This window comes from Mercenaria mercenaria, chromosome 7 (assembly GCF_021730395.1).
Source record: "Mercenaria mercenaria strain notata chromosome 7, MADL_Memer_1, whole genome shotgun sequence".
NCBI classification, from domain to species: Eukaryota; Metazoa; Mollusca; class Bivalvia; order Venerida; family Veneridae; genus Mercenaria; species Mercenaria mercenaria.
In genome coordinates this window covers 29686104-29758192 of record NC_069367.1, presented here as the reverse complement: position 1 = coordinate 29758192, position 72089 = coordinate 29686104, and the positions used below count along the sequence as shown (strand labels likewise).

The window sequence follows — 72089 nt, the reverse complement described above, 5'->3', positions numbered from 1 at the left end:
GTCCAAATCGCAAGAAAGGAACGTGTAAAACAGACATGCAACAGTGGTTTTAAGGAGGTAGATTACCTTAATATGTGTATATGCGCAAGCCCAACCGAAAGTAAGGATTAACGACAACGTTTACGACAAACTAAAAGTATCTTTATATTTATTTTTCTGAAAAAATAAAATCACTATCCTGTGTCTGATCTAATGCTTAATGGTTTAATAATGCGGAAATAAGGAATAAACTACCGCAGAAACGCTGCCTTACAATTATGTGCCAATAACCGCACAAAAATGTTTGCTTTCACCTTGAAAGTAAGTAATTCTGAGCATTTTTTGTTTGAACTATTTTCAAACAGTCATTATTTGCCAAAATATTTTTATGAATCTTTCGTTCTAAATAATTATCAAAATATTGCGATTTCTGTGAAGTTATTTTGAAATGTTATGAGGAGTGTAAGAAAACGGATGATGGTAACTGATGTCTTTGGAATATGCATATGGTTGGTTGAAAGGATACTTATTGCGGCAATTTTCAAATAAAAATTAGGACTTCTGATTTGTTATACATTTTTTCCGTTTCCATTGGTAATTTGGTACTTATATATCTGAAACTGTTAAAATTTAAGTAGAAAATAGTGATTTCTTGAATTAAATTAATGTTACCATGGAAACGAATATCCGTAACTTAAAGATTTAAATGTAAAATGTGACACTGGTCTATTCAAGGAACACAGCTGCAACTTTTTATCTGTATTTCAACACTAACCATGAGAATAATAATCGCAAGCACAAAGATTTTTCCATAAAAATGTCAGATGAGGAGTACTACTGTAAGTATCTTAGTATAATAAGCTTTAATATTTGTTGAAATAAATGCAAATAACACGAACATACTAATTACTTTAGAAATACAATTTTTTAAGCTACATTAAACGAGACAGGTAATTTTGTCATGTTCTTCAAACCTGGATAAAACTTGTACTCAAAGGGACAGAGATAAATGAAATTCAGATTGTAGCAGCTAAAAACATTCACTTTAAAAGAAAATACTAGTTAAATATAATTGCCTTATGGTTTAATAATAATTGACTTTTCAAACCTGGTAAAACTGGTAAACCCACATCCTAAGATGTAATCGTTTCCAAACTCAATAACAGGGGAAAACTTTACCACAGAAACTAATTACCAAATACAGCAATAATGAAGAAAGCTGCCTTTCATTATTTCAAAAGGAGTGGCATGCTTTAAAAAGTTGGACAAATTTTCTGATACCCAAAGCTGTATCTCCTAATAGTGCCACTAATTACAAGGTGATATTTGTGAACGGATTGAAGTTTAGAATAAAAACATCGTTAATTCAATACAAAAAAAAACACTAAAGCAATTCATAAATGTGAACTGCTTTTATGAATAGGCTAATGTATCATATCCTTGGGTATTAAAATTTGCCGTAAATTAAGGGCAAAGGCCCAGTAAAAACCTAGTTCTGAGAACAATCGAAACGCATAAAAGTTGATTTGTATGTAGAGATGCACGCATTTTAGATATGCACACAGAGACAATATATATTTATCACATGCAGCCTGTGGGACATTGATATTGTCAACCCGAGGGTAGAATGTTACCCGAGGCGAAAGCCGAGTGGTGACATTCTGTTTCGAAGGTGACAATATCAATGTCACATACGCTGCCATATGATATTTATTTTATTATACCGAACAAAATTAATGTATAAATAAAGAAGTTAAAAATGTTTTAATTCATTTAATTCAACAGTTTCATCCTTCGTCTGAATCGCCTGTGTACACATTGAACAGTGACGTCACTACTATATGTGTACAAGGGAGCCAATCATTTCATGATTTGGCTAAAGAATTGAAGCAGTCATTTACCCTTATATGACATTCAAAATATCAGCGCGGTCATAGACCTGACAATCACTTTCGCTTGGTCACGTGTCTAAAAGATTGAGAATGTTTTTTTTAGTCAAAATATCTCTTTCTCGGATAATGGGACTTTATCATTGTAGACAAAACTGAGGTATAATAAAATAAAATATAAGATAACGTAGACGAAACAAACGAATAAACGAAATACATTTGCACACCATCTGAGAAATGTTCGTTGCAAAAGCACTAATGTGGAGTCTAACCCATGTATATACTGATGATCCACTAATATAAAGCACAGCAGCAAGAAGCTGCATTATCTCATTGGGTCAGAACAAAATGCACACGGGAAACAATTTTGGCGGCGCAAGTACCAAGTCACAAGTATAAATGTGTATAAGACATAACCGATTAATCTTCATTGTTTTCTGCAACAGCTCCTGCAGCAAGTATCCTGATATCACAGTTCGGAATGCGTAAAGTAGCAAATTTTTGGCGGATTACTGGCATTTGTATCTCTGTTCCTGTCAGCCTTCTCTCCTAACGTACAAGTGATGATTGTTCTCTACGGTGCACTTGGAGGTTAAGTATTTACAATTTCTTTGATTATCGATTTTTATTAGATTAGTTTTAGAGTGGGTGACATGCAGTCAACCTTTTCCCAAAAGTCCACTGGCTTCTAGCTGCATTTCCAATTTAAGGTAGGGGACCTCTAATGACGCTCGGTAATTTCCGAATGCTCGTTAGGCAATTTTTGCTTTCTTCGGCCGTCAATATAGCTCATTGTGCAAATGGTGTTCGTAACAAAACGGAGAATGCCGAAATCGCATACGGAAAATACGTGATTTGCCGATAGTCAGTACGTGTCAACTACCTTAAACATATACCAGGTTTGATCCATTCAAACATAATGTCATTTTAGGCATAAAACTTTGTCTAATGGATATATTTGCAATATCTATTTTGGAAAATACCATTGCAAAAATTTGCTTACTTGCCGAGAAATCAAAAAGCACAAAAGCATGGTAACGATCATTTTCGCTCGTCATTGACATTATTTACATCAGTAAATGCTATTTTGTCATTCAGCAGTACCAAGCTTTAGCAATACATAACGAACATAACCTTTGAGGAGGCCACTATAGTTTTGACCGTTGACTGCTTTAGATGATATTACGTCACATTAGTACAATTTCATATGATTAGGTCACAATGACCACTTGTAAATAAAAAACGTATTTGATTACTTCAGAAATTGGTATTTCTGCATAGGTTTGGCATAGATTGTCTACCCAAGTATGTGTAAATTCTAAAGAGGAAATATTTGACATTGAGGATCATGAACTGTTTATGGCCGGTACATTTAACTTTTTATTCCAGTTCAACTTTACTAAGTATGGTGTGTATTCTGCGGTTCTAATCGAGACTGATATAAATACATATACTATACTCAAAATTGTTATATTTTCTGGTCCTTTGGGACTATGCAGTAATTCATTTTAATTATCATAATAGAGTTCCTTTCAAGCCTGTATTAGGGGGCGTAAGAGGTCTTGCACATTTCATTACCTCTCCTGAACAGACTCAGTCGAACCGTGTCTGAAACTTGGTCGCGTTCTATCTTTCCGGAGAATCTTTTCACATATTTTATTATAAACAACAAAAAGGTAATAATGTTGAAGTCGTAACATGTGTACATATTTCATAAATTTTACACTTTATTTACTATAAGCTGTGCTGCTGTCTTCGAAGAAAATTGGTTGTATGTTGTATGCTATGCTAGAGTTGGTCGTCATTCGTTAGACTACTGAAGGTAGCTACCTGTTAAATTCAATTAATCTTGCTCTATGGAGCGATTGTCTATGGTAATTTCCAGCAGACATTTAAGGTCAATGTTTCCTTTAGTTTGTATACATGTTCTGCTGAGTAAACAGCGTACTTATGGGTTTAGAAAATCCCTTCTTCACCTGCTGATTTACTGCAGCAATTTGACAGACCCTTTTGTTTCTAGAGAGTAAGGTTCTAACGCGACACTAATCATCTAGTTAACTGTACAAGAAACTGTTTTGTTTCATTCTTGCAACATTACGCAGACAAAATCAAATTATCTATAGCATGACTTTAAACTCTTTTTATTTTCAGGTAGTGGTCTGGGTTTAGTTTATTTTCCAGCTTTTGTGCTGATTACTCAGTACTTTACTTCTAAACGAGGTATAGCGGCTGGTGTAGCATTTAGTGGCAGTGGTGTCGTTGGTTTTTATTTGCACCTCTAATGGACTTCTTGATCTTGAGATATTCATGGAAAGGGGCAGTTTGGATAGTGTCAGCGATTGTTCTGAATTGTGTAGCATTAGGAGCTCTGCTGAGACCTTTAGATAACGAGAACATCAGAGGGAAAATGGACCAAGAAAAGAAACACACCAGCCGAAAAAAGAAATGTATGTCTTCTTGTAGTTGTGACGTGTCGTCATTCTTTGACTTGGAAGTGTTACAGAGTCCATCACTTTGGGTTTATGGAATGTCATGCTTCATTTGCATTATAGGTAAACATACTTTGTTTTCGAAATAAAACAAACATTTTACTGCTTGACAAGGTTTCCATGTTACGTACAGAGTGATAAGCACGAGTGCTGACACTCTGACCATGTATTTTAAAATCAGTACCACATCAGCTCAAGTAACATAAAGGTTGCAGATATATGTTGTATAAATGTATTAGGTCAGTTGCCTTTCAAACTGGCCCGATGCTCTTTTGATGAATGTCCAAAAACTTGTGTCAGTTACTGGGTTGTAAGACATCAAGCTTTTAAATTTTCTGTAACATTTTACGGCGGTAATATAAACAAATTTAAAAGGCTGTGCTGGTTCATGGGATATAAAGGAATTATAATGTGGCCCGGAAGTTACAGACGAGTAAAATACCGTGATAGTGCTTACTAACTGTAATGATCTGATAAAATCGTAATAATTGTAACAAAGTGCTCATTTTGTAATATTTAAGAACCCTTTAAACCCTCCATACTAGTATCTCGAAGACGTTTTAATGACAGAAATCTGTGCTCTTTTAGGCCTAACTATACTAAAGGAACCAGCGTGGGAGCCATCTGGTCTAGTCGCGTAATGGCTGCCAGGTATTTGAACACTAATTTTTCACTTGGCATGGCAACAGAGGTCTAAATTGAAGCTAGTTTCTGTTTGAATTTCATTGTGGATGTATTTTTGACATTTTGGTAGGAAAAATGGGTGAGCAGGTTGTATTTGGTAAAGTCAAGCTCAAATTTAGTATGAGTAGTACTTCCAGGTCACAGCAGTGTGATTTTGATGTCACTTTACAGTAAGCAAATGTGACCAGAAAAATCTCTCTTAGAAGATACATGACCCCTACTTCTCTCTTCATTTTATATCAGTTTTATCATAACTCTTTAAAATGAGGTAAAGATTTGTTCTCTGAAATGGGTCTAGTTATGTTTGGTAGCTCTTTAAAAAGGTCAGTTTTATATAGAATATATAGGGAAAACTTTTTAGTTGCTTGTGACCTTTAACAGCTTATTACTTAACAATTATCTAAAATTGAGCCGTGCCATGGGAAAACCAACATAGTGGGTGTGCGACCAGCATGGATCCAGACCAGCCTGCGCATCCGCGCAGTCTGGTCAGGCTCCATGCTGTTCGCTTTTAAAGCCTATTGGAATTGGAGAAACTGTTAGCGAACAGCATGGAGCCTGACCAGACTGCGCGGATGCGCAGGCTGGTCTGGATCCATGCTGGTCGCAAACCCACTATGTTGGTTTTCTCATGGCGCGGCTCAATTATCTAATTTACCAACAGGATTTTATATTCCATTCATCTTCCTTCTGGACCTGTCTGACAGTTTTGGTATGACGTCACAGCAGGGTACCACTTTGATAGCAATTATTGGAATTTTGAACACAATAGGACGGGTAGCTGCCGGTTGGATTGCAGATAGAAAGTGGACGGATACTACAAAGATTAATGGTGCAGTGTTAATAATCGGCGGAGTTGCAACTCTGTTTGTGACAAAATACACCTATTTTGCGATATTGGCAGTGTACTGTGGGGTGTTCGGGACAATCATAGGCGAGGGTTTTGTTTTTCTTACTTACGATATTTATCTAATATAAAGGCAAAACATGAAATGCTGTGTTAAGGTTTTTCTTTATAAATAGGAGTTTGATAAGAACGAATATAAACAGGGTGAGAAAAAGATATTTGAAGTCGAAATTGTTTTAGCACATGTATAAAGAAACAACCTGCTCATTCCTCATCTGTTTCAGGTTTTACACATATTTTAAACAAATTAACGACTGAGTAAGCTTGTATAAATAGCCATAGACACCCAGCAAAAAAACTTATCATCGGTCACTCTATAAAAAACTACATTTCTCTCTGAAATAACCCGGTCTTTTGATTTCTGTGCTAAAAACTGGTGTCCAACAGAATAATAACATTTTTAAAACTATATAAACTCGCATATAATTCTGTGAATCAAACCTTTTCTTATTTCTTCCTAAACCCAAGTCCTCAGTTAGAAATTTGAAGAAAGCTATATCTTAGTTTTATACTAATTTTATTTTACAGTGTTAACTCTTGCAGACAAAGCTTTTAATGTAATCAGTTTGCAACGCATGTACTATATAAAAACATTACAAAATGAGAATAATATTGTAAAAATCATGTAAATGAATGTATAAATTTTAATGTCTGACTTGACGACAGTCCGTCCGTTGAAGCTCCCTATCTAAAACATTTCTTTTTGTTTTGACTTCTGATATATATACATGTACAGTAATCTTTCAAACATGGTATGAAGCTTAAAACTAACCTTAAAATGACTATCTTGGTCAAGATCAATAATCAGCTTTTTGTAAGGAAATAACGGGTTTCAAAAATGACTTTTATGTTCATAACTTTGGTGTGCAGTGATTGTGGTTTTAGAATTCGTTTAAAACACTATGGTTATCGTTATCCTGTACACTATGATTGACAACTTTATAATTGTAATATCGATCAGCTGGTAGTTCTTAACTACCATTATGATGTTCAGTATTTTAAGTCCTAGAATATACTTGAATCTGTTTCAGCTGTGTTTATTACGTATCAACCAATTATATCACACGATCTCTCGGGACCTGGTCAAATGGATCCATTTTATAGCATCGTGTGTATGTTACAAGGAATTGCGGCAGTAATAGGACCTCCAATAGCAGGTAAAATCATTAAGCACATTCTTATTCATGCATCTACAAATGCAAACAAATAAACCAATGCAGTTAAAATACTTTTTACGAGCGTGTATAAGCATATACTCTATGTAATTAGAAATTCTCATTTAAAGCTTATAGAACTTTTATTATCAGGGTGACATTCGAGTTGCATTAAAGCTACAATGTTCCTACAATTTCCCTACACGATCACAACTAGGGCTAGAAGTTTGGTTTTATTCGTCCACATAAAGAAATGGATATCTAGCATAAAAATTATAAAAAAAAAACAAAAAAAAAAACGAACACTGTCAGTGAATAGTTGTAAGACGCATACAGAACTCAGAATAATTATCTAACTTTAAGTCAGAAGTATGTATATGAGTGTGTTTATATATTAGACCAGTTTTGTAAATGCGATTTTAAACATTTTAATTTAACTTTCTTTATTGGCAAGTCGCTTTAGATCTGACTGTTTCTACATTCTACGAGCAAATATTTTTTAGCAAATGTAACGTGGCTTTTTTTTTATTCTGCACACTAAATTCTCTTAAGTCAGTTAAAATAGATTTAATTTCTTAAGTCGGCTTGAGATGAGAAAGTTATGAGCAGTTCACTATTTGATTAAAATATAAACCTCTTTCGTCATATGGCAACGTAAAACAAAATGGCGTATTCAATTTATTTTATGTATTTATTTGAACAGCATTCCGTTAAGCTGTTGGCTCTTCGAACAAATTGAATCCAACCGTAGAAATTAAAGCATCCCTTTTATGCACAACGATACCTTTGAATACAAGGTATGCCTAATGAATCGTTCGGAATATAACAGAATGGATAAAGCATACACAAAACGGAATGAAAAAAAAAATCTATTAAAATTAGTAAGTATTTTACAATCCATTTCAGGTATGTTGGCTGACATCGCAGGAACTTACAACGGTTCATTTTATCTGGCAGGAATATCTATTGCGATTTCAGGAATAATGTGTCTCTTACTGAATTACATAAATCGTTGGGAAATGATGCGGTTAAAACGTGACGGGACAGAACATGACAAATCAGGCAAAACCAGTCTATAAATCGTATGGAATTAGCGTATATGTAGCAAAACATATTAACTATATTCATATTTTTGATAATTTCGTAAATATTAAACGAATGAAAGACAATATAACGCATATGTATCTAATGACTTAGTAACAGCGGTGTCGAATCAACTGTATTGCAATGTTCATACAATATTTTACTTTAATTTGAAATTGTTTTAGACGTAAAAATAAACTGTGAAATTGTACCAATACAGGAAAAAGAAATATTAAGTGATTCTAACATGTCCACACTCATCTTTTCATGTGAAATTAAGCACTAAGGCAAGAAGTTGACAATTTATATAGGTTAGCAGTTATTACTTCACATGTCCTTGAATTTGTGGCTTAACGAGCTATGGCTGTGTTTGGAGTGCTCTGTGCATCCAGGAAATCTACCTTTACCTTTATTCTTTGATATTTAGGAATCCAATACATAATGTGAAATTCATAGTAAACGATTTTTAGGAGAAACATAAAACAACTGAGGATCATGATTATCTATCCTTTCGATGATAGTCATCCACACGATATACAGAAACGTGTAATAACTAGAATAGTTGTTTGACTTTTAATATGTTGAGGTTTTATTTATACAACTTAATACATAACAGCAGGTTAAGTGTATCTTTGGTACTATGGCAACGGGTCATAGCTGTACAAATATGGTCTTGTCAAGTTATCATTTTAATATCATTTTTATGTTTGTTTATTTTTGTTATTGCATTCTGAAAATGATAAGATTTTTTCCTACACATTGTATCGAAAATGTTCCTAAAATTATTAGGAATTTAGTCCGGTATCCAATATCCTAAGAATTGAATACCAACAGCAGACATATTTTATTATTCCAAAACTGATTTTATGTGTTAATCTGGTTTTTAATTAGCCAAGTTATGCGATAATTCTATTTGGTCATAAGTAGCCAATATTCAAATAAAAATGCAGTTTACTCTACTTCTATATGTCAGCTTACTGGAAGAAATGGTTAAATGGTTAAAGAAGCAGTTACATGTAATCACTTTATTGCGCTGATAATTGTGAGAAAATATTTCGAATCCCGGCTAGCAGGTTCTCACCAACAGATTTTTAAAGGTTCCTGCTATATGCATGTAGAAATGTGGTTCCAAAGCAGACATGTTTTACACCACCTTGCAATAAGTTAAACAATTTTTATAGGATATTACCCATAAATCCCATAGATGTTTTGCTAATCGGAAAATCAGTTTTATTAAAATTAGAAGGGGATGTCGTTTGAAGATTTGTAATGGAGCGGAAACTATCTAAACACGTTTAATAGAGCCATCCAAGGAGTTCATTTGCTTTTACCGTATGGTTTAGAGGGCGTGTCATTTAAAGAGTACTGATAACGGACAGACGGCGAAAATCGTAAAATTGATATTCCGTTTAGGTTTCTTGCTGATCAAGTTAAATTGTTTGTTGTAGATATTTTCTGTCATTGACATTTATCCGATGGTTGAGAATGTGTGGGCGACTGCGCATTTCTGCACTGCTCCACAAACACTTAATGGAATTCATTTAATATCAGATAGTGTATAAACTGAATGTTATAGTAACTGACAAGCAGGTGACATTCAAGGATGAGGAATTCATCTTCTATTGAAGTCCATCGTAAATTGAGTAAAGAATTCATTTTGTACTTATATATTCATAACATAAGCAGAACCTAACATCACCTTTTTCAAGCTTTCTCGATTTTAAGTAGCGCTTAGTTTGAATAGCTTGTTTCACGTTGCTATTGGTAGCAAGAATTCATCATATATCGTGTGATGAGGATTTTTATCAGGTTTATGGAAGGTCGATGTAACCTAGGTTACCAGGTGATAAACTCCATATTTAGATTGTAAATGTCAGTGGATACATTTGACTGGTCAGTTTAAATAAAAGCCAATGGACAAATATTTTTGAGGATGAAATCTGTAAGGAGAATACTTTGGAAGCATTAAAATCGATCAATTTAGTCTGCTCATAAGAGGTGATGAATGGTACAACATTCTCGCACACTCTCTAACATTAGCTAAAGTCAACTGTATGATACAGATATAAGAAAGAACTCCAAGGAAAAGTTGATCAATGAATGATGATGACACATAGGGGTCTGTTTTCCTTTGTAAGATTATGCTATAAAATGTTTTTGCAAGTCTATACACACAAAATAACAAAATAAACAGAAAAGCTCTAAGCATGGCTCTAGAACCAGTAAAATATCTTTTCAGATATTTTGACTTGTCCTTTGCAATTTGAAGATGGGCGTCTTTGACTGGAAACTACAGAACGAATGTAATAGTTTTGATCATAAAAAACTGTGACATTTTGCGTTCAACTTGAAAATCTTGAAGTGAAACATTTAAATCAACAAGCATTGCGATAGGTTTGACAGAGCTTTATCTTATAACCTAGGTCTATGTAAACCCATTTGGTGTTGTCTTACCATTAATGCTCAAACAAATGGCCTTAAAGGTCCATCTGGACGTTTCTTTTGCGCATCTTTGTGCGCATAGCGTCATTTGTTATTGAAGTTAAGCTAGCAGATAGAAGGGCTGAGTCTGCTGCTTAAACGAAAACTTGCAGATGTAAACCCAAGAGTAAACAAGTATCACTGACAATGTAGTAAATTTTCTGTCAAAATCATAGAGTACTGTTACATGTTTTATTCACCTTTGAATCTATCTGTTTGAGTCGTGGGATAAATAACAAGTAAAACTATAAACACATTATTTTGTCTTAATATATTGCAATGACTTGTGCAATATAAAGAAAGACGCCCATTATTTTGAACCTTCAAATATGAATGGTTGTAAAACTCACAAAACATTTGTATAATAGGATGATAATAATGTTTTGGCATTTAAAAAAAATAGCGCCGTAATGTGTTGTATTTTGTTTCTCATTTGCAGGTCTTGCATTTCAGCTAGTTACTGATAAATAGAAAAATATCTGTCTGTAAGATTTTTTCAATAAAATATTTCAGTTATAGGACAAGGGGTAGCTGGAGAATCAATTTTGATTTGGAACTTTCAGGCTTGTTGTCTTGTCAGCATGATGTCCCATTAAGAATCAGATAATGTGAATTAATAACACTGACCAATTTGATAAGCTTGGAATCTGTTCTAATGGTGGTTTGAGAATTTTAGAACATGTTTAATGATTGTAAAACTTTAGTCAATGTTAAATTTTGTGTCTCACAACAAGAATGAATGTGATAACTCAATAGTGGTTTTATTTTGAGATGTGTTTTTATTAAAAAGCTGTATTGAAACTGTTTTAACGAAATTAAGAATAAACAATGTAATCATTTTATATTGTAGCGTGTGATAAAATATAATTTACATTGTAAATGGCAATGTTTTATAATACTATTATATGAATGCAACTTTGAATCACAAGACCTAAAGCTTGGAATTTATAATTCAGGGGTGTAGTTCGGCTAAAATGGAATTGTAGGCCACTGCCAAAGGAGGGAATGGCATGCTTCCACAGAAAATGTTCACATTATAGATGCAAGATGGTGTTTTTTGGTTTATATCATTCTGGACTTTTATGTTTTTCATTTTTCAAAATGAAGTGTAGACCCGGGATAGCTATTGTACAATTTAGAATGTACACCAGTGTCAAAGGCGTAGCTGGACCATTATGGAAGTAAAAGTCACTGTTCTAAGGGTGATAGGGGGGATGTTTCCCCAGAAAAAAATACATTCCAGATAAAACATGATGCATTGCGAAATTCATAATTCAAGGGCTTTGCTAGGCTAAAATGGAAGTATATGCCACTGTCCTGAGGGTTCTTGGGCATGCTCCCTCATAAAAATTGCACAAATTAGATGCAAAATGGTGTATTTTAGCAAAATTCATAATTCCGGATTTTAGCAAGGCCAAAATGGAAGTGTAGGCCACTGTCCTGGGGGGGGGGGGGGTGACCGGGTCAGGAAAAACTGCACATTAAAGATACAAATTGGTGCGTTTTTCGTGTATATCTGGACCTTTAAACTTTTTCATGAAGTGTAGGCCCGGGGCAACTGGGGGGAACTACTGTACCATATAGAAAGTACACCAGTTTTAAGAGGGTAGCAGGGCCAAAATGGAAGTGTAAGCCACTGTTTTAGGGTGTTTAGTGTGGGAGAGGGCAGTCATGCTCCCCCGGAAGATTTTTACATTCTAAATGCAAAATTTGGTGCTTTCTGGCGAAATTCATAATTCAGGGGCGTAGCTAGGCCAAAATGGAAGTGTAAGCCACTGTACTAGGAGTGTTTGGAAGCATGCTCCCTGTAGAACTTACATTATACATACAAAGTGGTGCAGGTTTGGTGTATATCAGGACTTCAACATTTTTCACAATGAAGTGTAGGTCAGGGGGCAACTACTGTACCTCAAAGAAAGTACACCCGTGTCAGTGTAGGTGGGCTAAAATAGAAGTGTAAGCAATTGTTCTAGAGATTAGGGGGCATGCTCCCCTGGAAAATTTTTTGCATTCTTAGTTAATTTCTAAATGCAGAATGTTGCGTTTTGGCGCATTTTGTAACCTTTCCGGTGTTTAAATCATCGATGCTGCAGACTAAAACACTGGAAAGGCAATGCATGGCCAGTGTATAATATTGATATATTTTTTGCACTGTCTCTTTCCAAAATTAAATACGCCAATATTTATTTAGTACACACATATATTTCCAGTTTTTTTCTATACATTTTTTAGTACATTTAATGAAGAAATACCATAAGTACTTTAATATTCAATTTATATTTTAACATTATGTACAATAAGTAAATATTTAAAGGACTTTCAAGTTTACTTACAGAATATTACTTTTTATTGACTCTACCTGACAATAATTCATAATACCTATGCTCTTAAGTCAATGATTACGATCTTAAGTCAGAATGCCTGAAAGACCTTCAGTCAGATTGTCTGACGTTTATTCAGAATAACTGGGAATAATAATTTCAGAATGCCTATGCCCTTAAGTTAAAATGACTGCGATCACCAGTCAGAATGACTGTGATCTTTATTCAGAATGTCTTTGAATCAAGTTCAGAATGCCTATGCCCTTAAGTCAAAATGACTGCAATCACAAGTCAGAATATCTGTGATCTTTATTCACAATGTCTTTGAATCAAGTTCAGAATGCCTATGCCCTTAAGTCAAATGACTGCTATCACAAGTCAGAATAACTGTGACATTTATTCAGAATGTCTTTGAATCAAGTTCAGGATGCCTATGCCGTTAGGTCAAAATGACTGTGATCACAAGTCAGAATAACTGTGACCTTTATTCAGAATGACTTTGAATGAAGTTCAGGATGCCTATGCCCTTAAGTCAAAATGATTGCGATCACAAGTCAGAATAACTGTGACCTTTATTCAGAATGACTTTGAATCAAGTTCAGAATGCCTATGCCCTTAGGCAGGGATCATCCTGCCTATGCCCTTAAGTCAAATGACTGCTATCACAAGTCAGAATAACTGTGACATTTATTCAGAATGTCTTTGAATCAAGTTCAGGATGCCTATGCCGTTAGGTCAAAATGACTGTGATCACAAGTCAGAATAACTGTGACCCTTATTCAGAATGACTTTGAATCAAGTTCAGAATGCCTATGCCCTTAGGTCAAAATGACTGCGATCACAAGTCAGAATAACTGTGACATTTATTCAGAATGTCTTTGAATCAAGTTCAGAATGACTATGCCCTTAGGTCAAAATGACTGCGATCACAAGTCAGAATAACTGTGACCTTTATTCAAAATGACTTTGAATCAAGTAACTACAATGATAGTGACATTAATTCACAATTAATCCAAAATGACTATGACCGTAATGCAGAAAAACATACCTTAACTCACAATGACTTTCATGGATGACTGATAAAAATGAGACTATTTTTCAGTGCAAAAAATAACTCTTATGTGTAGTTTGGTAAATCAAAGTCTGTTGACCATACAATGACCAAGTGTGTAGCAGTTGTCCGTCTAAAGCTGAGAAGACTGCTTTCAGTGTAACTCTCATCTAAGTGTAGTAAATGATATTTACCTCCACGAACATGTAAATTCAAAGGAATAATTCAGGAAATCAGACACTATACTTGTTGAAAAAGAGCCGTATGATTTTCATTAATAATTGCATTTTTGGAGTATTTGTGTCCAAAACAATTGGATTTTAACAAAGGATTTTATCATAACTGGGTGAACACCATCTCAGTGCACACAATGGATTATCACATAATGGATTATCCTAAGGGCCTGGTTAAAACCTATAGTGCAAGTGAACTAATGAAATATAGATCAATACCCAGACAATGGATTTTACCTGACCAACAATTATTGGCAAGATTAAAAGGTCTGGGGATATTAAACTTTAGAAGTTACCGATCAGGAGCTACAATACACACAAGTCACAAAATACAAAGGAAACAATATGGTGTAAATGTGTCAAATCTTGTATATCCAAAACGATCAAACACACTCAGTAACTATACAGAGAATGTCACCTGTCTAACATTGAACTGTCATTCAGTAGTCAAAAAGGATGTGCTAGTCGGACAATTGCTTCGTGACGAGAACATTGACTTTGCACTTTTGACGGAAACCTGGTATTCCGATGAAAAACAATCCCAATTCGAAACATCAGATTTAAATCAAGATGGTTATAGACTCAGTGTTGCGAATCGTAGAAACAAAACGGGTGGCGGTATTGCTCTGACTTGTAAAAGTAGTGTTCAAATGCGCAAAATTGTATCTGGCACCACCGAAAGTTTTGAGTACGGAGTATGGCAAATGGTCTTTAAAAACATTACCATTAATTGTGTAGGCATTTATAGACCCCCAGCTTTGGCGACACCTACGCAATTTGTGAAAGACTTTTTCGAATTTCTTGAAGACGTTATTTCCAAGTACCCCAATCTCATGATCATGGGAGATTTCAATCTACATATACATGACGACACCAACACTATTTCTGAATTCAACAGTTGTTTATGTGCTATGGGGTTGCAACAACATGTACATTTCCCAACACAAGTGTTCGGTCAGAGTCTTGATCTTGTGATCACAGAGGTCGCAAATGGTGTTGAACTTATCTCATGTGAACCCGGTCCTTTCTTATCCGACCATCGTGTAGTAAAAGTCATTACAAAAGTGAAAAAGGAAAACATCATCAGCAAGTCTATTACTTACCGGAACTTTAATGACATAAATGACCCAGATTTTGCTAGTGACCTTGCTGATTTGAAAATTGAAAGTGATTCAATTGAGACATATGTTGACATTTTCCAAGATGAAATGAAAAATATCATTGACAAGCACGCTCCTTTAAAAGAGAAAACTATTATTTGTCGAAATCCGAAACCGTGGTTTAATGAGGATATCCGCCACTTAAAACAAATTCTGCGCAAATCCGAACGTTTGTGGAGGAGGTACCAAAATCCACAGGACTATGAAATTTTCAAGACTGCTCTTAATAAATATCACCATGAACTGAAACTAGAAAAACAGAGAACTCTTAGCCAAAAAGTGCTCGAATACAAAGGTGATTCCAAAAAACTTTACACATTTGTGACAGATCTCACCGGCGGCAAGTCGGAGAATCCAATGCCTGTTGTTGAAAATGAAAATACGCTAGCTGACAAATTTGCTGACTTTTTCATGGAAAAGATTCAGAAAATACGGGACAGCTTAAAAGATTTTGAAAACTATAAACCATCAATGAGAAATGTGCCGGAATTTGGAAAATTTGATGAACTTAGTGAGGATGAAGTTAGAAAACTCATTAACCAGTTACAAACAAAGTCGTGTGAAATTGATGTTATTCCAACAAAAGTGTTGAAGTCATATTTAAACGAGCTCCTCCCAATTATAACTAGACTAGTGAATCTTTCATTGACTCAAGGAGTCTTCCCAGTGCAGTGGAAACAGGCAATAGTTAGACCTCTGTTAAAGAAAGCTGGTCTCGAACTTATTATTATATTCTCAAACTATAGGCCAGTGAGCAACTTATCATTCTTGTCCAAATTGATAGAGAAAGCAGCACTGTATTTACTTAATAAACATGTAAATGAACATAATCTCCTTCCAAAAAATCAGTCCGCATACAGGCAACATCATTCGTGCGAATCGGCTTTATTGAGACTTATCAATGACATCTTGGACGCTATGGAACATCAAGAAGTGACTGCATTGATAGCATTAGACCTTAGTGCAGCTTTTGATACGGTAGATCACGATATTCTTTTGGACGTTTTGAAATGTCAGTATGGTGTCTCTGGTGTTGCACTGGACTGGTTGAACTCATATCTGAGACACGGAGCTGCCGCGTGAGTGTGAATCAAACAGTGTCATCAGCACGTGAGCTTACGTGTAGTGTCCCCCAGGGAAGCTGTTTAGGGCCGTGGCTCTATCTCACGTACGCAGGAACGATTTTTGACATTGTTCCCCCGTCCATTTCCGTCTTTGGCTTTGCCGACGACCACACCGCAAGCACACGTTTTAAGCCCGAACCATCCATCGAGGCTAAATCCATTGGTGAACTAGAGGAGTTTGCTACAGATTCAAATGAGTGGATGAACAGTAACAAACTAAAAATGAATTCCTCAAAAACTGAACATATTGCCTTTGGAAGTGCCCCTCAGTTGAATAAGTTAAACATTCACGAGATAGATATTTGTGGTGATAAAATCAAGAGACAGAGTAACATCAGATATTTGGGGGCCTATTTGGACGAAACTTTAACTTTCAAAGAGCATATAAAAATAAAGTGTAGAACGGCAATGTTGAATTTTTTCCGAATCAAAAACATTCGCAAATATTTGACTCAGGATGCAACTGAAACTTTAGTGCTATCGCTGGTTATTTCGCATTTAGACTACTGTAATGTTATTTTATACGGTATTTCTGATTGTGACATCGCAAAACTGCAACGCATTCAAAATATGTGTGCGAAGTTAGTTCTGAATCGTAGAAGAAGAGACAGTTCTAAGCAGGCACTCTACGATTTGCACTGGCTGCCGATCAAAGCCAGAATAAACTTTAAGATCTTGACGTACATGTTCAATTGCCATGTTGGAAATGCGCCTGCATATTTGATTGAACTCTTAACACCGAAAATCCCCCAGCGCTCCCTCAGATCCTCGGAGTCATCAGTTGACTGTTACATCGTCCCTTTCAACAAGCGAAAAACTTTTAGTGATAGAAGCTTTAGTACTATAGGGCCAAAGTTGTGGAACAATTTGCCGTTGAACATCAGACAAAGTTCTTCAATTGACTGCTTTAGGAAAAGGTTGAAAACGCATTTCTTCAGAGACTACTTTGCATTATTCTAAGTTTTGACTGAGTTTTAAACAATGATGCTGGTGACAGTGATAGAAATTTAATGTTTGTCTGTGATAATTGTATGTTAGTAATATTTTAAAATATAGTATTATCATTGACTTTAAATTAATAATTGCTATTTTGATTCGTTTTAATTAATCTTATTTAAAATATTTTATATTTAATATTTTATTTCAGCTTGTATTGTAAAACGCCATTGAATATGTTTTAAATGTAGAAATAGGCGTTTAAGCAAATAAACCAGTTTCAGTTTCAGTTTCAGTTTCAAAAACAAATCAATGCTTTTGTTGTATATAGTTACATTGTGAACATAGCTGTGATGAGACACACCTTTTTGATAGAAAAATGTATCTCACTGCATTTTATACATTAACAAGAAACGCGGCAATGCCACGAAACCAGGTTTTCAACACTTTTCATAAGAATAAACAAGAGTGCCAGAATGTCACAATATACGCCCGTCACAGCAAATTTCTTTACTCTAGCACCTGTATTTGCAGATGTAATTTTAATTTTGTGGTTGTTTAGTAATCATTGTAATTCTTTTGTTTTTCTAAGTCCACAAAAAAAACTCCTTACCAGGTAGAGATACCTTAAAATACACCTAAAATTAGAAAGTAACAACTATGTTGTACCACAGAAAAGTGGTCTTGGTTTTTCCCTGCGGTCAATCATAAAAAGTTACAATTTAAGTTATTTATAGTAACAACTTAGGGAAGTTAATCTTAAAAAAAAAAAAAAAATTGTAAGTCCACACAGAAATCCTTACCAGGTAGAGACTGGTCAAAATACACCTCAAAATTGGATGTAACATGCATGTTGTACTACAGAAAAGTGGTCTCGATTTTTCCCTACGTCTAGTAATGAAAAAGTTACAATATAAGCTTTTTATAGTAACAACAAAGGGAAGTAATTCTAAAGAAGGGAACTGCGCAAGACACTTCGTCTCATGATGGTGTATAATTGTGCCAAGTTACATCAAAATCCCTCTATGCATGAAGAAGATATGCTCCGGACAAAGTTTTCATTCTTGTATCCTTTGACCTCTAAGTGTGACCTTGACCTTAGACCTAGGGACCTGGTTCTTGCGCACGACACTCCGTCTCATGATGGTGAACAATTGTGCCAACTTTCATCAAAATCCCTCCATGCATGTAGAAGATATGCTAACCCTAACCCTAACCTAACCCTAACCCTATTTTTAGTAACAATGACCTTGACCTTGATCCCAGAAACCCCAAAATCAATCCCAAGCTACAACTTTATATAAGTTTTCTATACACCATGATAGCTCATTCCTAAGTTAAGTTATTGACCGGAAACCCTTTTTCTATTTTAAGTAACAGTGACCTTGACCTTGACCTCAGAAACCCCAAAATCAATCCCAGCCTTTGTCTTGATATAAGCTACATACATACCAAGTTTTGTTCAAAATCCCTCCATGCATGTAGAAGATATGCTAACCCTAACCCTAACCTAACCCTAACCCTATTTTTAGTAACAATGACCTTGACCTTGATCCCAGAAACCCCAAAATCAATCCCAAGCTACAACTTTATATAAGTTTTCTATACACCAAGTTTCATTGTAATAGCTAATTCCTAAGTTAAGTTATTGACCGGAAACTCTTTTTCTATTTTAAGTAACAGTGACCTTGACCTTGACCCCAGAAACCCCAAAATCAATCCCAGCCTTTGTCTTGATATATGCTACATACATACCAAGTTTTATTTAAATATCTTTACCGAAACAAAAGTTATTGACCGGAAACACCAGTTTGACGCCGCCGCAGCCCGCCCGCCCGACCAACATCTACCCCAATCTAATATCTCAGGTTTTCGTTGAAAACCTGGTTAATAAAATTATGCAACATTGAAACATTGCGAGTAGAAATAGAAAGCTAAGCCATCAAAACTGTGTACTTAAAGAGTCGGTGCTGTTGCATGTGTAGTTTTTTGTTTTACACATTCCTTCTTATCATTTTACACATTGTCCAGAATTGACCAGTTGTAATTTATAGCCCCACTGCTGAGTGTTAATGTCCATTTTATTGACTTGGGGGTTAATATTAATTACATGCATCATCTTAGCAATCTAGGAGAAATTCTCTCTGTACCCTTGTCCTATAACTGATTTGTTTTTTCCGTCAATATTGCATGTAAGACCATGTTATCTATATGAAATCAAAACACGATTCACATGATTCCTTACGATGCATTTCCGTGTCAACATTTGTTAAAATACTGTATTTCTGCTCAATACAACAAGATTCGTACTTCATCTTTTTTATGTTTTCTTGGAGAAGGAATTCTCTTGGACAATCCTTTGGAAACATAGAATGCAACCAAGCAAAATAATAAAGCAAGACTCGGTTTGATTGAGTCTGCTCATGAGATGTAATGGAAAGTGCAACACCCCTTAAGCCCCCTAACACCGGCTTAAGTGGAACTCTGTTAACCAGGTATTGGATGGACTCCATGATCCCAAAGAACCAAAATATGTAAAATCACTGAATCCACCGAAGTCTAAGTTTTATCCCTTTTCAAGTGGGTCGTCTCCCTTGAATAATGGTACATCTAAAAAATTCTAACCGAAACCTATCATTTTATTTGTTGATACATGTATATGACATTGATATGTGGTTTAGTTTTCAGGACAATTAAAACAAAACTGTCTATAGGAAAAAATAACAATTTATGCCTTTAAATACAAAATTAGAGAATAGCATTTTATCATTTTTGTTTTACTCTCACTTCTTTTGTATGGGTTGCCTTTGGCAAAATATTAATACAGAAAGGTTGTTTTTCTAAAGAAACAATCTAAGAAAAGTACGTAAACGCAACAGCGAGCCAGACGTTAATTTCCCATTGTCTGCATCGTTCAACAGGCTTTAGGCAATGAAAACAATCAACTGTCTAGTTTGCATTTATATTAACGTCTAGGCGGATAACGTCAAGGTTAATGTGACAAGGTGGTTTTCAATTTGATAGGCAATTCTAAAGATTGAGATACTAGTATATATTTCTTTTCGGGCGTTTATTTTTTTTTCGTGCTAAATTGAAAAATCACCCCTTTTGTGTATGAAATATGATTACAATTAGTGTAGAAAACATTAGCTTATCGATATACAATTTACTTTTTGTCTCTAATTTTGGCCATACAATTTTCACCTGCATATCAAGGCATTGTCCGAGGACGATACCAAACGATAAATAAATAATCCTATCTCAAACTCATAGTGACATGTAAATACATTTGCATGTTCAAGATATCTAGAACGGATGGAGAATACCATCTTATATAAGCTTATATATACTAAGGACTTTAATGCACCGTTGCAACCGATATTGACGTAGACTTCAGACTATCAGATTGTCTTATTGTGGATTAGATCAGAATGATGTATCCACAAAGTTCTTTTATTGAATATAGAATAACATAACGAAAATTGTGGCAAACATAAACTGACACATGTATTCCTCTATCTGCGACAGCAGATATGGTATTAAAGTTTGGTAAACATTTGTTTATGATTTATGCACAGACATTTTATACAGATTCCTACTAAAAGACAAATCAAAGCTGGTTTAAAGACATGTGATAAATTGCTTGCACCAAAGTTTTCAGTTTGTTAATCAAACTTTGAGGAAAACACACCATACATTTTTTTTCAAATAGTCTTATTAATAGGTAAAATGAGTTTCTCTAAATGTTTATGTACTTTCTATTGCCTATTATAGGATTTCACATTCACCAGAGAACGATGCTGAATTATTAATAAATAAATGAATTTCCAAAGTTATGACCGAAATGCATTTTGTCAGACTCGGTGCAGCGGGAACTTTTGCATCGTTCAAGCAGGTATCAAATACATTTGCAATACTGTAAATATGTGTTCCCAAGGGTCGTTTACGTCAGCTTACTGGAAAACAATGGTTAAATGGTTAAAGAAGCAGTTACATGTAATCACTTTTTGCGCTGATATTTATGACGAATTGGTGAACGTATACTTCCTAAATTCGATGACAACCCCGCATTGCAACTTCTTGTTTAAAAATTGGTACAAGACATTACATTATCACACGTTGAATTGTTTGACTTAACAGGATGAAAATTTTTCACACACGCACGCACAAACGCACGTGCACCCACATTCACACACAGATATCTGTTGAAGACTTAATCTGTGAAGATGTTTTAAAAAGTCCGCCCACTGGTTACTGAGATGACATTTGAAGATTTTGCTATTTTATGACAAATTGAGATAATTGGAAAGATTCTTTCATGGAACTTATGCGTAATATTATTTCAAAATCGGGGTAGAAGTTTCTCACAAGAAGATATGTAAAGTTCAAGCTGTATACATGTCAGGAAAGTGTAGTAGTACGTCCTTCAGCGACAATGTTTTAGAAGTATTGGATAAATTGAACATATTAGCAGGGGGTAGGCTAGAACAAAACTGTGAAGTTAGTTTTTAAAATCGAGCCAATGATTTAGTAAATAAACGTCATTTGAAGATTTCGAAAACATTTACCTCTTATCAAATGTCTTATTAATACGTGAAATGGGTTCTAAATGTTTATGTACTTTCTACTACCTATTATAGGATTTCACTTTCACCAGAGAACGATGCTGAATTATAAGTAAATAAATGAATTGCCAAAGTTATGACCGAAATGCATTTTGTCAGACTCGGTGCAGCCGGAACTTTTGCATCGTTCAATCAGGTATCAAATACATTTGCAATACTGTAAATATGTGTTCCCAAGGGTTGTATTCTCAATCTCCTGAACAGTTTATGATACATCAATAACATGTCCTCTGGAATTCCTGAAATCCGCACCACAAGAACCATACAATAATTGCAAAAGTGTTAAAATAAACATCACCAATGGAACTTAAAATACTACAAAATGATGCTTATTAAACAAAATGTTTAAAAACAACCAAAACGTTCATACATTATGATAATTATGTACTAAATATAAACAGCGGTCCTCTATAGACTTTTATCTACAGATACAATAAGTTTACTTTAAAATGGCACAATTAACGCATTCCCAAGAACATTCACAAAGAGTGGCTTTATATAAGTCTCGCTTTTCTCAAGAAATGTTATTTTCAACTACCAAATAAAATCTAGACTACTTCTACAATTCGGAATTTTATATCTTTCATGAACAAGAGCTGAGTACAGTTAGGCTTATGTATTGTCTCTTACCTGTTCTACATTCATTGAGAAAATTTTATGTTATTATACCAGAGGAGAAAACATCGACCTAAGATATCCTGCTCAGTAAGATGTATGATAGTGGAAAGGCTGATAAATACATCAGTATAAAACTGCGGTGGCATAACGGATAAGGCACCTGCCTCGCAATCGGGAGGTCGAAGGTTCGAGCCCTATCGGAGGCGGGTCCTGTTACTGAAGAGAGACCAGTTAGTGAGCCGCCAGCTAGTTAAATAATGGTTACCGATTGCCTACCTGCCAGTTGCCTGGCAGGCATTGAAAAATATAGAAATCGGGAAGTAATGCTTTTCAATGTATGTAGGTGTCTCATAAGCCAACTTGGCTGGTCCTTTCAGTAGTGATGACACGATAATAAACAAACACTTTACTTTTCCTTTACTTTTATAAAAGTCGTAATCAGGTCTCAGGACGTAAAGTTCAGTTAATTAGTAGAGCCAACTTGTTTTATGTTTGCATGGAAAACATATTAGATCGGGATCATACTGCGTATGTGACAGAAAATTGAACCGTCTTTGCATGTGATACTAGACGATATAAGTCTATATCATGAAACATTGATAACTGCAATAAATGTTAACGTTCCAAGTTTAACAAAGGAAAAATAGCTTCTGAATGCAACGCATTAACTTAATAACACACTACAAGCAAAATGGAATTCTGTTTCTGATATTAAGGGTGATTAAAATATTAAAAACTAACTTAATATTTCATCAAAATTAAAATTACGACGAACTTAAGTAATCAAAACATCAAAGAGTATGTTTTCTTTTACAACTTGAATATAAGAAATTTACAAGTGATATTAATTTCGGATGTTTGCCTTAAACATTTTACAGCACGTTTAATAGACCTTTCTAACGTAAACGTAATTACGAAACGGAATACTGAATTCGTAAAATTTTAGGCTAATTTGTGGTCTAGGGGAGACAATTTCATCCAATATTAATGCAATAGTATCTCCCTTAGACCATTATTTGCAAATAACATTTACGAATTCAGTATTCCGTTTCCGATTTACGTTTACGTTAGAAAGGTCTAATATAACATTTTCAAGAAAGAATGTATTTATCGCGGCTTTAATTTTCCGATAAATAATAAATGGTTCTGTTAATGTTTTAGATATAAAAACCATATAGTGGAAAGTTATAAAATTTGACATAGATAACTCCAGAGTGGAAAACATCCAAAGTAAGACAAAAATGAAACTAACTAGAGCGGACAACATGCAGAGTTAGGCATAAATAACTGTAGAGGGGAAAACATCGACAGTTAGACATAACCAACCCTAGAGTTGACAACACCAAGATTTAGACATAAATATCCCTGAGTGGAAAACATCCAGAGTTAGACATGGATAATCATAGTGTGGAAAACATCCAGATTTAGACATAAACTGCGCTGAAAATATTTTGAAAAACAAGTCAGCTAGAATTTAAATTAAACATAATAGGAACGTCAGAGTTTTTCGTATTCGTTTTTACAGTAACACTCCTTATAAAAAAGCACACATTTACTGTTATATGGACAAGAGCAATAAGAGGAAAAAGGAAATGTCTTCAGATAAGTCGCACTTTATAAAAAAAATACTTTTCTACAGATCTCTTGAAGAGGCCTTATAATTTGCTGTCTATAATTATCCGTCGATTTATTGAAATCAATGTCACAAAGTTCAACGATATGTTCATCTTGTACATGCAATAAAAAGGTTAAAAACAAATGTATAATAATATATGGATAAGAATATGTTTTCTTTTAATCATAAAACATTATTTTTATATGAATATAAAACAAATATATGGCATGTTACAGAAATACAAATGTATTATAATAAATTGCCACAGAATATGTCAAACAAACACAAATTCAGAGGCGTATCTAGTTTGAAGTGACAATATGCCAACTTTGTCCGTGAGTTGTGTTATATAGTCTTGTAAGTTCTGTATTTGATTTGCTTTTAAATTGTTTCTTTTCAGTTTAACGCCGTTTTTGAACAGTATTCCAGCTATGTAACGGTGGGAAGTTAACCTAACCAGTGTTCCTGGATTCTGTACCATTACAAACCTGTTCTCAGCAATTAACTGCCAACTTCCCCGCATGAATCAGAGGTGGAAAACGAATATTTCAGAGACAATATATTTTATCAAATTGTCACGGAGAACATAAGTCCGGCCCGGGGATCAAACTAGTATTTGATTTGCAACTAAATGTATAGATACATGATAAAATTTATGTTCTAGTTTATCTTCCAGATTTTAAGTTACGTGAGTAATATAATGTTCCCCACATGTAAATCAGTTCTTTGTTGCTGGCATTAACTTTATCTTCCCACACCCCTGTTTAGAGTAATTCACTAACCTATATTTGTGCCATTTTATTCAAATCCTGCTGTTAGTGAAATGCAATATATTCTCACTAAATTTTGCATTTTGCAAATTAGATCTTATTTTGTTTTCAAGATAATAATTATAATACAACACCTACTTAGTTAAGAAATGAGCCGTGCCATGAGAAAACCAACATAGTGGGTTTGCGACCAGCATGGATCCAGACCAGCCTGCGCATCCGCGCAGTCTGGTCAGAATCCATGCTGTTCGCTTTCAAAGCCTATTGCAATTAGAGAAACCGTTAGCGAACAGCATGGATCCTGACCAGACTGCGCGGATGCGCAGGCTGGTCTGGATCCATGCTGGTCGCAAGCCCACTATGTTGGTTTTCTCAAGGCACGGCTCAAATGGTTCTGTGAAAGTTATGAGGTGGTCTCCGTGGCCGCGTTGTTAAGGTCTCTGGCTTCGAATCATAAATCCATTACAGATGTGGCTTCAAAACCCCGCTAGTGGTTTAGAAATCTTCATTTGGGGAAGCCATCTAGCTGGCTTGCGGAGGGTCGATACTTCTACGCAGGTGCCCGCCCGAGCTTGAAATAATGCATCTTGTCTGGGATGGGGGGAAGCACCTGGAGTCATACTTCACCACCAAAAGCTTGGATATAGCCATATGACCTACAACTTTGTCGTTTTTACTTTAAACCCAAAACAAAAAAACTGAATATTCTCAAAATGACCTGTAATCTATTAACAACTTCTTTTCATAGTATAGTAGTCGCAACTTGACCGCGATGGTTGACCTTAGGCTGATCATTCATATCGGTTATTTCATTGTAGAAATCAAGGGTGGCTGGGGTGGCCGTTTATATTTATATGGAATTCGTTTGTAATCAGTGCAGTATCAAAGTATATATACTTACATTTGATCAGTTAAAACTTTCCAATACACTAATTTATATTTACACAAACTTATTTTTCCTTTTTCTCGTGCTAGTGTAGGCTATAAACCAGATGATTGTGCACTTTTTAGAAGAGTTTCAGATTTGTATGATTCTCGCGTATTGTATCATAATATTACAATTTTGATGTAGAACCAATCGCTGCATGAAGTATTTTACAAAATATAGGCCGATTTTTAGGAAACTTTACCAGTGGAGATTTTCATTGTACTTTTCATAACTTTTTTATTTTTTGCTCAATTCTAAAAATATCTGGTACAAGTATTTGTCTTTTAAATGCCGACGCGACACATATATTTGTTTAGTGTTTGTTGCAAAATTATTGGACCGTGTCGATTTTTATTTATTTAAGCATTCAGCATGTAAAAGGTGTTTGTATTGACTTATTTTGTAAAAAAAAACATGTAAAGATTAAGGTTGGAGCCGTGCCAACTAGAATTAACATAAAAGTGGATAAAATGTCAATGTACGCATAAGTAGATTGATCTGAAACTTTTTAGTTAACAATTTCATTGCAATGTTTTCATACAATGTTCAGAAGCTTATGACAAAAACAACTGGGCCGTGACAAATAGTATTTATTGCAAGTATGCACGTATTCATTTGTAAATATTGATAAATACTATAAAAAATCATGCAGATGATAGCCAGGAAGACGTTCATATGAAATAAGGCAAAGTATCAAAATGAGCTTTACAACTTTGTTACTACTCGAAATGCGCAGATTACTGAGAAAGTGCTGAAATAAGGAACGAAGGTAGTAGTAATTCGTCGATACTGCCCCTGTGGTCACACTGAAAATTGAAAGTAGTCTGTGTCAGTATATAGTGTTTTCTTCCCGTCTAGATAATGTATTTAAATGCCAAATATAAAATGTACTTACACTTGAATGTCTGTGGATGATTTAGAGCTACGTAACGTTATATTGTTCTATGTTTGTGCAGAAACTGCAGGGTAGAATGTAAGTGAATGTACGTACCTGCTGAAGTCTTCCTGCGCAATATTATCGTTTCATCAAGTATCTCAGTCACGTGACCATGACTTCACTGCATTATGGAAAACCCAATATTTTTTTTTTACTGATTGAAAAAATTAAACAATTGCCATTTCTTACAGGTACGAAGATAGTTATTAGCTAGATATGTCCCTGAAGAGCTGTGGCATTTGTTTCCAATTTCATTCTAGAATATTTCTGCAAAAATGTTATCCTTTTTTCATCTAGCTGGAAACTTTGATAAATAATTGATATGTAAGTTTGAGCAACCGGATGACGTTACATCATTATCATTATTATTGTACCACATATATATAGCGCCCTTTCCATGATAAATATGCAAAGACGCTTTACATAGCACAAACGAAGCCTAGCAGGGCGCGAAATTAATCGTCTTTAATAGATCAGTTAGTTAATGTTTTTTACGATATTGCATTTTGTTTCATGATTAGATCTGCTTACATCAAATTTAAAATGCTAGGTATCTTACTATCGTAATGTAATTTTAAACTGTTTTCTATAATAGTTCAATTACCATTTGTATTGAACATTATATAGATGTTGTTTATGTAAAGCACTTTGAACGTATTTTTATATGAAAAGAGTGCTATATAAATATGGTATATAATGATGATAATAATAATAATGATAAAGAGAGAAATCCCTTCTGGATACACGCTTGTCCGGTTAACTTAGCTTAGTTCTTTGTGAATAGACAATCTGGTTCTTTAAACGTGTCCGGTGTATAGCTACTATACACACAAAGCCGTCTTTCCTTGAAGAAACCAGTACAGTCCTCTTACCGGACGTTTTCTCTTCACTGCACAAAAAAAGAAACAATTTCTCCACGACAGTTTTAGAATCCATCGAATGTATAAAACGAGCTCTCTGTTAAATACGAAATTAAATGTATCTTTATGTCGAGTTCTGTGTATCTTTATTAGTTTGTTTTGTAAAGTTGTGCGCATACCAAAACAACACACACTTTTAAAATTTTGTTATGATGTTTGAGGTGTGTGCCAGGACGACACAAAGAAACGTGCAGGCCAATGCAACATCACGAGACACCCTAAAAGCAACCATAGATAAATCAATGACATCATTTACATCTGACAACATACTGAAGTTATCACGTATATCGCAGAATAATTGAAGACGAGTTTCAGATGTTATCACCGACGACATGAAATTGTTTAACGGGCTGAATAGAAAACGACAAGTTTTATATAAAAAAGTATACAAATCTTTTTTTTCACATTTGATATATCTATATATGGTTTATTCAAATCCCCTTCGTAGATGTAAATATTTCTTTGTCCATTTTAGGATTTCTGTGTACTGAAAACTCATTTTGATGTGTCCAATCAAGAAATGCCCGAGACATATATACATATTGAGGGAAATGATATCTCGACTTGACTTATTGTACACTGGCTTACGAAAGAGACATTGAGTTTTGGTTCTTGTGCGATTGTAGAGTCAACGGTAACTCCTAAACATAGTCACACATTTCCCTCCAATTATTTCTCATATAAGCATTTAATTTTGTACATTTGCTAGTAAATCACACAAAGTTTTACTAACAATTTCATAATCTGGCTTTAAAAACGAACCATTTTCTTGTGGAACTTAAAAATTTCTGAGCCCACTACCTGTTCTCTTCATTGAATTTTCCACATTTCTCTAAGAGGGTCCCGAACTCCACTTCTACTTTTACTAAAATTACACAGACGAGTAGTCGTATGCGTACACTTTAACCTGATTTGCAAAGGTTTTTTGTCAGAGATGGTATAAATGTCCCATTTATCTTCTATCAATTTAAAATTACGCGGGGAGGACCCTGGACTCCATCTCTGTTTCTACTCTAGTTATGCAGCCGGGAAATGTGTACATTTCAACCTGATTCTCTCAAATTCTTTATCAGAGATGTCTTAAAATGCATCATTTTGGCTTTTATAATATCAAAGTAATCTTAGGGAAGACCCTTGAAATCCCATCTTTACTTGTTTTTTAACTTTACTTTACAATTATGCAGGCGACTAATGCAAACATTTTAACCTTATTTTCTCATATTTTCTTTCGAAGGTTGTTTAAAATGCACAGCTTTGACCACGAACACAACCCTCTACGTGTACTCCAATTATGTAAGCAAGTAGTGTGACATTTTGCCCAGATTTTTGTCTGAAATCGCTTGAAACTAACACAGTTGTATTGTATAGTGTCAAAACTTTACAAGACCTCAGCTTGGCTTCAGTATTGCAGACGAGTTGTGAGTACATTTCTGAAATGTTTTGTCGAGATTGTTTTATCTGAAATAACTAAAAATACACCATTTTTTCTTGCAGAATTTCACAGCAAATCTCAGGATGGGCCCCTGTAACCCTGCATTAACATATGCTACAACTCCACGTGCTTTCTATGGTTGAAGAAAAAAATGTTCAAATTAACTGGTGAATTGTAAAATCGCAGTTTGTACCTAATCCATGAAACACTATAGCGTAGTCACACCCGTAATTGTATAGTTGCTAACAACAAGTTCAGTTACAAGGTTTACTACAACTTTTATTCTTACTTCATGTTTACTCATATAAAATCAAAACAGAAAAATGATAACGAATCTTAGAACACAAATTTTTATAGCACATAAACTATATCTTGGGGACTCACAATTAGATCTCGTCCAAAGGACTTACAGTAAAACATCTTTGATTGGCATTTAAGTTATAATTTTTATCTACTTTGGAGGAAAGGCAGATATTACACATCGAGCACTAGCTAGAATATTGATTAGATAGACATCGTATATACCACGTCTGAATTAACAAATTACTAAAGTTACGAATTATAAATTTAAACACACGTGATAAAGCTTGAAAAATACAAGGATACTGTTAATAAGGAACGTGATGTAGCATACATATAACAACTGTTGTTTACAACATTGCAAACAGAATTCGCGACCCGGCAAATTGGTTACATGTTTAACTTTAAGATAAAATTGAAATGCAATATATATGTAATAGATGTACATTGAATGGATATTAAAAGTAAATAAAATCAATTACAAAATAATAATTCATACACACATTATAATACAAATATGTGAATTCTGCCTCCGTGTTTTTTCAGGGCTTGTTACGGCACTGATGTTACTGCGCATTTCTAATGTCTATTTTATAAAAGATAAGGGTAAAGGTCTTGCTTATTATCGTGTCATCCCTTTTAAAAGGGCTAGCCAATTCGGTTTATGAGACACATTTATTGTGCGTACCACCTGCCTCCCAACTCCTAGCACCGTGCGAAGGGCCGGCCGGATAGAAGTCGGTAACCGTTCATCTAACTTGCTCGTGGCTCACGAACCGGCCTTTTCGGAACGAGTCCCATGACAAACATCCCCCTTCGACCTCCTGACCCCGAGGAGGACGTCTTAACCAATGTGCCAAGATCACCGGTAAGTGTTGATACATAGAACATGAGAATGTGAATAAATACAAGGGCCAATTCCCCTCCACCCCTCCCCCAACCCCCTCCCCTTCCCCCTCATCACCTGGCGACTCATTTTGTAGATTCCCAATGACAATCGTTTTCATATTAAGCTCAATATACATGTATGCATGTATGAAGACAAGGCTTTGACATGTTCATTTATAACCAAACATTTTATACTTTGCGTTGCGGATACTAAAAGGTTATTTTTGTTTATGACTCCTGGTTAACTTGAATTTCAAATGTCACTAGATAAATATTGTTTTATTAAACGGCTTACTCCTTTTGCAATTATGCCCTGCAATGCTTACATTAAGGGAACATCTTAAATATTTGTAATGGTGACAAACCTATGGCCAATAATTGTGTTTATGTTTTTTATTTTCCTTTACTCGCATCTGACCTTGATCTGAAGGTTTAAAATTGTTTTTGACCCTGAAAACAAATTGTTGGATATTTCTGAAGTACAGAAAACTGAAATAACGGTGCTGAAAGCAAAAACCTGATATGTGTCGGACACTGACAGCCAAAGATACACGGACAGACGGACAGACAGACAGATTTAAAATATTGAAAAAGCTCGTAGATCACGAAATCTCCCCTCCAACCCTTGATGCATTCAGTAACTGCACAAAAAACACAACCTATTCGGTCATTGTGCACTGAACGTTTGACGTACTGACATCAAATCAAAATAAAAGGTCATTTGCAAGTCATAAATGACCTCTAGATCAATCTGATTTAGACCAAAGCATTTTCTTTATTGACAAATATTTAACTGTTCTGGGTCAATGTTTACCTGTGATCTACTGATCTCTAAATCAACAGGGCCATCTGCTGTCATGATCAACCACCCTATCAAGTTTCGTTAATTTCGTAATTCTAATCCTAAGCGTACTCAAGTTATCATTCGGGAACGTTCAACTGTTCCGATCGCTGTGAACTTGACCTTTGACCTACTGGTCTCAAAATGAATAGGAGTCATTTTGGTCATGATCAACCACCCGAAAAGTTCGTGATTCTAGGCTTAAGGTTCTCAAATCATCTCCAAAATGTTTGACTGTTCTGGTCCATGTGATCTTGACCTACTGATCTCAACATCGACAGAGATCATCTGTTTGTCGTGTCAAATTCCTTATCAACTTCAAAATCCTATGCCAAAACATCCTTGAGAATCATCTGGAAACGGTATACCTGTTCTTCATCAATTTGACCTTGACCTTTGACCTACTGACCTCAATATCAGTAGTGGTCATCTGCTGGTCATGATCAACCTTTCTATTAAGTTTCGTGATCTAGGTCTAAGCGTTTCCAAGTTATTGTCCAGAACAGTTACTGTTTAAATGTTCCGGTCACTGTGACTTTAACCATGACAAAGTGACCTAAATATCGATAGAGATCATTTGCTGTCAGACCAACTCCTTATCGACTTTCTTGACAAGCATTCTTGAATTATCATCTGAAAACTGTAGACATGTTCTTCGTCAGTGTGATCTTGCCCTTTGACCTACTGACCTCAAGATCAATAAAAATCATCTGCTAGTCATGATCGACATTTCTTTTAAGTTTCGTGATTCAAAGACCAAGCGTTTACAAATTATCGTCAAGAAACTGTTTAATTATTCCCGGTCACTGTGACCTTGACCTTTGACCTACTGACCTCAAAATCAATATAAATAAATTTACTGGTTATGACAAACTTCTCTGTTAAATTTCATGATCCTAGGTTTAAGCCTTCTTGAGTTATCATCCGGAAACCGATTGTTCAACATATTAAAAGACCGACAGACAGACCGACCGACTTCTAAAAAACAATATACTCTTCCTTCTTAGAACGGGGACATAAAAATAGGGCTTCACGACTAATCAACATGTCATTTACTACTTACAACATCGTTTTCGGAAAGATAGCTAAACAAAACCTTTCAAAAATCAAACATTATACGTACCATTATAAGTGTTGTCCAATTTTTCTATAATTTTACAAATTCAAGGGCCGTAACTCTCATACATGCATATCTGTTTCAATTTTTAGCTCCCAGACTGATTAATAATTTCCTCCGACATACATTTCGCATAAAATGTTGGGAATTTGTATTTCATAAAAAAGTATATGGTGGGAGTTGTATACTAAAACCTTTTATAAATGATTTCAAGGGGCATAACTCTGACCCTTATTATTTACCATAAAAGGCTTGGTAGAGGTGGGTTCTACATCTAAACTGTTCCGTTATAGATAGTAGTATTGTATTAGATAAAAATCAAAGCTCTTCTAAAAAATGCACAATTCGGCCATATTTTCAGCCTTATAGCCTACACTATGCAGCTCGTGTTGAACGTACACTCCTTTTCAATAATAGGTTGTGCCTTATTATGTATTATAATGCAAAGGTCAACCATCGGGGTCAAGTTGCGTCCACTATACTTGATCATCTTAGTGTCCTGTAAACACTTGATATCTCTATGTAAATACAGTTATGCAAATACTACAAATCCTACATGACTATTATCTCGTGAACTGTATTTGATTAAAGTTCAAGATTTTGACATGAAGCCTGATGGTGATTGGGGTTGGGTTGTAGCATTTGCGACATCTTTGATATATGTTTTAATCGATGGAGTTAAATATTCTTTTGGAATTATATTTATTGAGCTGATTGAGACTTTTCATGGAAGTAAAAGTAAAACATCGTGGGTAATGTCCATCCAAGTTGGCGTTATGCTGCTTTCAGGTACTGCCTTAAACGCTTTGTCTTTTTTCATTCAGTATTCATCAGTTTACAAACAATAGTAACAGATTATAATTAAAGAAACTAACAAGAGAAATATATAATTGTGACATCTTTTGGAATGAAATTATATATTATGTCTATGTATTAACTATAATGCATACGTAATGCGGTTAAAAATGTGCCAGTGCACTTAATTAATTAAGAGAGACCATTATCAAGTTTACTTTATACTTGTTTCAAAACGGAAGTATATCATTGTAAAACTTAAGGTGTCGTTAACAATCTCTTCGTTTACATTTACATGTAACAAGTCATCCTATTTAATATATGACACTTTCGATATTACAGTATAAAAAGATTTACATATTAACTTATATTTACTCATACCTGTAGCGTAGCAAAAGTGTTTGCTATATTTTCGTAACAGGGCCTATAATGGCAGCGTTAGTGAACAGATTTGGTTGCAGGACTATAGCAGTGATAGGAACCATAGTTAGTAGCGGAGGATTCATAGCAAGTGCGTTCGTTAGTTCTGTGTATACATTATATGCGACTTATGGTTTTGTAGCAGGTATAAATACTTAGATTCAAGTTTCGCTACGTTATTTTGTAATCATGTTAGTATTCCTTTCGTTGTTTGTCCGATTTTATAAGTTCTTTCACAATGTTGATATCTTCATAACAAATAAAATAAACTTGAAACAATAATTAGTATCTCTTTAACTGACCGCCAGTTAGTATTTAACAGTTTCAAATATTAGTATATACCATTTTTCTCTTCTAAAACTAAATGCATATTAGTAACCCTCAGTTGCAGACATATTCAACCGCATGATATTATTGTTTTTAACAAAGGAAATGCGTTGTATATTTCAAGGATTTGGTTTTGGAATGATGGCGTTGCCTTGCCGTGTGATGTTAGTAAAGTATTTCGATAAGCGTTTGGCCTTTGCCACTGGTTTTGCAAACATGGGAACTGGTGTCGGAGCCTTAGTTTTTAATCCTCTAGCCAAGGTGAGTATACATCGTATGTTTCATGCTGAGTGTAATAAAACATGTAATTTGTCTTCGTGTCAGATATCGTCACTTTGGCGCAAGAAACGCGATGGAAATAACTGCGTTGATGTAAGGATGCCGTTAACAACATTTTGTGTGGTGGTGACGATATCACAAAATCTGTTTAGAAGGACCAATCATACAAGCTGGTGTCAGATGCTTCGAAATTCACCAATAGTTTTTATTTGTTCAACTTAGTAGTTGTTTCATATTTTACGCACAGTAAAAAGAATTAGTAATAATGTCATATAATATAGAACAATTAAGCAAGACTAATCATGCCGGCAGTGTTATACATCTCGGCTAACTGTGCCCTTCAAACGTTTATGAGATGTATGAATAATTCATCAGGCAACAATTAAACGATTTTTAGCATTTTGATACGGCTTAATAGAGAAGGGACTATTTAAAATACGTTAGTATTGAAAGCGTATAATTTTTGATAGAATTTGTTAAATGCTTAGTAATAAAAACAAACGTTTTTTTTCTTTTTTATCCACGTTTTGATTGAAAATTGATATTCAAATAAGATTCTTTCACTAGTTGTAGGTGCAGATGGGGATTATCTGGCTCGAGGGTTACTGTTAATGCGGTAACGAGGAGGCTCCGCCGAGTTACCGCGTAAACAGTTTCCCCGAGAGCCAGATATTCCCATCTGCACCTACAGCCAGCGTTCGATTTTTTTTCTTGCATATCATATCGAGAAATTATTGAAAAAATAAAATCAATCGAGAGACTTTCTTTTTAGAACTATTTCTTATAGTAGCGTATAATAAACAAAGTGCGGGAAACCAACGTCCGTAAACAGGGAAGACGTCATGACGTTTCAAAGACAAATGACAAAGCTTAGTTCTGGTTTTGTTCTATCAGTTGCAGAGTAACGTTATGATTTTGATAAAATAATGTTGTTTTTTTTAATCGAGAAATATAATAGGAAGAAAGAGGAACTGTCAAGGTACTGGATTTTTATTCCGTTTTATGAAATAAAATATAAATTATTACACATATCTTCTACATGTATATATATGTTGTTCGTAATACGTCATTTACAGCACGAGAGTCAACTTACAACCAGCACCGGTCAAATACCAGAAATCCCCGTCTGGTATGCAAGAATACATAGTAATTCGTTGCTCTGCAATATATAACTGATCATTAAGCAGCTCTTTACCGAGAAGATCGGCAGAATATAGTCTCTGAAAATGTCTTTTGGAAGCATAGAAGGCAAACAAGTAGCATAATAGCAGACTCGGTTTAATTGAGTTTGTTCATGAAAGGTAACGTTTCCTGGCATTCTGTTACAGTAGAATTTAATATTCTCCATGATCTCAAATGACCAAAAAATATGACAATTCAGTTAAATGAACTTCATTCTATTAATATACCTCTAGCAAAAACCCATATTATGAGCACGTTCAGTCGGTTCGTTATTAAGTATGTTCGTTATACAAAAACTGTTTATGAGGCACTTGTTTGCTATACATTTCTAAGAAACTCCGGATATAACTTTTTTTTTATTGATCCCGAGGATTTTGCTATTTACTTGACAATATTCAGTGCATAACCTACAGGGGGCTGTCTCTCCCATGTCCCAGAATTATTCAATTTGAAAGAGCTTTTAAATATATGTATGATCAGTTCTAATGTTATGACGTTTTTGTATGTTTTAAGAGCATAGCCCTTTAACACTGTACATAAAAGGGCATAACATTAACTTTAAGATATATATCAGTTTTGTGACATGATCCGTCAAGCATGGAATGACGTTACCATAAAATGCAGTAAAAATCAATATTGGGGCCACCCATAGCTGTAGGTATTGACGAGTCAGACATTTTAATCCTTATAGTGGCCTTTATTATTTAGCCATATGGAATATAATTGTTATATATGTTTAGAGATAGGTTTATATTCTTTCTAAATTTAATAAAAAAGAGACAATCCATCCTTAGAAGGTTTGAATGAATAATGTTTCTTAAAGCATTATAGGCTGCATTAATTTGCCATTATTCACTTACAGGCTCTTATCGATGAGTACACCTGGCGTGGAACAATGCTAGCTGAAGCTGGGATAATCTTGAATTGCCTGGTCTGTGCACTAGTATTTAAGATACCAGGGAAAATTAACGACCACGGTACACATACAAGATACAACAATGGCGACAGGGAACAGACAACTGAAGTCAATCAATCACTTATTAACCAAGCCAATTATGATAGCTGCCATACATATCAAAATACTAAAGTAGAATCGAAGTTCAATGCATTAAATGTGGAACAAATTACGGAGGCTAGAAGCGAACTATTTCATGCAACTGCTGACGAACAAAGAGAAGTATCAGACAACTGTTCTGTGAAAGAAAATTATGCGAAAGTAATTATGCAAACTACAGTGTTATCGCAAATGTCGAGTACCCCTGTAATAATCAATGCCAAAAACATTCAAAAATAGCTATAACTAAAACAACATCGTTTTCGTCTTCCAGTTCATGTACACAGACCGAACATACAAACAAAAACATTAACTCATCGCTTTTTACAAACAGTCAGATTAGAGAATCAACAGGTGATTATAATGAAAAACAAGACGAGATTAAACAAAAACATGCCACATCTAAAAGGCAGAGGTGGATCAGCATTTCACTTCTGAAAAACCCAGGCTTTATAATATTCCTTATGGGCAATGGTCTCATAGATTTAGCTCTCAACATTCCGATTGCATTTATTCCCGATATGATGTATCTGAAAGGATTCAAGATACAGGAAGCAGTTTGGACCATTTTTGTTTTAGGTAATTAATTTATTACACCCGTATTAAGTTAAGTATAGTTGGTCTTCATTGTACTGTACGTTCGGAAAAAGACATTAAAATATTACGGTATATTAGATGGAACCTGGAGCATAAACTCTGACTAAAGGTATATTATTTGGCTGTGACTAAATACAGAGTTGGTGCACCTGTGATATATTACAGACTCCGGTATATACCGGATTAACTAAATTTGAAAGAAACTATCTTAAATGTATATATTTTGTAACCATGGTGATACTTACCCTAACCTCTAGTCAGTATATTATGCATTTGATACACTAAATGCGTGCGGACATGCGAAAAAATGAGTAATTTTGCCGTGCGCTCCAATGGATAATAATTCCGCGCATGCGCAGAACGGCTGCACCAACTCTGCAATGAGAAACATTCATATTATTTACGATCTGCTTACCATGGCGAAGTTAATAACGCAAATGTAGTGCCTTATTGAAAGCAAGTTATGAATTATACTAAATCATATAAGTCCTATATGTACAACTTAAGTAAAAGCAGACTCTCCCTTCCTTTGATTAAGGGAATAAAGTATTTGAGCCGTGCCATGAGAAAACCAACATAGTGGCTTTGCGACCAGCATGGATCAAGACCAGCCTGCGCATCCGCTAACAGTTTCTCTAATCGCAATAGGCTTTGAAAGCGAACAGCATGGATCCTGACCAGACTGCGCGGATCCATGCTGGCCGCAAAGCCACTATGTTGGTTTTCCCATGGAACGGCTCATTTGTCTATTCAGACCTGGTTTACAAATTCAGCATAACACTTGTCTGATATCTCCTTTTGCTTGTGTTAGCACCATAACACCGTTTTTGTCTCTCTTGCAGGAGTTGCTAGCACGGTATTTCTTATGTTTGTCCTTATTGTCGGAGTTGTTAGCACGATACCTCCTATTTTGTATCTATTACACGTGTAGTTAGCAGAATTACTCTTGTTTTGTCCCTATTTCAGGTGTTGTTAGCACGAAAAATTTTGTTTTGTCCCTACTGCATGAGTTGTTAGCACGACATCTCCTATTTTGTCAATATTACAGGTGTAATTCATGATAACTCTTGTTCTGTCCCTCTTGCAGAAGTTCTTAGCACTTTTTTGTCTCTATTACAGCTGTTGTTAGCACGAGAACACTTGTTCTGTCTTGATTGCAATTTTTGTTTGCACAATAACACTTCTTTTGTCTCTATTTCAGGTGTCGTTAGCACGGTAAGTCGTTTAGCCGTAGGGATTATTGCTGATCTTCCTGCCATAAATCGACCGAAGCTTTGTAACTGTCTTGTAGTGTTCAGTGGTGCTATCGTTATTCTTTGTCCTTTCTGCTTTAATTTCGCTTCTTTCATCTCGTTTGCTGTTTTGTATGGCATATTTTCAGGTAAAACATTTAATGCTAAATAGATTATATCTTCGATTATCTAAGTTGCCAGGGCAACATTTTCAAATGTAACGTATTAAATGTTGAAAACAAGACCTTTTACTTAGAAAGTAATTATAATGCAGCGGCTGATAATAAAATTTATATTTACCTGCATAAGAGATTATACGATCTTTTGATTAGAAAGTCGCAGGAAATATTAAACATATATTCAGTTTTATAAACATTGCATTTGATGATATATTTCATAAACTTCGAACGTGTTTCCTTGTTTAAGGTTAATGATGTCTTTGATTAATTTCAATTTTTTTATAATATCAGGAAGTTCAAGCTCACTACGCGGTGTACTGATACCGGATTTGTTCGGCTCCGAGACCATAGCTGATCATTTCGGTATTACAATGTTCTTCAGTGGAGTTGCTGCTCTAGTAAGCTTGCCTATATCAGGTACTGTTAAATAAGCATTTGATCACATTCGTTTTACTTTTATAGGTAAAGTAATGTCATACCAAATGAATAAAACATAACCATGCATTTCATAGTATAATTAAAAAGAAAATATATTAAATGATTCAATCTTGATAGATATCGAAACAATGTTCACGCTTCAAATGTAACATTTTGCTTTTTAATTGATGGAGTAATTACTTAATGAAAGTGTTGTGGCTATTTTTGTTTGTATACCTGTTTGAAACAGACTATATATGTTTTAATTTTAGGTGCTATATATGACGTCACTGGCAGTTACCGTCTACCGTTCGTTATTGCTGGTGGTGAACTCATTACCAGTGGGCTATTATTATTTCTGATTCCAACGATACAAACGTGTTGCCATTCCAACATAAAAACAAAGAATTAATCAAGCAGTGATATATCTAAATGTTAAATAATTATCGTACTATATATTAATTTTATATCATGTTTTAATAAAATCTGTGAAAAGATACCTTGGAAGCATATAACGCAACAAAGCAACATAATAGCAGAGACCCGGTTTAACTGAGTTTGTTCATGAGAGATAATGAATTTTGTAACACCACTCTCGCCCAACAGAAACGGATAATGAATTTTGTAACACCACTCTCGCCCAACAGAAACGGATAGTTAATTTTGTAACACCACTCTCGTCCAACAGAAACGGATAGTGAATTTTGTAACACCACTCTCGCCCAACAGAAACGGATAATGAATTTTGTAACACCACTCTCGCCCAACAGAAACGGATAGTGAACTTTGTAACACCACTCTCGCCCAACAGAAACGGCTTAAGTGGAATTCTAATATATTAAAATGAATGTGTTCCATGATCTCAAAGAACCGGAAATGTATAAACACTGAGACCAAGTACGGGGAGATTTGTACACTTATACTACTTTTGTCATGGATAATAAAAGTGTAAAAAAAATCCTTTGAAAGCATTGAACGCTACCAATTAACATAACAGCAAAATCGGTTTGACAGAGTCTGTTCGTAAGAGGTAATAATATGTGCAACGTTTCTCTAAACACATACGGCACAGTTTGTTCCGAATATCCGCGATAAAGACAACGCTAGGGCCAAATGAATTCATGGCATGTATTTGTCTCGTATCTACCTCTTTATTTGATTTTCATATGAAAGAAAACGGCTACAAATGTTATACATATTGTATTTTATTCATTTGACTCGAACTGATATATTGTAATGCGTTATGAACAAAATCTGCAAACCGTATGCCAGCAATAGGTTAGAAGTAAAAGCTGTTGTAATTTGTCCCTGAAGCGGAACCTAGACGTGGCATTTATAAAAATAATGCATTGCAATAAGACATCTGCAGACGTAAAAGTAGGCATCAAGAACAATCTTTAGACCCGAAGACAAATAATGAGACTGTGTGGAGACATGAAATGCTTACATCGGTGCCTCTGCAAAGAAATGCATATAGAGAGGCTGATTGGCTGGAAAAGACTTTATTCAAATGTGATATTTCATTTCATATGATAATAGAATATGTCTGAGGTAAAGTTTGTTGTCGGTTATGTAAATGTAGGGTTGTTTATTTAGAATCAAGGAAACCTTATACCGTTTCTTCAGTCTATGAGTAACGTAATACAATTAATCTGCCAAAGAAAATTCCTTGGAAGCATATAACGCAACCAAACAATCTTATTTCAGACTCTTTTCTGTTCATTAAATTTGGGTAAAATGCAAACGTAATAGAATTGTGTAGGTTTGTAAAACATTATATAAAATTGCCGATGCATTCATCAGTGTTACGGATTAAGATCATAAATTGTATGCTTTATTTGATATTCGTTGTTCCCTTGCGTCTATACTAGGATCACAGCCCACTGGCATTGCAGACAATATTTCCAAATATCAGATATATATCGAATTAAATGCGTATATTAAGTCATGATTTATAATGAATCTTTTGTATTTTGAAATGCTGGTCCCACATTAATGTTTTATTAAGCAATGTATGAAGTGCTTTGCGTCACAAACTTTACGAAGTCAGAAGAAACACTGTGCATACAAGCTAAAAAGAAATAAATTAGCACTCGGTGTTTAATTTCTTGGCATGACTATGCGTGAATAGATATAAAATTATTCCAAAAGTATTGGATTTACATGGACGAGTACGGGCGCTGACTCTGAATAATTTGTTCTTTACCTTTGTGGGCTCGAAATCCCGCTTTGGATGTTGAAGTCATTCACTTCAGAAAGCCGTGTATCTGGCAAAGTCTTTGTGTATATTTGGTGCCCGTGCCTGTAATGTTGTCCGAGCGTGCACCTTTACCTTTATCATATGTAACCACCATATACATTTAACTGAGCCTGTGTGACTTAAAATCATGCTATATTTTAAAAAGACAAACAGCACTTTCATAATTGTCTTGCATTTTGATCCCTGACTAAAATTGTTACATTTTTTTTCGCAATTTTTAATCCAACTGCTTGCAATGAATTAAAAGGTGAAGCCAGCATTTTTGAAAACCTTTCGTCATCTAGGAGATTTAGCAAATTTTAGAAATTAGAAAATACATAGCTCATCTTCATGCAGTTCTTTAAGTATGCTACATAAAACTGACAAACACATATAAGTGTTGATATAATGTCTTCATCAAGGCTATCATTTGAGACGATACTCCAGGGTAGGTTTTTGCAAATTATTTAGGAAAAGTAGAATAAGGCGGACGGGGTGATATTTAATGCAGTAATACCACAATTATACCAATTACTGCAGGCGGCGAATAATTACATGGACATGGAATATAATATAGTTTATATTACAACAGCTTCCATTTTCTGTGGCATTCCTATCTCGTACACACGTACACGGTGATCCATTTATTAAGGAGAAGTAGAATAAGGTGGACCGGGGTGATATTTAATGCAGTAATACCACAATTATACCAATTACTGCAGGCGACGAATAATTACATGGACATGGAATATAATATAGTTTATATTACAACAGCTTCCATTTTCTGTGGCATTCCTATCTCGTACACACGTACACGGTGATCCATTTATTTAGGAGAAGTAGAATAAGGCGGACCGGGGGTGATATTTAATGCAGTAATACCACAATTATGCCAATTACTGCAGGCGGCGAATTATTACATGGACATGGAATATAATATAGTTTATATTACAACAGCTTCCATTTTCTGTGGCATTCCTATCTCGTACACACGTACACGGTGATCCATAAACCGGTGAGCACGTACTTGTGTTGAATGTAATGTAATATGGTTTGGTTATGTACATACTTGAAACTTTCGTTTCATAAAAAGCATGTTTTATACATTCACCACTCGATTCAAAATGATTCAGCATTTCCTAAAGTGTAAGGGTTTTCAAAATGACTGGTGCTGACAGGAACATGTTAAAATAGCATTGATAACTGGTACAGTTAATTAAAGAAATATTTCTGGTAGTTAAAAAACATTTTTACTTGTAGAGAATCGATTTGTATAAAAGGAGACAATGTTTGTCTTGCCTGTATGCTGATACAGCTCTGTGTATGTCATGTAACAAATAAACAGGGAGACTAAAAAATGTTTTTAATTTCATTTCAGATATATTTTATTTGTAGGTTAGACACATACAATTTTCAAACTTTTCAATAAACATTAACGTTGGGTATAAACAGGTCCATACATATTATAATAAAAACTAACGACTGTAAAAAATCATGCATAATTGAAAAGGACAGTACTGAAAAAAATTCAAGTGACTATGTATATAATAGCAGTATGTTATTTCAAACATATCACAGCAAAAGGTTTCTTATAATGATAGTTTTGTGTCTTAAGATTATCAAGAATAGCATTTTGTATCACTGTAGAAGTTCAACAAAATAGTTTATATCACAGCTCATTTTAGCCAAACAATATCACAGCAAAGGTAACAACAGTTTCGTCTAAAAATATTTCACCTAATAAGATCATGATAAAATTACCTCACCTAACATATTTCACATAAATGAAGAAGACAATCACTGTATATCAATTTCACAGTTCAGAAAGAATAGATTTCAACATATAATAAAAAAAACAAGGATAAATATCAAACTACAATTAACATACATCGTAAAAATGACTTGCCACTAGATTAACTTCATAATAGCATTTTTTCACAACAGATGATTACCTCATTAATGTCTGTATAGTATTGAAACAATACATGAATATTATATTTGACTGCAAATGAAAAATTAGGTAAGTATTTAAGCTTATTAGTCATAACACCCACTGAAAGGCTTGCAAGTCAATAGTCAAAAGTGTGGACAGAGGGCCAAAATATTGTCCAGTAAGTCATTCAATAAGTGCATATTACATGCATAGATAGACAGATCTTTATTTTTCCTCTAATATTTCATTTATATTTTTCCTTTTCCAGTCTAGTAAACATGGACGCAATGGTCAACCAGTAGAAGGTGTTGACTGGTGATTTATATAAGTATATGTAATAAAGGCCCTAAAGATTTTTATAATATATAGTGCAAACTGTTTTAAGAGACCGCTTAAGGGAAAGCCAAAAAGTGGTCTCGTAAGACAGGTGGTATTTTAATGCAGGTTCAATCTATATGAAATGCATTATAGAGGGATCTAAAATTAATGGTCTTATAACATAGATTTTTGCATAAATACCGGTGGTCTCTTAAGCAAGTTTGACTGTATATATATCTTACAGGTGTAGAACTAAATTGCATGAAACAATTACAGAGTATTTTTGCTTATAGAAAAGTGTGTAATATTTACACAAATCTTGACACAAGTCCATTAAATAGATTACAAAATGTACAAAAAGTTGTCAACCTAGTATTCGCAACAAGTCTTGCCACACGCCTCGCGTCCCCTAGTACCGGCTTATTTAGTGGAATTGTATTATAGTAAAGATAAAATCCATGATTGACCAATATAACGCTTATGTTTCTCGTAGAAACTTCTATGAACTACTATAAACTTCACACTATGTATTATATTCCTTAATATAAAAGCTCGTTTTGCCAAAAATTAGGTTATGTACACTAACTGCTATTAACCTATATACATTGTTAACTTCATGCTTTAATGCTATAAAATTGCATGACTTTTGTAAACATATTAGGTTCACTCATATTTCTTTTCCTTCCAGTGGTACAATTTTACATATTCGCCTAAAACAATTACAAATCTAAGTAAAATCTTTTATGGTTGATTTGACACTACTCTACTAATTTATCAATATATATATGTGTGTGTGTGTGTGTGTGTGTGTGTGTGTGTGTGTGTGTTTAATTGTCTTTCTTGCGTTTGAAATTGACAGATTTTAATTATCAAAAACATGAGTATGTGTTAATATGTTTTACTACATCTACGCTTCTTCCATATTAAGATTTATAGACAGCTTTCACATGCTTCGTCATGTTTTGTTTCCTTACGTTTTAACCGTTTCATTTCCCAACGATTTATATAATTCAATGGGAGACACAATATCCCTGAAACTACTATCGATATTCCTGCCAGATAAAATGAACCGTCGTAGTTTCCTGCGTTGTCAGCCAACACACCTGAAATGGATTGTAGAACACTTATTACATTTTTTAATTGTGTTTTTTTACTTTCCGTTTTGTATATGCTTTATCCATTCCGATATATTCCAACAAAATGATTACATTATGCATGCCTTTCGTGGGACATATAAAGGATACTTTAATTTCAACTTTTGTCTTCAATGATATAACGAAATGCGGTTCAAATAAATACCTAAAATAAGTTGAATACGCCATTTTGTTTTACGTTGCCATAGGACGAAAGAGGTTTATATATTAATCAAATAGTGAACTGCTCATAACTTTCTCATCTTAAGCTGACTTAAGAAATTTATTGAACTATTTTAACTGATTTAAGAAAATTGAGTGGGCAGAATAAAAATAAAAACCACGTTACATTCACTCAAAAATATTTGCTCGTAGAATCTAGAAACAGTCAGATCTAAAGCGACTTGCCAAAGCTTTCAAGCTAATGGAAGTTAAATTAAAATGTTTAAAAATTGTTAACAAGCAGTTTTAATGCAACTCGAATGTCACGCTGTTAATAAAAGTTCTACAAGTTTTATATGTGAATTTCTAATCCAAAAGCGGATATGCCTATACCCGCTCGTAAAAAGCATTTTAACTGCATTGGCTTATTTGTTTGCACTTGTAGATGCATGAATAAGAATGTGCTAAATGAATTTACCTGCTACCGGAGGTCCTATTATTGCAGCAATTCCTTGTAACATACACACGATGCTATAAAACGGATCCGTTTGACCAGGTCCCGAGAGATCGTGTGATATAATTGGTTGAAACGTAATAAACACAGCTGAAACAGATTTAAGTATATTCTAGGACTTCAAATACTGAACATCATAATGGTAGTTCACAAATACCATTTCATCGCTAATACAATTATAAAATTGTCCTTTGTAGTGTACAAGATATTGACAAATTCAAATACGGTTCCCTGCTTAAAATCGACCCAGTACTTCATGAAAACAACACCATAGTGTTTAAATGAATTATAAAACCACAACCACTGCAAACCAAAGTGTGTATATAAAAGTGATTTTGAAACTCATATTTCCCTACAAAAAGTTTATTACTGATATTGACGAGGATAGTTATTTAAAGATTTATTTTTAGCTTCAGATGATTCTTTTTCACCATTTTGACAGATTACTTACCATACACAAATGTATATAAATATATCAGAAGTCAAAAGAAATATATTTATAGTGCATAAGGTTAAATTAGCAACGAATCAAGTTTTATATATGGTTTTGTGTAGAGATCGAATAAAGATAAGGAGCTTTAACTGATTGTCGTCAAGTCTGACAATAAAATTTATACATTGATTTACATGATCTTTTACAATATTATTCTCATCCTGTGGCGATAACTGATAAGTTTTTGTATGTTTCAGTCCATTTTGTAATGTTTCTATGTAGTAAATGCGTTACAAACTGATATCATTAAAAGCTTTGTCTGCAAGAGTTAAAATAAAATTAGTATGAAACTTAGATATAGTTCCTTCAAATTTCTAAGTGAGAACATGGGTTTAAGAAGAAATAAGTATAGGTTTGATTCATAGCATTATTATATTTTTAGACACCACTTTTAGCATAGCCATCAATAGACCGAGTTATTTCAGGGAGAACTGTAGTTTTTAAAATATCACATTTTATAGAGTGACCGATTAGAACTCGTTTGTTGGATGCCTATGGCTCCTCGTACAAGCTTACTGAGTCGTTTAATTTGTTTGAAATATATGCTAAAACCACTTTGACTTCATAGATCTTTTTCTCAATCCTATTTTATATTCGTCCTTATCAAACTCCTAGTTAAAATGAAACTACGAGCAGCTTTATAATAGCTGTATCGGTAACACTGGCATTTTGTTCTTCTTATATGTACCAATGTAGATATTTAGGACAATCTGTAAAGAATTGTTTCATCTCTTGTTCACTGTAAATAAGACTGTTTTAAACTTTAAATGACACTGCTTAAATACTTTTATGTCTAATTCTTAGATTTTAGATATTAATCATTAGTGATTATTATGATGGATTTTTTAATTTATGATAATACCGGTAATAATAAATATGAGTATGTTTTAAAATTATGTCTGGCTTTTTATAGGAGAAGTCAATTTTATCTGTTGCAGTCTCTTATAATTCATATATGAATGACATTGTACACTGTATTAATGTTTTTGTATGCAATGTAATTGATCTATGTTGTATATTGATGTACAGTGAAGAGACTATAATAAAGAATAAAATAGGGTTATTATAACAGTAGCTCGATCTGGGATGCTGTATTCGGCTCTCGTGGATATTTGCCAGATCGGATCTCACGAGGCGCGCAAGCGCCGAGTGTGATCCGACCTTGCAAAATCCACGAGAGCCGAATATAGCATCACAGATCTAGCTACTGTTATAATGACCCTTTTATTATATACCTCTACCATTTTGTTTGTTGTTTTGTTATTGAACGAAATCTTCAATATTTATCGATATTAAAATGGAAGTAAGTGAAGTTTTTATGTGCGCTATTTATAGAACTGTGTCAGGTTTTGCATATTAATGAAAGTAGTCCGGAAGCATATAATCCGAAAGGTACAATACGGAATCTAAAAGGTACAATACGAAATTTTTTTCTGCCTGTTCATATTTAATTGTGAAATACAAGCCGAATTTTTCACAGAATTTATATAGGTATATAATAAATATAAATATAAGGAAAACCCTGAGCAAAGTATTTCAGATAAAGCTTTAATAAAAGATAAATATTGCAATTAAGAAAAACAAATTCTTTGCCTATGATTATCCCGAACACCCCACAGTACACAGCCGATATCGCATAAAGGGTGTATTTTGGCACAAACAGAGTTGCAACTCCACCGATTATTAACGCTACACCATCAATCGTTGTAGTATCTGCCCATTTTCTATCTGCAACCCAGCCGGCAGCTACCCGTCCTATTGTATTCAAAATCCCAATGATTGATATCAACATGGCGCCCTGTTGTGACGTCATACCAAAACTGTCAGCCAGATCCGGAAGAAAGGTGAATGGAATGTAAAATCCTGTTAGTAAATTAGACAATTTTAGATAATTGTTAAGTTATGAGCTGTTAAAAGATCACAAATTTCTGTCCTAAAACCGTCTTCGAGATACTAGTATGGAGGGTTTAAAAGGGTCTTAAATATTATTAAATGAGCACTTTGTTACAATTATTCTGATTTTATTACATGATTACAGTTAGTAAGCACTATCACGGTATTTGACTCGTCTGTCACTTCCGTCCCTAATTGTGGTTTCTTTTTATGCCAGGAACAAGTACAGCCTTTTAAATTTGTTTACATTACCGCCATAACATGTTACAAATACTTAAAGCTTGATGTTTTGCAACGCAGTATCTGATACAAGTTCTTTAGACATGCATCAAAAGAACATCGTACCAGTTTGAAAGGTAACTGACCTAATGCATTTAAACAGTATAAATCTGTAAACTTTATGTCACTTGAGCTGATGTGGTATTTATTTTGAAATTATAAAAAAACAAACATGGTCGCAGTCTCAACACTCGTGCTAATCACTCTGCAGTTACATGGACACTTTATTCTTTTAATAATTATCGATTTATCTAGCAGTAAAATGGTGTTGTTTTTTTCGAAAACAAAGGGCTTTTGCAAAATTGTTTTACCTATGTTGCATATGAAGCATGACATTCCATAAACCCAAAGTGATGGACTCTTTAACACTTCCAAATCAAAGAATGACGAGACGTCACAACTACAAGAAGACATACATCTTTTGTTTCGGCTGATGTGTTTCTTTTCTTGGTCCATTTTCCTTCTGATGTTTTTGTTATCTAAAGGTCTCAGCAGAGCTCCTAATGCTACACAATTCAGAATAATCGCTGACACTATCCACACTGCTCCTTTCCACGAATACGTCGTGATTAAGAAGTCCATTAGAGGTGCAAATACAAAACCAACGACACCACTGCCACAAAATGCTATACCAGCAGCTATACCTCGTTTAGAATTAAAGTACTGAGTAATCAGCACAAATCCTGGAAAATAAAGTAAACCAAGACCACTACCTGAAAAACAAAACAAAACAATTTAGTAACATGCTAACAATAAGTGGATTGTGACTGCGTAATATTGTAAAAAATGAAACCAAACAGTTTCTGGTACAGTTTGCGTTGTTCCAAACTAGATGAGTCGTGTCGTTGCCGTTGAACCTTCCTCTCTAGAAACAAGAGGGTTTGTCAAATTGATGCAGCAAATCATCCAGTGAAGATAATGTTTTCTAAGCTCATGTGTACGCTGTTCACACAGCAGAACACATTTACAAACTAAGCATATTGTGACCTTAATTTTTTGTTGATAATAACCGCAGACAATCACTCCATGGAACAATATGAATTCAATTTGATAGGTAGTTACCTTCAGTACTCTACTGAACGATGATCAACATTATCAAGCAAACAGCCAATTTTCTTCGAAGACGGCGAATTATTACCAGAATGTCTTAACAAGACAGGTAATAGCTCCTCTTAAAAATAACATACATTTGGGTAAAGAATTATTATTATTATTATTATTATACCAAATTTATATAGTGCCCTTTTCATGATAAACACGTTCAAAGGCGCTTTACATATAGCAAACGCAGCCACACAGGGCGCAAAATTCATCCTCTACTAGTACAGACACAGAGCGATCTGACCAGAGGGACAGAGTGAGATAAAGCCCCCAGAACAGATAGAGAGAATTCCTTTTTTAGATACAGACTTGTCCGGCTAACTTAGCCTAGCTCTTTGCGAATAGACAGTCTGGTTCTTTAACGTGCCCGGTGTATAGCACCGATACACGCGAATCCGTCTTACCTGGGAAGAACCAGTACAGGCCTCTAAGTTAGGTGGGAAACACTCAAGAGCATCGGCCCACATATAAAGAATCTATGTCAAACCTATGAAGAATACCACTTTTTGAAGTAACCAAATGTGTTCTTTTTATTTACAAATGGTCTTCATTCAAAAGGTTAAAGACACTGTACGAGGGGTTGATCTAAAAGTTTTGTCACTCAATTCATTGCGCATTTATTTATCATTATAAATGTATCATAAAGATTATAGAAATAATACCACGATGTAAACTAACAAAATTATGATTACTTGGATAAATATTATTTTCTAGGTTTGTTTCGTTTCAAGAACATAGGACTTCAAATTTCACCTCTGACAACATTTCGCCGCACGAAAAAGTAGCGTTTATTTCAAAAACAGAAAAAATAAGCCAACAAAATCACCAATTGACATCAAAAATGACACCTAACCATATAAAATTATAATAGTGTAACATTATGTCATCTAAAGCAGTCAATAGTCAAAACTATTATGGCCTCCTCACAGGTTTTAAGTTCGTTATGTATTGTTAAAGCTTGTTACTGCTGAATGACAAAATAACATTAAGTTCGTTATGTATTTTTAAAGAGCTTGTTATTGCTGAATGACAAAATAGCATTAAGTTCGTTATGTATTTTCAAAGAGCTTGTTATTGCTGAATGACAAAATAGCATTAAGTTCGTTATGTATTTTTAAAGAGCTTGTTATTGCTGAATGACAGAATAGCATTACGTTCGCAATGTATTGCTAAAGCTTGTTATTGCTTAAAGACAAAATATCATTTAGTTCGTTATGTATTGCTAAAGCTTGTTATTGCTGAATGGCAAAATAGCATTAAGTTCGTTATGTATTGCTAAAGCTTGTTATTGCTAAATGACAAAATAGCATTAAGTTAGTTATGTATTGCTATACAGCTTGTTATTGCTGAATGACAAAATAGCATTAAATTTTACTGATGTCAATAACGTCAGTGACGACCGAAAATCATCGTTACCATGATTTTTGTGCATGTCAATATCTCGGTAAGTAAGCAACACATTTTATGATATTTTCTAAATAAATATATTGCAAATACATCAAGGTACAATGGGAATTTTGTGTTTTCCCATTAGACATAGTTTTATGGCTCCAAGGACATTACTTCTGGATGAAACTTCGTATATGTTTAAGGTAGTGGATTTCGGCATTTTCCGGTTTTTTACTAACACCGTTTGCGCGTTGAGCTATATTGACGACCGAAGGATGCCAAATTGCCTAACGACCATTCATAATCATACGGAAATTGCCGAGTGTCATTACGGGTCCACTACCTTAAATTGGATATGCAGCTTGTAGTCAGTGGACTTTGGGTAAAGGTTTGACTTTATGTCACCCGCTATAAGACCAAAAATTGAAAACCGAATATATTTTAAATACTTAACCTCCAAGTGCACCGTAGAGAACAATCATCACTTGTACATTAGGAGAGAAGGTTGACAGGAACAGAGATACAGATGCCAGTAATCCGCCAAAAATTGCCACTTTACGCATTCCGAACTGTGAAATCAGAATACTTGCTACAGGACCTGTTGCAAAAAACAACGAAGATTAATCGTTTGTGTCTTATACACGCATATATACTTGTGACTTGGAACTTCCGCCAACATTCTGACCCAATGAGAGTATGCAACTTCTTGCTGCTGTGCTTTATATTAGTGGATAGTTTGTTGATTTTCATTATAAACATGGGTTAGACTCCACATTAGTGCTTTTGCCACTGTAATTTCTCAGATGGTGCCCAAATAAAAATGTAAAATGAACTGTTAAAAGTTACAAAGGTTGTTAAATTACATACCTAATTGTTCAGGAGAGGTACATTATAATAGTTATGTAATTCAACAACCTTTTATAACTTAAACAGTTCATTTTACATTTGTATACTTGGAGAACTACGACAATAAATCCATAATCGTTCAAGGCAATCAAGTAGTAACCTCTCATTAATGCAAGTGTTTCGTTCTCGTTCTTATAAGAGACTCAGTGCAGCATGTACATTAATGCATCAGATAAAATCTACAAAACGATCCTTAGGAAGCATAGAATGTAACCAAGGAAACTAAAAGAAGTCTCGTTTTGTTAAGTCTGTCCGTGAATGGTAAATTAATGCACAAAACCCCTCACGCCCCTAACACCGGCTTAAGTGGAACTCTAAGTTAAGGCTACTTACGCAAGAGATACTGTTATCACATACATGTGCTCCTTCTCGATTTCATGAAATTGATATTGCACGGTATTATTGCACAGCTATGTTGCACGGACCTGAATATATTGTCAATGAATCAAAAACCTTAATATATTGGACACATTTTTATGTTTATTATTTATGACGCTGATATTGTAACTATGTATTTTAATCAGCAACATTAATTTACCTGTTTTATTTGTTAACTTTATAATGTGTTTTTGTTTTCAGTACTGAATATACTGAACTCATTCAATGAAAGCTCGCATTATTTAATCATATCTTAATTGTTGAGTACTGAAACCACACTCATTTGATATCCGTATATACAAAAGTAAGACTATATAATATGTGTTTCAGTAACGTTGAACGTAACGTCGAAATAGCGCGTAAATGGATCTTTTACGATCGGGTAGTCAGGTTGAAAATCGGTGTGTAGAAACGACATTAATAGTTAACCTCATCTTTGTAGACGACACAATGCACTCAATGACGCCTTCTATATTCTATATAATGTCGCCATTTTGTTTGAGGATTTTTGAAAAAAAAATAATAAACCTCTGAAGCAGACGATAAATAGGATTATCTAACAATAGGGAACCGCACCCAGCCTTTCAAAACAATAGAAACGTACGTCACGGGCTCATAATGCGTGTATACAATAGAGGTTATTATATATCAATATTAAAACAATCATGGGGATCATGAGACATCTCGACGGGTCCGTTCTTGTTCCAGTGACAATAGTTTTATTATTCCTAATCTTTGATCGATCATAGGCCATTGTTCTACCATGATAATAGTATGGATTGCCATACTTTTTAATACTATCTACAAAATTAACTAAAATTTCAAAACTCTATCCAGCATAGAACGTATCAATTACATAAAGCGAAAAGACTTAAATCAATACAAAAAGCACAGTTTTTTATGGAGTCAATATTTTGACCGCACCCGGGCGCTACTTTAACGGTAAGACTTCTATAATAGCAGACGACGGTCAGAAGGTCAGGTCCATTCATGTTCCAGTTACGTCACCATAATGTTCCGGTAAGGACAGTGGAGGGGCCCAACCCTAATTTCCAAAACAATAAAACGAAGGTACGTCATCCAGATGGATCCGTTCTTGTTCTTGTCACAGACAATAAAAATGATGACATTCTTTTAATATAATATCGGACTCTTGAAATATATTTACACCTCAGTAGACATAAAATTTGTCAAGCTATCTTTCACGATAGAGTTCGTTTTATAGAAAACATAAGGGCTATATATAGGGTGTAACCTTGAGCTTTAAATACAAATAACAACCACAGTAACTTTGTAAAATCTTATTTACAAAATTATCTACATTCTATACAATACATTAATACATTGAAATTAATTAAAACAAACTATTTACAAATAGGTATAAGCGAATTTAGGGTGTTTTAAATCTAACAGTACATTCCATGTAAATCACTGGCTTATTCCCAGATGCTAATGTTTTAGAATACTAAAAGTATGCGACTGAGTGTGCAAATGGGCTGAAGACAATGAATTACTGACCGAATTTCAATACGGCTTTAGAAAAAAACAACTGTAGACTGTATTGTTGCTCTATTTTCTATTATTGACATGAAAAGAAAAAGGTTTATGCATCATTCATAGATTTCCAAAAATGTTTTGATATGATATACCGGAATGGTATTTGGTTCAAATTGCTTAATGATGGCGTGTCTTCCAGTTGTATCTATGTTGCGAAGTATGTACAATTGTGTTAAATCTTGTGTGAAAGCAAATGGGTCTCTTTCCGATTATTTTGACAGTTATATGTGTGTTTAACAAGGGGAACCACTCTCGCCTCTTTTGTTTTTTTTTTCGTAAATGAAATGTATGAAAATTTGCAATATAATAATAATGAGACGTTCAACTTGGATGAATTACAAATATACCTCTTGTTGTTTGCCGACGACACCGCTTTATTTTCATATTCTAAGGAAGGCCTACAATTGTTACTTCACCAACTGCAAACTTATTGTAACAAACTGGACATAACTGTAAATGTTGATAAAACAGTCTTTATGGTGTTTAAGTCTGGCAACAGATTAGAGAATGTAGGATTGTATTATAATAATGAACAATTAAAAGTTGTTAAGATATTAACGTATTTAGGTGTTACGCTTTCGTCGAAGTCGAATGGAAACTATTTTCAAGCTCAAAAATCATTGTCTATTTTTTTTTTTTTTTTTTTTGGTTGGGTTTAACGTCGCACCGACATAATTTTAGGTCATACGGCGACTTTCCAGCTTTGATGGTGGAGGAAGACCCGAGGTGCCCCTCCGTGCATTATTTCATCACGACCGGGCACCTGGGTAGAACCACCGACCTTCTGTAAGCCAGCTGGATGGCTTCCTCACATGAAGAATTCAACGCCCCGAGTGAGGCTCGAACCCACATCGATGAGGGGCAAAATCATTGTCTAATCAAGCATTAAAGGCGTTATATTCTTTGAATACATTGTTTGATAAAGTTTCTTTGAATGTTGTAGAAAAGGTAAAACTTTTTGATTGCATGATTGTACCAATACTGTCATAAGGATCAGAGATTTGGCGATTTTATAAAGCACCTGATATAGAAAAAATACATCTCAAATTTTTGAAACAGGTTCTACTTGTGCGACAGCAGACAACAACTTCAGCAGTGTTTGGTGAATTTGGCAGATTTCCTTTATCGCTCAAGTTAGAATTATTAAGTATTGGCACAGAAGCACGAAATCTCCAGACTCCTTTTTACATAAATTGATGTTTTTAGCCGATGCAAATGGAATATTAGTGAATAGTTGATCAAACAAATGTGAAAAGTTTACTGTTTGATCTAGGATTTTCATACTTATGGAATTATAATGATATTAGTAATGTTCAAATAAATGCAGTAATACAAAGAATATTTGATCATTATTTACAACAGTGGCATTAAGAACTTAGTACATTTTCAAAATTAGAAAGTTATAATGTCTTCAAAAATGACTTTTGCAAAGAAAAGTATTTGTCATGTATTGATAATATAAAATACAGAACAGCTTTATCTAAGTTCAGATGCTCTACACATAAATTGGCAATCGAAGAAGGTAGATTCAGAAATATTGAAAGGAGTCAGCGATTATGTACAAAATGTAATACGCATCAAATTAAAAATGAATACTATTTCTTATTTGTTTGTCCTTTTCTTTATGATTTAAGGAAACAATATTTGCCAAAATATTACTGTGTTTGGCCTAGTGTTCATAAATTCAAATCTATTATGATTTCAACTCAAAGAACAAACTTGTCAGTTTAGGAAAATATATTTACTTCGCAACACTTAAAAGAAATGAAGCAATTGGATGACTACTATTATCCTAGCTGCTAATAAAATGAATGAAATGTTATTTACTTGTGTATTAATGATGCTAAAAATATTTATAGTTGATTGTACATTCATATCCCGGCACAACCAGTTTTCAACTGCTTAACAAGTTTTCTGTGCAGTTTTGTACAAATGCAAGTCCAAATCTTTGGTTTATTGTCTAACACTTTCTATCAGCATAAGTGCTATAAAAGCATACCATTTAAGTTTCAAGTTTCTAACTGATCGAATCCCTGGCAGGATGATTTTGAAAGCCATCAGTAGGAAGTCATGCTGAAAATTTACAACCTAAATTCAACCGCAGGTGGTATTTTCCTTCCAGCAAAATGAAACAGCACTAAACTTTTACTGCAGTTTCATTACAACATTGCAAACATAATAGTTACACCCAAAATTCAAGTCTGGCAACAAACACTAAAACCAACATGGCAGATCAATATACTGTAGGTACACTTGCCTAAATTGGCACCTAAATTACAGGGGGTAGTGTAAAGTAAATGGCAGCCAAAAGTTAGTGCATTATCTAAAGAACTATATCATGTGCTCAATTACTCCAGAGAACCAGGGTGTCACATCTGCTACATTGATAGCTGTCACATATGATGATGTATTATATAATTGCTAAGCTTTTGACACTCCAAATATTTCAAATTGCTTAGAAAATGAAGAAAACTGTTGCAAGGACAGGCATCATGATTGCATTGTCAAAATAATTTAATAATAGTATGCTTCACAATTCTGGCAGTAAGCATGTGTTAAGCAATAAACATTTAGTGCAAAAGATATATAAAACTGATATTGGCTTAGGCAAGAATAGGTAGTAGACTAGGAAAGATGCAGGTTTTTTAGTAATAAGAAAAACCGCATGAAAACATAGTACTGCTACATAAATGGAATTTATATAATTTTCTAAGTACCAAAACTGAAGGAGAATAGGTTCATAACATGTTCTGTCTCTGCTGTAAACAGTGAAACAATCACAACTGATAAATTTGGCTTGTAAAGATTTTTATCATACAAAGTCCTAGGCGGTCGAAAATAGGTTGTGTTTGAAAATAGGTTGTGTGGGGATACTTTTCTCTGATATGTGTATGTACCGCCACATTGTAATTAGCGATGAAGTATAAGTTTTTGCCGAATAAACTTTGACTTTGACTTGACTTGTTATAACCGCAACTTCTTTTTATAACACTTTTGACATAGACACTTCAAATGAAAAATAAAATCGCATAGTTATATTTTCTATTTTAGTTACAATTTTTGGTATCGTATATTTGATAACGTAAAGCAAATACCTATAAGTGTCACTTTTACCTACAAAATATAAATCTGTGTTTTCCGTATTTATATATTGACATAATGTGTAGCTAGTAAGCCATTTATGGCTAACTGTAGTGCCAGTCAGTATTTTCTAGAAAATATTAATGGTAACGTTTAAAGTAGGCTGTAACGTAGCCTGGGAAGCCGTTGATAATATTTGTGCTTTGTCAGAAGAAATCATACCTAATATTTATGCATTAAAGATATCACTTAATTGGCGCTAATTAGTGTTAATTGGCATTCATCGAGTTTCTGATATTATCAACGCCTGGGGAAATCGGAAGGAGTTTCCATGTAACTACTGATTATCGATTTTCTATAGTTAGGCTTATTAACATGTGATCATATCTGCGCGTGTTTGAATCGAAAACGAGTCAATGCTGCCGAAATTTCGACAATATTCGTAGATCACTAGGTCTGCATTAAAATAACATCTTGCTAGCCATGACGCAAATTTAAGTTTATACTGACATATTTAAAAGTTGTTACAACTTGCTGGAAAAGCTATGGGAGGTACAAACTGGTATTTGTATATGGACCGGAAATGTTCGGAAAACGTTCGGAAGTACACGATTCCGATCTGTTTTTTTCCGTGAGAATTCCGTTTCTATATTTAGCCATGGATTATTGCTTTCAGAAGTTATCGTTCTTTATTGGCATTCATCGGGTTTCTGATATTATCAACGCCTGGGGAAATCTGAAGGAGTTTCCATGTAACTACTGATTATCGATTTTCTATAGTTAGGCTTATTAACATGTGATCATATCTGCGCGTGTTTGAATCGAAAACGAGTCAATGCTGCCGAAATTTCGACAATATTCGTAGATCACTAGGTCTGCATTAAAATAACATCTTGCTAGCCATGACGCAAATTTAAGTTTATACTGACATATTTAAAAGTTGTTACAACTTGCTGGAAAAGCTATGGGAGGTACAAACTGGTATTTGTATATGGACCGGAAATGTTCGGAAAACGTTCGGAAGTACACGATTCCGATCTGTTTTTTTCCGTGAGAATTCCGTTTCTATATTTAGCCATGGATTATTGCTTTCAGAAGTTATCGTTCTTTATTAAACACCCGCATATTTCGGGTGTAATATAGGTGGCGCTGCGGTCGGAAAACAGGTTTCCCCAGGCTATCAATTTGCAGGAAGAAAAAAAGTTAGAAATTGTCAGACTGGATTCCCAGGCTAGCTGTAATGTAAAAAGAACCCGACTGCCAGATGGCAGAATTTCTTGAATGATAGCTCATAATTATTTTATGCTTTAAGAAAATCATAGCATAGGAATATCCCTAGAGGGTTGATGGAGGTACATGTAATTGTCAGCTCAAGGATCGCCAGTATTGATAAAATAAAGAAGCAGACGAAAAATTTGATTTTTTACGCGTAACGTAAAACCTTAAACCATACAACACTATTTTAAAATTCGATCGTATTAGATCCTATAATTGAGGGTGGTTGGGGGTGGGGGGTATTTAAAGTAAAAGCAGACAAACGCTTTTATCCGCATGGGTGGTTATTAAAAAGGAAGTTTAAACTGCAGAGTGGTTTCTTTATGAATGGGATAATGCCAATATAATAGTACGGTGTATTTATTTAAATGCTACGGTACATTACTTGTTTACACCGGCTTCTCAAAATTGGCACGCGCCTAATAATAATTGATGTTTAGATAATGACAGAGCAAATAAGTGAAAGAAATGAATATAATGTGTTCCATTTATTATTATAATAGCTAATACAGTTTTTTAATATGTATTCCTTCCTAATTTCAGCCATAACCAGTCAATATGGTGTTCAGTTGCCCCGAGTGTGATTTTTCTGCAAAAATGAAAGTCAATTACTAAAACACAAGCGAGCAGAACACCATTGGCGATTTCTGATGTGACATTCGCGATGCAAGATTCACTCGAAAGGCCAACTTGGATCGTATTATGGAGAAACAGAACTATGAATAACGTCAAATGTTCCGCGTGTGGACGTTGCTTTAGTCGACACGACAATCTGCAACGACATAGTGTCGAGAAACACCAAATAGGGGGTAGAGCGCAAAAAAGACCTTCCGAACGCTCTGCAGCCATCGATTTTGTAAACTGACTTAGAAAAGATGATGATGCCAGGGCTTTTTAGCCATATCTTTGATCACAGAACAGCATATACTGAAGTTCAGAACTACAGGCTCTACATACAAGGTCATTTTTAGGACACTGAAGTGACGGAAGATATACTGTCTACTTTCATAAGACTGTTTATTGCAATATTTTAGGATCTGATCAAGGGAACTAAATCACAAGACTTGGTGCGGCTCACAGTACAAAGCCCGTCCTTGCACTATCCAATTGTGCTACCATTTATGAGAATAGCTGAACTCGCAGCGGACAGAATTGAACGTGTACAACAATGTAATGAGGAATTCACAATCGACGAGTCCTTAATAATGAGGTGACTATTGTGGACATGCCCAATGGAGGTAGTCGGAAGAGATGCAAATATATAAACACACTAACAAGTTTTTGTTAAATTAACGCTGTATTATACGTATACAAAATGATGACGATCTGTAATGTGCTAGAGAGATCGTTACAGCAAAAGCCAAGGTAGATCAGCGTAAGGATTGGAATAACAGTAGGCAAGGCCGAAGTGTTCAAGAGAAATTAGCTAAAGATCTTCACGAAAAGGCTAGAGTTGCACTTAAAATTTGTGGAATAGAAGAAATAAAACAAGAGCACCGCCTTGCATGTGCAGACGCCATAATTCTTGCAAAAAGCAGGATGGAGTTATGTTTCTTGCTGTACAGAGTCAGCTTTTGATGGTGAACAAGTGTTGCAAGTTTTAAAGCAATAGCTTTGATAGTTAAGGAGAAAAGCTGACCTAAACACAAAACTTAACCAAGAAATCTGATTTTTCTATGTCGAAAAGGGGCCATAGTTCTTGGAAAAAGCAGGATGGAGATATGTTTCTTGCTGTACATGGTCAGCTTTTGATGGTGAACAAGTGTTGCAAGTCTCAAAGCAAGAGCTTTGATAGTTTAGGAGAAAAGTTGACCTAAACATAAAACTTAACCAAGAAATCTGATATTTTCTAAGTCCAAAAGGGTCCATAATTCTTGCTAAAAAGCAGGATGGAGTTATGTTTCTTGCTGTACAGAGTCTGCTATTGATGGTGAACAAGTGTTGCAAGTTTTTAAGCAATAGCTTTGATAGTTTAGGAGACAACGCCGACGCCGATCAAGTGATGACAGTAAGTCATCATTTTTTTTTTTTTTTTGCCAAAGAAACAGATGAGCTAACAATTCCATGAAGTATTACAGGGAAACAAGATCTATGTCATAACAATAGTATCATCAATAAAGTACCCGAACAAGAGAAGAAGATATGCCTCTACTACCATGGTCATCACTACTATGTGATCACTAGTATGCCTGCTTTTCTATCCAGGAACTACTTTTATACCACATGTCAGAAATGATATGATCATAAGGAAGAACATTAATGTAACTCTTTTTGCCGTTCTTGTCGCTAAGTAGACAATGACACAAAAGAGGACTGGCTCCGTTACGATAAATGTAACATGTTATTTCGGGGTCAGAATTGCTTTGACCTTCATATGAAATTAACGGTGAAGGGGAATTCGACTTGTAATGCCATCATTTGTTGTACAGATTGTTGGAAGACAGTAAATAAACAAATCGATAAAAAGCACGTGTGTGGACGGAGTAATTTAATTGCCATGTGTGTAAAAACTTTTTTCTGGAGGAACATCGGTATTATATTATACCGGAAGCCACAGAATTGCAGGAAGAACTTAATGCCATGTCCATTGAAGAATAAGTCACGATATTCAAAATGCGAGGACTCAAGATGATATAGTTGAATGTGTGATAGGATATAAACTTGACCTGTACGGAAAGTGTAAGAAGTGTTGTTAAGTCAGACTGCGGTGTTATAAGCACAAGCCAAATCTTTGCGTAGTTCAGAAAGTATGTACTGTTTGTATGGACGCAGATACGGAGTGTGATAATTGTGGACAAAGGGAGTATGTGTTTGCTGGTGAAAATGATTTGAACGATTTCTGTCAATGGTTGTTTTCAGATGAGAATTATCGGGCTACAGTACTATGTCATAATTTTCAGGGTTATGATTCATACCCTTTTCTACAATACCTTTACCAAAATTGAATTGTACCTACTATTATACCAAAACAGTGCCAAGATTATGTGCCTCACAGTGCCATCATGTAAGATAAAGATGATCGGATCAATCAATTTTCTCCCAATGTCACTGGCAAAATTACCTAAAATGTTTGATTTCGAGGAACTGTAAGAAAATCAAAGTGTTTAGTGCTTGGTGAATTCCCAGACATTTCATACTATAACCCATACATTCTGAGGCGTTGTTGTTTGAAATTTAGAGGGTTTTTTATAGATGTTACTGGCATTGGTCATTTTGAACGGTCTATTACTATTGCTTCTGCACGCAACTTGGTGTTAAGGATCAACTTTCTTCAATCTGAGACTATGGCGTTGATACCTCATCACGGTTACAATTCAGAACAAAAACAATCATGTAAAGCCATTCAATTGATTAAGTATCTGTCACAAATTGAAGGGCACAAAATTCAGTATGCTCGAAATGGGGGAGAAATGGCTACTATGAAACAGATCATTGGGAAAGTGTAGTCTTGGAATTTCACGGAGAGTTTTGGCATGTACATCCTGTAAAATACTCACGTTTGACTGCCAGTCCTGTGAACCAGCTGACCATGAGCGAGTTATTTGACAAAACTCTTGAGAAGAAGAAATACTTTGAAAATCTTGGTTACACGTATTAGTCTATCTGGGAGTCAAAATTTGATCAACATTGTCAGGACAATCCTTCATTGAAAGTCTTGAGATGGGCACTCCATTAGAATACGTTTTATGGAGGTCGCACTGACGCCTATACTCTATATATAAGGAGGCTTTTGAAAACGAAGACATTGACTAATATGACGTGACTTCTTTGTACCCTTGGGTCAACAGGACAGGAAAAATACCAGTAAGTCTTGATCCTGAATTTATCACGGAGGATTTTGAAGACAAAGGTTCCTTTTCCACCATTTCTACCAAGTAAAAAGAACGGTAAATTATTGTTTCCCCTATGTGAAACATGCGCTGATTCCCAAAAGCAATCGCCTTGAACACACATTGACGAAGAAAGAGATTCTGTGGGTACGTGGTTGACGGATGAAATAAGAAAGGCTATAAACGTGGGTTACAAAATTGTCAGAATGTACAAAATCGGACACTTTAAAGAAATTTCATAGTTTAATCCTGAAACTATGACATGAGGTCTGTTTAACACTTTCCTAAAAATTAAACAGGAGGTAAGTGGATGGCCTGACAGGTGCATGACATGACTGAAGAAGACAAACTGACGTACATTGAACAGTATGATCAGAAGGAAGGGATCCATCTCGATTACCATACAATCAGAAAGAATTCAGGTTATAGAGCCTTAGCCAAGCTCACGTTGAACTCTTTCTGGGGGGAATTTGGACAGAGGTCAAACATGTTCCAGGTTGACCTGATAGACGATCCTTCAGTTTATTTTGACAAGCGGACGTCAGACCGTGAAGAAGTGACATGTGTCAATAAGTCGTAGAAATGAGGTTGAAATATAAAGAGGTCTTTGTTGACACTAACCCCAAAACAAACGTAGTTATAGCCGCTTATACTACTGGCCAAGCAGGCCTTAAACTCTTTTTTTTCTATTTAGAAATTCTTGGACAGCAAGCTTTATACGTACGCTGATACAGATTCTGTTATTTTTACCACTAAACAGGATAATCTAAACCCTGTTTGGGTAATTATTAAGGTGACTTGACTAACGATATCCCCCAAACCCGTATTCATACCTTTGTGACCGAAGAACCTAAAATTATGGATAAGAATTACAGAGGCCTGACAAAGATTGGAATGTTACACATAGCAAAATAAGAGGCATCACTCTCAACTTAAAAAAAAACATCTTAAATGTAAATTTGATGTTCTGAAAACGTTGGTAACAAAACGCCCAGATGACAAAGTCACTGTATTGAATGCTCATAAAATCTCAACAAGTACTGTACAGTTGGGCACAGGTTGTGCAGGCTTGGGGTAATCGAATACAGTAATTGTAATCACCTGTAATTGATTCCTCAAATACAAGTATTCAAATGTATTTGATTACTCACCTCAATATGATTACATGTAATGTAATGTAATAAATTACAGTGAATTTTCTGTCTGTAATCATGATTACTTTTAATTACTCTCTGACTACTGGAGGAATAGTATGACACCAGGGTATAAATATATAAATTCACAATGCAAGTGATTATCTAATATGCTTGCTTCACTTCATCTGGAGAATATTCCTAATAAGTTCAATGTAGTCAAAAATATTTCAGTTCATTATTATCCCTAAACAATTGAGAGGTATGATAAATGCAGTTTGCAACAGTCTTAACTTATTAAGTAGAGACTTACCCTACTTACTTTACACAAGGGAAACAATCTGTTTATATAGTGAAATTGTTGAGTGAACACCGTTTGTTAATCCTACTCCTGTTATATCAGTGCAATGGAAAAGTAACCTATCTATGTTAAATGCTATGCAGGATAAGACAGGCATGCATCTAACAGTCCTGAAATTGATTGCTTTGATTTTCTCATATTTCTAGATATTTTTCTCATACTTTGACGCATATATATGGGTAATATAGATTGTTCTCTTTCCAGCAGTAGCATTTTCATCATATTTTACCTTGTGAAATTCTGTGGGTTTTGACTTTTCCAAAAAAATCACCTGTTTGTTGACAAATTTCACCACAGAAAATGTCACACTTTCCCCAGGGCATTAACTGATTTGATCTTTACATTGTTTACTATTCAGATTGCTAATCCTTGTGGCAATTAAACATGTTTTTTTCCTGCCTATAGGTAAAAAGTGCATAGTTTGCATGAGGTTCTAGGTCAATAGCCACCTAAGCCTACCATAAAGTCTTAGCGGAGTTGTCTCCATTTTTCCAAATATATTACCCGGGATCATTTTATTTCAGCTCAAATAACTTTTTTTCAAAAAATGATTTTTTTTTAGATTTTTTTCAGTCTTTGTACTTTGATGCAGTTCCACTGCCTATATTAAGGATAAAAAATCCACTGTGTCACCTACATTATCTACTGTGGATTCAGGTTTTATGCACAGGTGAGAAAATATGGCATTTAGCAGTTAATATACCAACAATTTACACAATGCCCCTGAGTAATACAAACATGATATGCCTGAATTGAAATCAGAATGTAATTATTAGATTAAGTCTAATTTATCCTTCAAAATGCACTGAGATTTTTGTGAGCAGTCCCTTCTCTGCATGATATAATTGCAACCAAACAGTCCTTTCAACACTTTACTGAAAGATTTCAAAGTGAGTGCTGAGTTATTTCTGTATACCCAAGGGTTGTTCAGGGCCAATAAAGGCCAACTGTAAAATGTGCCCATCCATAATTTCTGGGGGTACATTGTTGATACATTTTTTGTATCTAACTTTTCAACCCATTGACACAGTATTAATTGATTTTTTATAAAAATACCTGGAAGTATAAATACACAATATTAGAAAATGATTATGTTTTTTGTTTTTTTGTCACAGCTTTCAATAAAGGTTAAATAAATGCAATAAATTTCACAAGTTAATGATGATTAAGTGCAATGATACCCTACAGTGAGATACAATGCCAAACATGAAGTTTCTTGATTTCCAGATTAATGAATCATTAACTGCATTATCAAATCTGTGAATAAAGTTAGAAACCATATATTCAGTTATATATGCCTATATTCCTTTCATCCAAACAAATGGTTATAATGATTACTTGAGTGCAAGTAATGTAATGTAATTAATTACTGATGCAAATTTATAGTAATCAAATGTAATTGTAATTAGAAAATATTAAAGTAATTGTAATGTAATCAATTACTGACACATGTTATCAGCCCCAAGTCTGATCATGTGAACATTAGTGTTTGACAAACGTGTGATAAGAGACAATTATATTTCCTATCCATATGGATATAAGAAAAAATAAACACTGTAACGTTTTTTATAAAAATGTAAATGTGTTTTGTTCAATGTAAATAATAGTGTTCTGATTATTGTCATTATTTTGTTGTAAATTTCTGTAATATTGTAATACAATACCTGTTGAATATTTTTTTGATACTTGTAACATATTGAATAAAATGTATGAACATCTTCACTTGTATAGTTTTGAAGTGATATGAATCTGGTAATCGTAATACTTAACAGTTACTCCACCGTAAAGTCTATATACTGTCTAGGACTGTGACTAACAAAAAGAACTGGTGTGCCTGTAATATACCGGATTCAAGCGATTTGAAATCTTTTAATCTTAAAAGTATAAATTTAGTAACCATGGTAACCCTAACCCTAAACTTTAGTCAGTATATCATACATATTATACACTAAATGCGTGCGGACATGCAAAAAATGCGTATTTTTGCCTTGCGCTCCGATGATAACGATTTTGTGACATGCGCAGAACGACTGCACCAGATCTGTAATGAGAAACATCGATTGTCTAGACTTTAATTGTCTAAAAATGACAAAAATCCAACAGCAGAAGCCACGTTCAAAGAATGCAGCCTCTCCTAGGCGCAACAAGGATTTAGGCGTGGACGGTGGCTCGCATTTACACTACCGTCCGTGAACAGGCTCAATCAGGCCGAGCCTGCAACATTTTCGTTTATGTCGTGTAGGGCGACCTGTGGTTTTCCTCATTTTTATTTTATAAAAGTTGACTATACAGATAGATTGTCATTCACCAATCGACACAGTAATGATGAAGTCACGCCCGAGTGCGGTCAAAAGATTGACTCCATAAAAAATCTGTGTTCTCTTGTATTGATATAACTCTTATCGCTTTATGTAATGAATACGTTCTATTGTTGGGTAGAGTTTTAAAATTTGATTTCATTTTATAGATGATATCAAAAAGTATGGCAATCCGTACTATTATGATAGGACAATGGCCTATGATCGATCAAAGATTAGAAATAATAAAACTATTGTCACTGGAACAAGAATTGACCCGTCGAAATTACTCATGATCCCCATGATTGTTTTAATATTAATATATAATAACCTCTATTGTAAACACGCATGATGAGCCCGTGACGTACGTTTCTATTATTTTGAAAGGTTGGGTGCGGCTCCCTATTGTAAGATAATAATTTTATCGTCTGCTACAGAGGTTTAAATATATTGTCGTGTTTTTTTTCTTAAATGACTCCTTAAAAAACAAAATGGCGGCTTTTTTGAATGTGTCGTAGTCTGTATAGATGAGGTTAACTACTGACATTGTTCATGATTTCATAACATACCCTGAAATCCCGAAAATAAGCCGAGGATTATTTTAAATGGATTTGGCGGCTTTTTTTTTTTTTTTTTGATTCCGGCGAACTTTTGAGTCGTATATCCGGTAGGTGTATTTTCGAGTACCAAAATACTGCAGATACGGATGTCATATTTTTTGCTTTTTAGTAAAAACATCGTCGTCGATAAATATTTAAATTTCTGACAAACCTGTTTTGTTACCATAACATTATTACCCATAAAAATGTTTTGTCTGTCCTAACAAACAAATACAATAAGATTTAATCGCCAAACGGGTATTAATAACTTACACCATACGTGATAACCCCCGCATTGTGTGTGGACATAGATCTGCTATGTACATGCTGGTTACTTTTGCTATCTTATATGGTGTCCTAACAAGGAAATTGATACTATTTCTGATACAAAAAAAGTGGACGGCTTAATTTTGAGTGCGGCTAATTCATGAGCCCTTTTTGCCTGTAGTGAAATGGTGGCTTTTTTTCGAGACCGGCTTATTTTCAAAACTGGCTTATTTTCGGGATTTCAGGGTACTTAGGTTTTGTAATTAAAAAGGGTAATACTATTAGTCATAATTCTTTTAGAGATTTCCATAGCAGGCCATTTTTCAATATATACAGTACCAAGCCCATTATGTTAAGGTTCAGTAAACAATATGATGACACAATGTTTTCACACGGTGCGACGTTAAACCCAACAAAAAAGTTTTATTATCGAATTTCAAGGTTACAAGCATTTGGTCTAAAGAACAACAAAAAAGTGAAAAAACAAAAGTGGGCTAAACTTGCTAAAATTGCATTCGATATTCATTTAACGTTACTCGTACATCTGTAATTCAACTTGATATGTTTTGTTGGCTTAGGGCGATAAAAACCTGTAAACTGTCTTGTTGTGTACCTAGGCTAAGCTGATATGTTATCAGAGACCGAGGCCAATGCAATTTTGTACTAGATTTTGCAGTTCGTTGTATTTAATATTCAGCTTAATATTTAAATGTTTGCTTCCAATGGCATTGACGTGCTAGCAGTTGCGTAGGATATTTGTATTGCGTTGTACTCTATATTCAGCTAGATGTTTTTGTTCGCTTCAGACAAAAAATATCAATAAAGTGCATTTTTGCACAAAATAAGATAAGTAAGATATCTTGGGGGTCAAAATTATTGTGGAAAGATAATTTGTACCGGAATAATAAAATTGTTGTCGCTGAAACAAGAACGGACCTGTCGGCATGACTCATGATCCCCATGATTGTTGTAATATTAATATATAAATACCTCTATTGTATACACGCATTATGACCCGTGACGTACGTTTCTATTGTTTTTAAAGGTTGGGCGCGTCTCCCTACTGTTAGATAATCCTATTTATTGTCTGCTACAAAGGTTTTAAAATATTAATTTTTCAAAAATTAACTCCTCAAAAAACAAAATGGCGGCTTTATATAGAATATAGAAGGGGTTATTGAGTGGAGATGAGGTTAACTATTGACATTGTTCGTGATTTTGTACGATATTTAGGTTTTGGATAATATAAGTCATAATTCTTATAGCAATTTCCATAGCAGGCCATTTTTCAGTGTATACCGTACCAAGCCCATTATGTTAGGGTTCAGTATACAATATGATAAGATGCAATGGCCGCAATTACATTTACCTTTAAATCAACACGCATCGAGACGTAACGTATATCAACATTTTGATTTTTTGAACCAACCTTTACGTGCTACTAAATGGTCAAAGTTTTAAACGTAGACGTTTGTTGCTAGCTTGCAATGCACGGTCAATGTGATAAGGATTTTCAGTCACTTAATTATTTTCTTTTCCATTACTTACCAATACCAAGCGTTGCTCCATTGTACACTGATATAATCCTCGAGGTCAAACATTTACCCCTGTTAAAATACTGCAACAATCTTTGAATAAAATCCCAAAAGTAAATGCGATTCCATCCATTATAAACCCAACTTTAAAGGCTGCAAAGGTTATAACCATACCCCATCCCCCATCTGGACCCATGTTGTTTTCATCCATGATTTTACAGTGAAAGAAAAATATTCAAAGGATTTTGTCAACTCTTTATACCACAGTTTTGAGTTAGGCTGAAATCAGACTGAAAATTATCTTAAATACAAAACTCAATGTGAAATATGATTGCTTTTATATCTGTTTTCTTAATCAAGTAAATAATTATATCAATATTGATATCAAATTCCCAAAACTAGTATAATTATAAACTTTGCACTTTCATTTTTACGTTGCAAAAGATAGACTAAGATTTATATCATGAAGTGAGAGCAAAAGAAGTATAAATGCATATTAAAAACGAAACACTAATATCTCTTTCTCTTTTATCCTCTATATGTTGTTTACTAGAAGGACTGAACAAATACCAACTATCTTTCAATTCATCGAAAACTTTTATCAGTTGTATTCACAAAATAGGATACTATATGTTTATTACTGCGCTGTCTGAAAACAGTTATTTGAGCCATGCCATGAGAAAACCAACATAGTGGTCAGGATCCATGCTGTTCGCTAACAGTTTCTCTAATTCCAATGGGCCTTGAAAGCGAACAGCATGGATCCTGACCAGACTGCGTGGATACGCAGGCTGGTCTGGATCCATGCTGGTCGCAAACCCACTATGTTGGTTTTCTCATGGCACGGCTCATTTAGTATTTAATCAGTGTTGGTTTGTCTGATCAAGGGTACTTCAGCCAGATTGATTGCTCATTGCATTTTATCAGTAAATAATTTCAGCTTTGTTCTTTATCTAACATATTGCACACAAATGCATATGATACTTGAAATGTTGAAAAGGTTTTCAAATTGTTTAGATTTACGTAGGAAATTCCTAAAGTCATATTATTTTACCTGGCCAACTTTACAAAAATTTAATAATCTTTTAATGTCTAGAAACAAGAAAGATATTATTAATTTGTCAAAATATATATATTTTGCAAATAATCGTAGAAAAGAACTAGACAAATAAATAGTCACATGTTATTGTTTTTAGTAACTTATCGTAATACTTAAGCTTCTGCTTAAAGATATATTTGAAGTCCACATTTTCCTTAGAAACTGGAGTAGTAAAACTTTCATTGTTTTTGTCACTACACTCGTATGTAGGCTAGAAGTAATGTTATATTACTTAATGCTGAATTAACTGTGTTGTTGTTGTTGTTTAAATACAGAAAAAATATGAGAGTGACTGGTTTGAGCTAGAAAGGATTTTATAAATGTAACAGACAATCAGTTATTGTTAATTTGCAATAAGGATGACTTTCCTTTCCAGATAGTTAACGATAATTGTGGAACACAGAAAGACTAAACTAACACATTTTCTTCTGCGACTTCAAACTTTTGATAACAGTTTGTATGATTTATCAACCGTCCTTTTATACATCTTACCTACAGTAACAGTAGTCAACGTCATGTTGTTTTTATATATTCGATGCATACTATGCCCTGCTTTAGAATTGTTGTAAACTAACCTAAATATCTGCTAATGATTTTATTTATTTTATTTGTTTTGTTGGGTTTAACGTCGCACTGACACAATTATAGGTTATATGGCGACTTTCCAGCTTTGATGGTGGAGGAAGATCCCGGGTGCTCCTCAGTGTGCCCCTCCCTTTCATCACAAGCAGGCAACTGGGTAGAACCACCGACCTTCCGTAAGTCAGCTCATGAAGAAGCTAATGGTTTTAAATTAGATGACTTTTATCATCTGCGAGGTCATATTGACATCTCAAACGACCGGTATAAAAGATAAAATTAAAAAGGTTTAGTTTAATTTCCTTCGTAAAACATACAACTGGAAGAATTGATAAAAAAATATTATGGAATTTCAAGGTTACAAGCATTTGTTCTATAGAACAACACAAAACATGAAAACACAAACGTGGACTAAACTTGCTAAAATTGCTTTCGATATTCATTTACTGTTACATCTGTCATTCAACTTGATGTGTTTTGTTGGCTTAGAGCAATAAAAGCCAGTAACATGTCTTGTTGTTTACCTAGGCTAAGCTGATATGTTATTAGAGAGACAGAGATCAATGCAATTGTGGTAATTGTTTTTTTTGTACTAGAATTTGCAGTTTCTTGAGCTGTTCTGGAGAAAACATTAAACAAAATACCTTAATTACTTTTAAGGATGTCATGTCTATGTCATTATTGAAATGTTTTCTTCATGACCAAAAATAATGTTGGTCAGAATGCTGGAAAATGCCGTTTTATTCGATATAAAACTCAATATTTTTTACTTGGTTCGAACACAAAACAACACACTATAATATCTTGTTGCGCATTAGAATGAAGATCAGTTATCTTAGAGTAAGTTTGAAGTTATTATGGAAATATATATTGTACATGATTTTGCAATTAGTTAATCACTTCTTTAGAAAAAGTCACTGATAATCACTTTCAGATTCTCTTGTCCATATTATAGCTGTAACATTTTCTCTATTTAAGAAAAGAGCGCCATGGCTTGACGTGTTGGAATGGCGTGGAATATTTTTATTTCGTTGTATTCGATATTCAGCTTGACTTTAATATCCGCTTCATATGGCTTTAACATGTTGGCAAGTGCGTAGGATATTTACATTTCGTTGTATTCGACATTCAACCCGAAGTTTTTGTTCACTTCAGACCAAAACAATAATAATAAAGTGCCTTTTTGTTAGTCCTATAATATAAATATCTAAACGCAACGTTTGCTGTTTGGTGACATTAAATATAATCTTAAAAAGAGCTGACAAAAGTAAGACTATTTTCTGGCTGATGTATTCAGCACATATAAATTCCCACTATTACTGCAACCTTACGATATACCAGAACCATAAAGCAAATATTACAAAATAAAACATCATTCTATTGTTTCTTCCCGGCAAGTTATTTAATTCTCCTCAGTCTAACATAAATCTAATAATTATATATTCTTTATAATAAGATTAATGTCGCTGGTAATTCTTAGCTTAATGGAAGACATCTTGTTTTGTGCTCTTGTGGAAGGCGTAAAACGTCTTCCTTCTGTATGGATAATTTTGTCTACTATGACAGCAATACTACGTAATCTGTGTTAATGCTGTCACAGAAACTCTAACCGTCCAGTACAGAATTATAATTTGTACAATGGAAACATTGTCAGCTAGAATCTACGTGTGTTTGTTCACTTAGAAATGATACTTATCTATAAATAAGGTTAATATAATGTCTTTTACATGTTGTTACTGCTCACGTTGTAAAATGTATGAGTCATCTGCAGTTTTAATATTATCCTAATTGAATATACTCGTATGGCGAGTCAAAATGAACTTTAAAATTTCGTATTTTAAAGCATTTACAGGCTCCTGGAGGTAGAACTGTAACAATAACTTGAAAGAATCAAAGCACTGAAAGTACTGATGGGACGGTGCATTTCAGCTGTATTTATAACATGGCAGAATTCACTTGCAGTGACCGTTAAAACAGCTAACAAAATCAGAGCATCAACAAAATTTCTTAAGAACTTCCCTTTCGTCAAGATATGAATTTTTCGCTTTTCCGACTGACTTATTGATGATTCTGCTAGGGTTCTCTTACGCTTTCTTATTTCGTTAACCAGGAATTCATCTCTATCACTAAGAATTTGTACTTCAAATTCAGTACACCTTAACCTTTTTGTAAATATAAATGAATGCAAGTCAAACTGTATATCATCAGAATATAGCCCTAATGACAATGCCAAGCTTCGAAAGAAAGTACACTATTTAAATAGAGTAGGAACAACACCTAGAACACACTTTCCACCAGGACAGCTCATGCTTCGTCTATTACGAGAATGGCTATCAGATATGTAGAATTGGAAACCATCATACTATGCTACACCTACTGAAACACCATTAACCACTATAATGAAATCGTTTCTAACAGCACATACTTTCAACAAGAGCTGTCACAGGAGACAGCGCGCTCGACTATTTCGATGCTGGATAGTGAAACTGGGCACATCTGGGGAAGCTGGAGCTGTCACTTGAGTGTTTAATGACTCCAATGTGGATGAAGATATTGGACAATAGCTTGAGTCTGTGTCAAAAGTATAAAGTAATAAGAGAGATAAAGTGTATCAAAACATTAAATAAGTATAATTCTTAGCAAAAAGGGGGCATAATTCATGAAATATTGGTGCAAGAGTGATACTTGTGTCATATGATGTGGGTGGTGATGTGGAACAACAACTTCAAGTTTGAATCAAATCCATTTCGTAATAACTGAGATAGAGTGAACAT

At 34.5% G+C, this 72089-nt stretch overlaps 1 protein-coding gene and 1 long non-coding RNA gene across 2 annotated transcripts; one reads left to right on the top strand and one right to left on the bottom strand.

Moving 5' to 3' along the window:
- The first annotated feature begins 34146 nt into the window (after positions 1-34146).
- LOC123555534 (uncharacterized) lies at positions 34147-40498 on the top strand. The gene is made up of 5 exons (XR_008371918.1): positions 34147-34285; positions 36348-37118; positions 38338-38351; positions 38839-38964; positions 39237-40498. It is a non-coding gene; the product is annotated as an uncharacterized LOC123555534 (long non-coding RNA).
- A 2065-nt stretch (positions 40499-42563) lies between these two features.
- LOC123555975 (monocarboxylate transporter 12-like) lies at positions 42564-67776 on the bottom strand. Its single transcript, XM_053547944.1, has 6 exons — positions 67651-67776; positions 50873-51016; positions 48240-48641; positions 47350-47619; positions 45228-45353; positions 42564-44557 (listed from the first exon to the last, which is right to left on the bottom strand). The coding sequence occupies exons 2-6, from the start codon at positions 50979-50981 to the stop codon at positions 44385-44387; spliced, it is 1080 nt and encodes a 359-aa protein (XP_053403919.1). The 5' UTR covers positions 50982-51016; positions 67651-67776; the 3' UTR covers positions 42564-44384.
- Between the last annotated feature and the right edge of the window lie 4313 nt (positions 67777-72089).

Excerpts from the sequence above, each read along its gene's own strand:
- LOC123555975 (XM_053547944.1), bottom strand. The coding sequence starts at position 50,981 with ATGCGTAAAGTGGCAATTTTTGGCGGATTACTGGCATCTGTATCTCTG. Across the intron at positions 48,642-50,872 it reads TCTCTACGGTGCACTTGGAG|GTAGTGGTCTTGGTTTACTT; the intron begins GTTAAGTATTTA and ends TTTGTTTTTCAG. Across the intron at positions 47,620-48,239 it reads ATGCTTCATATGCAACATAG|GATTTTACATTCCATTCACC; the intron begins GTAAAACAATTT and ends ATTTACTAACAG.